At 33.1% G+C, this 72089-nt stretch overlaps 3 protein-coding genes across 4 annotated transcripts in view; 1 reads left to right on the top strand and 2 right to left on the bottom strand.

Moving 5' to 3' along the window:
* Nucleotides 1-13012: 13012 nt before the first annotated feature.
* On the bottom strand, nt 13013-24110 carry LOC111634572 (glucosidase 2 subunit beta-like). Its single transcript, XM_023379375.1, has 16 exons — nt 23869-24110; nt 20593-20709; nt 20221-20316; nt 20091-20148; nt 19901-20018; nt 18917-18980; nt 18776-18841; nt 17958-18063; nt 16281-16359; nt 14807-14902; nt 14658-14744; nt 14419-14587; nt 14268-14337; nt 14035-14199; nt 13861-13960; nt 13013-13785 (listed from the first exon to the last, which is right to left on the bottom strand). Exons 1-16 carry the CDS (start codon nt 23996-23998, stop codon nt 13636-13638), a joined length of 1671 nt encoding a protein of 556 aa, XP_023235143.1. The 5' UTR covers nt 23999-24110; the 3' UTR covers nt 13013-13635.
* A 792-nt stretch (nt 24111-24902) lies between these two features.
* On the top strand, nt 24903-61940 carry LOC111634562 (kinesin-II 95 kDa subunit-like). 2 transcript variants are annotated; one of them, XM_023379364.1, is made up of 23 exons: nt 24903-25148; nt 32163-32212; nt 38435-38520; nt 38603-38710; nt 42375-42499; nt 45805-45929; nt 46432-46515; nt 47261-47340; nt 51824-51893; nt 51983-52075; nt 52209-52341; nt 52432-52519; nt 52600-52695; nt 52797-52998; nt 53098-53190; nt 54737-54841; nt 54912-55031; nt 55376-55494; nt 55574-55690; nt 55775-55880; nt 55952-56091; nt 56165-56230; nt 58968-61940. In XM_023379364.1, the coding sequence occupies exons 2-23, from the start codon at nt 32180-32182 to the stop codon at nt 59059-59061; spliced, it is 2283 nt and encodes a 760-aa protein (XP_023235132.1). In that variant the 5' UTR covers nt 24903-25148; nt 32163-32179; the 3' UTR covers nt 59062-61940. The 2 variants fall into 2 exon arrangements, with proteins under 2 accessions (XP_023235132.1, XP_023235131.1); XM_023379363.1 differs by having other exon boundaries at nt 32163-32230.
* An 8372-nt stretch (nt 61941-70312) lies between these two features.
* LOC111634564 (U1 small nuclear ribonucleoprotein C-like) overlaps nt 70313-72089 on the bottom strand; it is an 11562-nt gene continuing 9785 nt past the window's right edge. Inside the window, exons 2-5 of the mRNA XM_023379366.1 lie at nt 71150-71192; nt 70975-71083; nt 70650-70901; nt 70313-70578 (exon numbers count right to left, since the gene is read on the bottom strand). Of these exons, the coding sequence (XP_023235134.1) occupies nt 70436-70578; nt 70650-70901; nt 70975-71083; nt 71150-71192 (547 nt within the window). The 3' untranslated portion in view covers nt 70313-70435. The remainder of the gene's footprint in view (nt 70579-70649; nt 70902-70974; nt 71084-71149; nt 71193-72089) is intronic.

The following is a 72089-nucleotide window of genomic DNA, read 5'->3' as shown; positions in this document are numbered from 1 at the left end:
TGGTCGGGATGGAAGGAGAGACAGTGCAAGTTAACTTAACAACTGTTTAATGGGTAACAAGAGGCCATACATATCGATTTTAAATAGACTAGTTTTTTATAATTTTTATGATTTAATAAATATTGGCTATATGTGATATTACGTTTTTCGCCGATTTGTGTGAGAGAGAGAGAGTTTACATAAGTTGCACGTGGCGATAAATACCTTATATGAAATCTTGATCTTCTGCAAGTCAGTCGGACACAAAAGAGGACAGTTCTGGACGACAGTTCTTATTTCCACAGTTATTAGTTAACTAGTTATTAGGCAAGGAGATATCCAAAAGCGAGGAAATATCCAAATATTTTAGCACAGAAACACACCGAAAGTCCGAATTTGGATCTTCACATTATCATTGTGTTAAACTTATTTCTAGTGATTATTGTTTGTTGTCAAAAATTACAATGTATAAGTTATATATAGATTCACATAGACTAGATAATTAAAAAATAGCTTCTGTAGATGTAGTTACCATAGCTTCCATATTTGACAAGAATGTATTTACTAATTATCCTCCGCAAATATTATTCTCATGTCTATGAAAATCACATTATCAGTAGTCTTTTTTCCATCAATATCTCTCTTTAAAATGTCCACTTTAAATTTATGTATCGTATCCTCTACATTTATCAATATTATAATTACCTTCTCCAAACGCCAGTCTACTAAAAACGTGTCTTCCATAGCCTGCTGTACCATTATGACCATCTTTGTTAAATCATAGTCCTCCAAGAATATATCTTTTATACCTTCCTTTTGCACCATATTATTGAACACCATGTTTTATAGATCTCAATCCATGAACAGTATGCCTTGCACAGTATTTTTTTTATCACCAGAATAATTTTTATTAAAATTTTCTTGTCCACCAGGAATGTGCTCTTCATCGCTTTCTTTCCCACCATATCCACCAACACCATTTTTTCTAATGCCCAATCTCCCAACAACATTGTAGCCCCTTTTTCTAAAGCCTAGTCTACCAAGTAACCAGCCTCCATAGCTTGCTTTTCCTGCTTTTCCAAAGCCTAGTCCTGCAAATATGTGTCCTCTTCCAAATTTCCTTTTACTATAATCGCTACATTTTCTGGCTAATGTTGTTATTACAAACATACAACAAGAAATAAGAACTAATTTCTATAAATGGAAACAATATGATTATAATAAGAAATAAATAAAAACACGAATTTCAAATAACATGAATACTATTAACTTTCCATAATAATGCTCTGCAATGATATACAAAATTTTCTAGAATAATTATATATTTATATATAAAGTAGAATGTCAGACGTCACTACTAGGAAATGGTACATAACATAATTATACTCCTTTAATCCCTAAAAAATATTTATTATATAAAGCCAAGACACGTGCACTTCCTCAATGGTTATTTCAGAAGGAATTATATTGCTGAAGCGTGCAATTATGATTAAAAGAACTATTGAGTAATGTATAATGTATATAAACGAAACAATGAAACCAAACATTATAAATACGCATCATTAAGAATATCTAAAGGAGCATTACATAAATATAGCATCACTTCATTCATCATCGATGCATCCCGTTAAAATAAATCTTGCTTGCGATTCTCACTTCGAATGGGTCGTTTTTTTGCCTAATTATGCTAATTATGAAAATACAATGTCTCATTTCTTGTCAATGTTGTTTCATTCCTGGACAGGAACTGTGCTTTCCATGTATTTTTTGAAAAAAAAAGACTGTCACTAATGTAATTTACATAGAAAATCGTCACGTATTAGTGACTAGACACATTGAAAATGACAGAGATAAAGGCTGTTTTCATGCATTGGGACATAGGTTCTTCCTTCAGGGCTGCCTGACTAGAAATGGCACTCTGCATATTTTCCCATGCACAAAGTAAAATGGCTCTAACTCCATTCCTATGGGTATTGTGATTTATGTTTATTGGGACCTTGATTTCTAGGTGTAGAAAACGTGATATGCCTTCATCACTAACAGTTACGCTTCACTTTATGTTTTCGTTAATTTCATGTATTGCATGTGAATGAAAGAGACTTTTCACATAAATAATTTCTACTTGGAAGCATGAAAAACCGCATATTTATTGTTTCATTTCATTAAGAATTCTAAAATTTCTCATTCTGTGACCTTCTCAAGTGTTTCGCTTCAGATTAATTCACTGATTTACACTGTGCTTCCAACCATATTTATGTAAATAGAAGGTTAACCCCTCGAGCCACACTAAGCAGAGCGAAGAAATAAAATTACCGTTCACCTTTATTGTTGCTTCATAAGATTTTAATAAACTGGAATATTTTTCACGCTGCAATGGGCACTGAAAGTTTGTCATTTTCTCTACCTAGACAAATCCTAGGCAAATGTAATGGTCAGTAATACGTAAATGACCTAAATTAAATTGTTTAAAATAAATATATGAGATACGAAGCGTGCAAAAAATATTTTATTCATGAATGGAGTTATGCAAACTTGTTAAAATACCAGACGCGTGTCTGACATTGATAAAAATCAATTAATGGAGCGTTAAGTGATTAATTTTAACGAAAGATAACCATGTAATTTTTGAAATTATTATCATTAGAAATATTTATATACATATATAATTTATGTGTTTGATAAGAAAGACAAGGGTGACTTACGATTAAATTTTATCAGGTCTTTCTCGTTCATTTCTAATTCAATCAAGTTGCAGAAGTGATAATTGAAATGCATAATTGTCTGTGTTTAACAGGTTAGTAGATAAGAACTGTGTAATTCCTCACTTCTAAAGTGCTCTGGAGGACTCGGAATTGATTCCGAGTGAGCAACCTGCGGAGGGTCTTCAATATGTCGGGCCACATCCACTATCTCGAGCTTGACTAAATACAAGGTGAATTTCTTTTTACTTTTTCCGCCTGTGGTCCCTAAAATGTATTTTCTCAGGCCTATCAGATGTTCTGGTAGGACCACGTTGCGACGACCGAGTGAGCAGGACTGGTCCCAACTTATCTGGACCACTTTCCAAGATATAACTGTGATTTTACCATCCAATCGAATTAGATTTTAGATTTTCCATAAAATAAGTAAATCTATATTTATTTATTTTAAATTAAATTTATTAGAATGTCTGGCTTTATTGTTGCCATTGCTTCATTATTATTTTCTTATGGCTTATTTTTTGAATGCTGTATGGCAGGGCAATGTCAAAAAGCTGGTATACACTATACATTATATATGTTTGTCTAGTACAGTGCATTCACAGACAGAGGAATATTTGCTTGCTTATGGCATCTATTTTATTTAAAGGTCAGGGGTGGGATGAGTGTCGTGTGTCATATCTCAAATGGGAACCAACTTAATGAAAATCTCATTCGCTATTGGCATTTACATTTTTTTTAAATTAAGCCCTTTTTTCTTTTATAATAATTAATAATATAAAAGTGTTTTAACAATATCCCATAACAGATGGCACAAAACAAAAACTTTTAAACTGGAGTAGTACCATAGCTTTTTTCACTGGAAAAGTTATGCAACTCGTTGCTGGTTTTAATATGTAAAAATAGTCGAAATATTAAAATCACAGTTAAATTATTGCGCTTAAGTACAGTCTTCAGGTAAGAACCAAACCGTAAGAAGAGAGAAGGGCCTTATCTATTAGTATTTTAATGAGATCTTGCTTTAAGTCAATGCTTGTTTCAATGCACATTTCTAGTAATTTAAGCCACGTTAAGCCATTTTAAGGCCCTAAAATGTCTATTATTGGTTTAATAGAGCATAAGTAATTACATTTTCTACATTAAAGTAAATTAGATAACAAACATTTTGTTACATTTCGTTGAAATGTAAATACGATGATTGCTCGCAATTAAATTATATTATTATTATTGATTGTTTGTAAGTATGGTTGAACAATTGTAATTATATTTAACGGGTTTTAGTCAATAATGTGTGAATTTCTCAAAAATTCTAAATTATGGAAAGTAAGTATTCGTTAAGCATTGTTAAGAATTTTTTATTGTAAATTTTTATATTCGTGTATACAAATTTACCCGTAAATTTAAATTTATTACAAATTTAAGCTGGACACCGTAGATCAACCTTTATGTCCGTAGCCGCCACCGTATCCACCTCCTCCATAACCGCCGTGGCCACCACTGTGTCCGCCTCCTCCGTAACCACCTTTTCCACCTCCACCTCCGTATCCACTTCCTCCATAACCACCGTGGCCACCACTGTGTCCTCCTCCTCCGTAACCACCTTTTCCACCTCCGTATCCACCTCCTCCATAACCACCGTGGCCACCACTGTGTCCTCCTCCTCCATAACCACCTTTTCCACCTCCTCCATAACCACCGTGTCCACTACCATGGCCACTACTGTGTCCTCCTCCCCCGTAACCACTTTTTACGCCTCCGTATCCACCTCCATATCCACCAAAACCACCTCCATGAACACTTCCTCCATAACCACCATTTGCATCTACTATCACCAAATACACCACCGCAACCACGATCGCAAGACACAAAGCCGACTTCTAGACAATTAAAAAAAAACACACACATCCACAAATTAGTTACGAAAACAGCAAACTACATCTACAGCTATAGCAAAAATTACGCTATTTTAACACAAGAAATTAGCTGCTAACTTACCATCTTTCAATCCAGCTCGACACTATCGAAGATACTTTCAGGTGTATTATATATACTACAGATCTGTGTAATACGTCATCGTCGGTATCAGGAGGAGAGGGTCAATATTATTGCTCATCGTCTATACCCGTTTTAAACGGATATATTTATATTCTACTGTGAAAATACACGTGTTACGACAACGTAACGACATAAATATGATAATTTCCTTGATTACACTACTATAAAAACAAAATTTAGAAAAACATAAACAAATACTTTTGTTTATTTTATATAATATGTCTGTTTACCTGAAAATATGTGGCACATCTCGATAGTCATCGGTATGTTGTGTGTGTGTGTGTGTTTTTTTTAATTATTCAATTGTTTAAATGATTTTTATCTAAATACATTACATTATTTCCTTTCTTCACGGATTCCAATTTCATTTATATCCCTAATAATACGCCTAAATAAGGTTTTCTAAATCTTAAAAACTATTAATTAATTAGTGAAAGTTGCCGCATACTATTTTATGAACCTCTAGATGTCGTTTTTAAGACGCATTATTCATACTGTCTTTAAATCTCATCCACTTTAAATCGCCTTATTCACATAATCCTCGAATGCCAGCCCAAAGATCTCTTTATAAGAGAGCAATCGTGTCACTTAGAAATGAACGTCTAATGTTATAAGTGGCATTCACAAGAGATAAGAAACAACCCTTAACAGCATCTTATTTTTAGAAATGACACGATTATCTTCCCCCTGATTTCTTCTGAGTGCCATTCCATAAGGTCATCTTATCGTCAGTAACACGAATGCTTTCTTACAACTTCCTTCGAATGGCACCCTTTGAAGATCTCTATAAAGTCATACAAGTTTCCTCCTCCTAGCTCGTGTTTCTTGAGATCCTCCTATGAACTCTACTCTTTTATCGTCAAGAAATCTTCATAGAACACGAAGAGTATCTTATAGTGTGAGAATAAGGAACTCGTGTTGGCACAACAATAAAATTTTACAATTTTTGCAATAGACAGAGTTATATAAGGCTTATGTTCCCAGCGTATAATTACCTCAGAATACACGAAATCAGCTTTTAAAATGGTACTCTTAATTAAGCGGTCAGATAACTAGAACTTTTTAATCCCTGCGCTAAGTACACAGTGGCACAGCTTCGTTTTTGTTTAGTTTTAAGAGCCACCAATCGACATCATAGTGTTTTTTTACGGAGGCAAAAATCAGAATCAGTTTCTATTTTAGTTTTTAAAGTTTAAATATGTAAAATTAGTTACAGTAGAACGTGTAAGAAAGAAATTCTTAGGGCTTCAGACCCCTATGCAGATGGTATATCTTGCATACTCCTGTTTACACAACTGCTCTTAAGTCTTTTCGTATAGAGTTCTGTTCTGTTTTCGATGATAGATATGTTCGTTAAGTCTACGATAAAAATGCTGTGAAAGAAGAGTAACCTATCTGGCAACCAAAATTGGCATGTTACGTAGAAGTATATGACTTAGTATATGACTTAGAGACATTGCTGTGGCATGTACAAATGACATATTAATCTCTCTAGATTTTTCGGGGTGTAATTAAACTCGAACCTTTGTTTAACGCTAACCACTGCTCTCTACTACTATTATTCCAATGTTGACGTTCGATATTATCATTGATTTTATTAACAGGATGTATCACAGTGTCTTCCATTTTAAAGCACGTATTCATCGCTTTCAAAATTTATTGCTTTTATATCATTTGAATTATTACAATGAATTTTCGTTGTTAATAAACACGATTAATCTCTGATAGGATAAATTGCTTCTGAATTTACTGTATAAACTGAAATATACAGCCAAGTACAGATATATTGCGCTTGCTGTGTTTGTAGTTTAAATACAACTACTGTAAAAATAGGCGAATAAATTGAATATTTCTTTTTCTGATTTGCAGAATTTTTACACGTATTTATGTGCTGCTTCGAAAATCTGAAGTTAAGATCCTCGGACGACTTTTGTTCCTTTCATGCAATATACTTTCAACTGGTGTGCCACTAGAACTTTAAATCACGTGATATTTTGTGCTATATTAAGTGTGCTGTGAGATATAAAAGGTTGAATAATTATCACTGCTTTAGAAGCTAGAATAATAGGTCTGATTAGCAATAGCTCGAAAATAACAGAATAGAACATAATAGAGAGCTCACCCACGTACTGTTCGCCAACTATTTTTAAGGGTGAGATGGTGATTTAGCATAAAAGTATATTTTGTTTTTTCTATTCTGCTTTTCGGAAAACGCTTAGTTGATAAATCAGTTTACTCAGATTTTAAATAAAATTTATTTTCATGCTCACATCTTCCAGAACTTTTATTCATAACTAATCTTGCTTATATAAGAAATATTTAATACAACGCAACCCAAAACCAATATTGGGTCGTGTTGTATTAAACGTAACCAGAAAGAAGTGAGTCGGGATGTTTAGTTCTTGTTTTTAACTGTTTTCACTTGCACAACCTTCGTGACAACTTCTTCCATATTTTGTCTTCTTTTATCTTCTGTTAAAAAGTTGTTTATCGAATTATATTTCGTTAATTATCATTAATTTACTCCACCGAAATGTAAAATTTAAAACTATCGAAAAGTAACGCCAGAAACACAACAAATTAAAATGAAAATGTCTTTATTTCACAACATCCCATAGTAACCTTTACATTAAATTACCCGTTACGCAAACTGACACCCGACAACGACAGTTAACCTTTGTGACCTCCGTATCCTCCACCTCCGTATCCACCGTGTCCTCCGTGACCGCCACCTCCGTAGCCACCGTGACCGCCTCCTCCGTAGCCTCCTTTTCCGCCTCCGTAACCTCCGTGACCACCGTATCCGCCTCCGCCGTAACCTCCGTGACTACCGCCCCCGTAGCCACCTTTTCCACCTCCGTATCCACCGTGTCCTCCACCTCCGTAACCACCTTTTCCGCCGCCGTATCCACCTCCTCCGTAACCTCCTTTTCCGCCGCCGTATCCACCTCCTCCGTATCCACCTTTACTACCTCCGTAACCTCCGTGACCGCCACCTCCTCCGTATCCACCTTTACCACCTCCGTAACCTCCGTGACCGCCACCTCCTCCGTATCCTCCTTTTCCACCTCCGTAACCTCCGTGTCCGCCTCCACCATAACCATCGCTCACCACAATATATGCTAACACAAGCAACACTGAGATACACACTGCAGGCTTCTGAAATCCGAAAGAAATATACAAGTTATAATTTACAACATCACATTTTATACACTGAATTTACCACCCCTCCTCACTTACCATGTTGGAGACTTGAAGTTTTTCTGGATGTGTTGATTGAAGTCACTTGTAAAGGGTTATATATATACCAAAGGGATCGTCACCACGTCATCGTTGGTAACAGGTCGTGATAGAAAACGTAATTACTCACCAAATATACACGTACTAAATATGTAAACACCATACGCCTCTATTCAAAAAAAAAAAAACTAACACGCAAATTTTAACGACGTAACGACTTAAATATGGTAATTTACTCGATTTACAAAAATTAAAGACAAGTCGTATCATAAACAAAACAATTATCTTCTTGACTCAGTATTACAAAAACCTTTAAAATGCCATAGATAATTTTTTCAAATATTTTTTGAAATATGATAAATAACCATTTTATGTTAATTAAAGTAACGATGACCTATTTCTAAGTGATAATGAAGCGTTAAGGTTACGTTCACTTCGAGAAAAGAGACGTTTGTTACTTCCCGAATTCAGGTTATTATCGTTGATGAAGAACCGACACACAGAACGAGCAATTAATCGTGTTAAAACGAGCGTTTAATGACGTTTATGAATTGATGACATTGAAAAAGCCCAAGTTCTTTCTAACAATATACGAACAAAGGCTGTAATTTCGGAAATTTTATTCGAGAAATACCATTTCTTTAATGCGTTAATGTAATTCTTCATGCGTCAATAATAAAAAAAATTTCGTAACTTCCCCTCCTTTCTTAGTTAAAGTTACGATTTACAATCGTTTACAGTCGAGAAAATTCGGAATTACACTTAAAATTTTGATTAAACTTAATAAATATAATGAAACGCTTTCACGCAATAAAAACAGATACGCCATTAGTAACGATACGAGTGAATGAATTCAATTATTCTCGTAGAAATACTAGATAAATGATGTTTCCTTTATTCCTGTTTTGCAATTTAACATGCTATTTTCAGTCATTCTGTGCTATTTTTTTCTGCCTGTAATAATTTTCTAATGCAATAAAATCTCCTCCCCCTACTTAAAAAGTTAGACTATTTTATCAATTTTTGTAATTTTCTAAAGTAATTGAGTCTATTTTTTTTAAAAATTATATACATTCGAGTTGATTTTTTCGAAATTTTCTGCTAAATTTTTGCATTTTTTAAAGAAAAATCCTAACATAGAAACTTAAAAAAATCATACAGAAAAGCGAAAATACAAAAATCTCGTTTAAAAATTTAAATATTTATCAAGAAATTAATTCGTTTAATTAATTAAAAAAATACTTTTCGTAGTAATTTAATACATTAAAAATTAAATCTGTATTGCTGGAAAGTTAAAAAAATGAAGCTTTTTAGCAATACATTTTAAAATACGTTGATAAAATGTTATTATTTTATTAACGTATTTTAAAATGTATTGCTAGAAAGCTTTGTTTTTTTTTACTTTCCAGCAATACAGTTTTGATTTTTAATGTATTAAATTACTACGAAAAGTATTATTTTATTTTTTTAGCTTTCCAACTGAATATGATAACAGTTTAAAATGTATTACTGGAAAGCCACACACTTGACTTTCTAAGAAGCTCTTAATGAAAATTTTACTCTTTATTAGCATTTAAATTAAATTATATATATATATATAACTCTCCTCTACCCTCAAAATCAAGCTTTCCGCCATTTTATAATAATTAATAATATAAAAAGTTTTTAATAAAATATCATAACAAATGGTGCCACCACAATTTTAAATTTCTTGCCGAGAAAGTTACTCAACTCGTTGCTGGAATTTTTTTAATATAATAATTGCTTACATTTGTAGTTTAAATGGTTAAAAATTTACTAATAGAAAGCTGTAATTAAATCTTTTATTTACAGCTTTCCAGCAATAGACTCTTAATCCTTAATACGTTTTATGTTAGTTTTAACCTGTCTGTTATTCGTTAAACATATACATTTAGTAAGCCACCAGCAAGCTCCTAGCTTTCCAGCAAACACACTACAATGTCTACCAAATAAGTGTCTCGTAACCTGCAATTTCGTGTCTAAATAATCGAAATGTGTCATTCTAACACGAAAATTTGCCAAAATTATGTATTTTATGATGAAATTTGCATAAGATAGATTATGAAATGTAAGTTTTATTAAGGTGAATAATAATCTCATTTCCAATTCACCTCATTTGTGATTCATACTTTAAGAACTGAAATATTTAAGAACCAGTCAAGCATGATGTCTGCCCTTTTTTTCATGTTTATCTTCGATATGCATCCATTCTATTAATATCTTTCAGGTATTTATAATAACTTTCTAAGGAAAGCTATGAATACACTAATGGACGTATTATCGGAAAGTTTTGTGTGATGTAATACGTGGTACGAAAACAAAACAATTAATAAAAATGCAAAATAAGAGTTGTTGCTCCTGTATTACTCATCAAGCGTTTCATTAAAGGAACGAAGTGTCTGATACGAAAAGAGTAACATTATATCGAGTTCTATTTAATAGAGTTGCGACAAAAATGTGTATATTGACAGACATTATACACAATTCAGCTTTCCAGCAATGTATTTTTTTAACTTTAAACGTGCTAATTTGAATTTTTTGTAACCTGTGTGCTAAGTTTTAATACAACATACTACTTACAAAACAAAAATAAAACAATTTAATAGAAATACATTGCTGGAAAACTACAAGACTCTTTTATAGCTTTTAACAATATATATATATATATTATAAATAATTATAATTATAATATATATATTATAAATAATAGTAAATTTATATATATATATATATATATATATATTTACTATTATTTATGCTAATTACACTAAACTCTAACTATATTAATAATAAGTTGGTAGAAAGAGTTAAAACATCGAAAATTTTCCGCCTATTCGTTTTAAAATAAAGGAAGTACAGTACTTTAAATTAATTCACTAAATTATCTTTCGTAAATAAGTACAGTATTTCGAATTAAAAATGTATTGCAGGAAGGTAATAAGCATCCACTTCACATTGTACCTTTGCAACAAGTACGCTACTAGATTACACCTATCGTAAAAGACTTTGAGTTAAAAATATATTTAGATGAAAACCTATTCAACTTTAACTTTCTATCAATACACTTTTAATTCATAATGTAGTAAATTATATATTTCGTGAGTAGCATGCCATTTTAAAATTACATTGCTAGAAAGCTACAAGAAATTGATTTAGCTTGTAACTTTCTAGCAATACAGTTTAGCTCTTAGCTAGATAAATTGCACGCTGATGTTTTTGTTTTGTTATTTGATTCTTTCACTCCTGTGGGCATTAAATGGGCCTTTATAATCATATCAATAAAGGTTGGTAGAGCGGGCCCCGACATATCTAGATTACACCATCATCCGAAAAATTCTTGGGTCCTCCAAAGGGGTAGGCTGAAGCTTTAACCATTCAGCATGCCCCCTTTATTTCGCCAAATAATGATACGCATTAAAATATGAGACCCTAAACTGCAGTTTTAACCATTTACGACCGTTTAAGTCAAATAACTGCTGCTAAATCGTAATACAAGTAATTCGTAACAAGTGATTAACCGTATCTTTCTAGGGGGAGCGTGATAAACTTATATTTAAAAAATGTATTTTATGTAAACTTCATCACCCTCCCGTCACGAATGACTCATGGTTCTGTTTAAAGGATGATTTATTTTACCATTTAGTTCTGCTTTCGTTAACAGCCATGTATACTACTATTTTACAAACCAGCACACCTGTCAAAAGGTGTATGAGGGCACTCATGCGATAAATATAAGCGAAATTTAAAAAAGAAAAATGCAAATACCTAAAATTCTGACTGTACAGTACGTTATGAACTCCTGCCACCAGGAGCAAAATTGAGGTGCCTGAAAATTTAATGGAATAATTACAGGAAAAAATATACGTCAGATCTTGTGTACACTCGATACTGGATCTCTCATACATCAATAGTTCCAAATAGTATATTTTCACATAGACAAACAGTAAAATATAGTTTTGGAATATGAATTAAGCTTTCGTCTAGACCAAATTTAGTCCTGGATTTTTCAGTGTATGATTGTATTGATGAACATGCACTCTCTCCTTGGTACAGTACATCTCAACACATTGGTGATCTACCAAAAAAGGATTTTCTATGGACTACTGGAGGAACTTTCTATGAAAAACTGACCAGAATTTAGGTGTATGTGAAGTAACCCCTGGAAAATCCATTGGCCAGGTGCAAATCCAAGACCAATTACAGGATTTCTGGGTGTAGTCTTTAGTCGCGTGATCTTTGTATCAGTATGCCACAGTGGGAATCGAGAATACATAATCATAAATTATCAGGAATCTTATCTTCTTTTTCATTAGACATAAAACATTTTTGCTAAGAAAGCCACAAGGCAGATATCGCCCAATTACACCCACCATGGAGCAATCACACAGTATGTAGTACTGTGTGATTGCCCCATGGTGGATGTAATTGGAAAAATACAACTGAAAATTTCTCAAGGTTCCAAATTCCTGACTTAGACTCAAATCTCAAATCCAGGTCCACAGAGCAATCAGCCTTTGCCACTTCAGCCATCCAGATGCAGGATACAAATTGAGAGTTTTAGAGAACAAAGTTCAAGATTAGGTTGTTGGTACGAAGCACAAGCATACTATGGGTTGTATAATTAAGTCCAAATTTCACATTTGTGTAAGCTAGGGAACCTAGGTTTAAGATCTTCGGGGCGTCAGTATCCAATGGTAACAGCAGCTCCCATTCAAAAACCTAAAATAGTATCAGGTGGTAGTGAGTTCACATTTCATGTTTGTTTGTATTCAGCAACACGACACATGGCTCATATGCCAAGAGAGCCGTCTCACAAGAGGACTTGGGAGACGGCTCTCTTGGCAGATGACCCATCTTGGACATGAAACTTTCTGGCTTTTCTTCATGTTTATAACACCTAAAAAGCCAGAAAATTTCATGTGTCTGATCCTTTGGCATGGTGTGAACCCAACTACATGTTCAGTGGTTTTCTCCACTCAGCCACTGATAGCAGTTCATCGTTCAAAGGCTAAAACATGTATTGAGATAGTAAAAGAAAATTTTATTTGCAGTTAAATTTAGTTGCATACATCATTTACTTTTCATTTTTTTCAGTTATCTTGAATTTTGGGAATTATGTTAAACTTCAACTGTTGTCAACACCTCCCAGCTAGAGCCTCGAGAAATTCCAAGTGGTCAGCGGTCAGTCCATTTGCAAGGCTCAAACCTTTGACTGACTATCATCATTTGGCAGATTTAACCACTGATATTTTCAAATATTATATCAATACTGTAAAATTAATACACATAATTCCCATATAATTGCATAACAATTTGAACTTTTGACTCATTGGTGTGGTCTGCCAAAAAAGCACAACAAACAAACCATAATTTTGCTTACAACTAAAATATAATTGGTAAAATTTGAAGAAAAAAATAATTCCATTAACATTTTAGATGTATTTATTAAAAAGGATCTTGACAACTATTGTATAAATTAAGATAAAGAAAACACTTCACGAACATTAAACTGTTTATTAACCAATAAGTGGAATGTCACGGTAGCTTGTGGGAAGATTTGTTTTCGAAATTTAAATGTGGAAAACAATGTATTATGATTAATGATTCGTGTAAACTGAACAATGATCCAATGATAAAAAGTTTAAAGTTCTGTATGTATGTCTTTGTGTATACTTTCGAAAGCCGGCGGCGTCGAACACAGGGCTGGAGTTTCAAATTCGTACTGGTATTCGCATCGGCTGGGTTCGGTTGCCGAGAAAAGTTTGTTTTCAATTCCACAATATACTTTGACCTACGAATGAAAAATTTGTAACTTGTAGAGTTCCATTTCTCATTTTAATTTCATATTGTAAAGAATATTACTAACCACGACTGATCTTGCGGGTCCATTCCAACAAACTGCGCCTCCCTCGAATTTCATTACGGAATATTTGTTATTTTCCGGACCTTCCCACTTTGACCATTTTCTGAAATGTATAGAAGAAATTCACACACAAATTCCATATTACTTCTGAAGTTACTTATCATTTCTTAAACTCACCCCAAAGTGACAGAAGATCCACCTGATTTTGGTTCCTGAGTGGCAACGTCAAAAGGACAGAATTTATATACATATTCTCTGTCGTGATATTCGAAACATTGACCTTTTAAGACAGCAAATTCTTCTTCTGGTCCATAATCACACTCTAAACTTTGCTCCACATCTCTTTAATAAAATAATTTGTTATGACAGAATATTTCGCTAAATGAAATTTTAAGAACTAACATTCAAACCTTATGTCGTCAATGATCCTCTGAAGATTTCTATCAGCTTCTTCAAATTCTTGTTTGGCTTGTTTAGAAGCTAAAATGGCATTAAAAATTACATTAATGAATAAAATGTAAACATGTAATTTTAAGTTACAAAAAATTAAACCGTGCAAACCATCAATAATTTGCTGTACTTCTTCGCTATACATTGGTTTTGATGCTTTTTCTTCTGGAGCAGGCAAATCTTCTTTTGGAGGAAATTCCATTGGTTCTAAGTCTTCGTCGTCCTCTTCGTCTTCGTCTCCCTCGAGTGGTTCGTCATCCATACTGTCTAAATCCTCGACCTAAGTTGAGTTAGAAAAAAAATTACTATTCAACATTACAAGAATAATTAGGACAGAAATAGAAACATACTTCTCGTTCTTCTTGTGATTTATCTTTATCGCCACCATCGACGGGTTCAGGTGCAGCAGTTTCTTCACTCGGTGTTTCTTCGGTTACCTAAATAAGTAATCACATTTAAGAGCCTATTGTAACAATTTAACAAATGATAAAATATATACCTCATCCATTAAATATTTATATATAGGCTTCATTATCATCCATCCAGTTGTTATGAATTCTTCTAGATTCATTTCTTCTTTCATATGAAGGAAAAACTACAGCAAATATAATTATTATATTTCAATGTAAAAATTCAAAAATAAGGAATACTTGATGTGTTTTACATGACTGTATTATTAATTAACAGATGTGAATGTTGTTCCAATCTACTCTTTCCATTGAATTCAAACTTCCATACAATAATTAGAGGATGTTCTACTATATAACATCAATAAAACTACAACAGAATCTCTGTAAACCAACATATCTTGGAATGGCAAGTGTTGGATTACAGAGTTTTTTACATATATACTATACAGTAAAAGAACGCACTTGGTTCACATGTTAGTTTATTATATCAATTACAATTGTGTTGTTTTTCCAACACCACATACAGCAAACAACTAGCAGTATATAGCAACATCAGTCTCTATCTGTTGCGTATGTCGACAATCGATAACATGAAAATTCATGTGTGCACTGTCCTGCAGTACATCAGATTACTGGACCTGTCGGACTATAAAGACGCTACCATATTTATCAGATGTAAAATACTCGATACCATCTGACAACTATCATCAGCAAATGCAAAATAGCAGAGCAAATAATACATAACGTGACAATAATCAATCTCACTTTCCTTACGTCTAGTTTACATGTCTGCTTCAGGTTCTACACATTTGAATCAAATCATTTACAGAGGAAACACTCAGTAAACCATTAATAAAATATTGCTGGAAGACATAAGAAAGGTATGAGATTGATTATTGTCATGATAAGTTCCAGCTGTGAAGGACAATTTAAGTTTCCAAACTCAAATCCTTTTCTTAAGACCCAAAAGTGGCCGAGCGGATAAAGCCACCAAACAAAAGAAGCTGGTCATGGGTTTGCACCTGAACAAAAGTTGTTCTCTGGGTTTTCTCAATGTCAAACACCTAAATAGAAATCAGTTTTTTATAAAAACTCCTCCCGGGTGGCACCTCCTTCATAGATTGCCAATGTGGCATTGCCATATTACATCAGACCAAACATTTTCTTAAGAATAAAACATTTATCTGATCCAAACAGACTTTTTTTTTTAACTCTTTCTGCCCTGTGGGCACTAAGAGGGCCTCTTTTTGCAAGCCCATTATGGGTTTGGCCAGGCCCACAATGGGGCTGCCAGGTGGCGAGGGACTGGTGCTCGACATAATCCGAACGAACCACCCCCTGAAAAATTCCTGAGGATTTTTCGACCCGTTCGGATTAGAACCTGGGTCCCCCAGTGTGGTAGGCTGCTACCTTGACCGCTCGGCCATCCGGCCGCAACAGACTAGAAACTAAGAGAAAACTCGACAGCATTCATCTTCTATTCAATTTAGGATTTTTGGCATCTCTTGGGTATCTAAATTAAGTAGAAAGGGGAAAGAAGAATAACTCAAGAATCTACATTACCTTTGCCTCTTCTTCAGATACAGTGCCATCATGATTATAGTCAAATTTTGAAAACTGTTGAAGTTCTTGATAAGTAACCCTGTAAAATAATTAAATATTTAAATGAAAAATTCTCAAATCTTCATATGACAAATCTGCGACAAAAATGAAAGTAGTACAGTGTAATTAATTTATTCAATTACAGCAATTTAACTTGCAACAAAAAGTTTGCTAAAACTAAACAATTGCTAGATTATATTGGGTTATATTAATGTTACTTGTCACTAATTAAATATGAAATAAAATGGCCTTGAGGTAAGCATTAGGTGCCATCTCTTAATAATTTTAATATCCATAATTAAATAATAATTAATTTGGAAGTTCTGGAAGAAAAGAATCAGCCCAAAGTCCCAGTCAATGCCATAAGTAATAAGTATGATTATATATCAATTAAAAGTTCTGGCAGCAAAAATTACAGTTGAGCATCAATTATCCGAATCAATTGGGGACTGGGGTTGTTCGGCAAACTGATTTTTCGGATAACTGATTATGTATGAAAAAATATAGCCTATCCCATGTTGAAATTCGTTTAAATCCTGGCACGTCTTTAAGTACCCTCTCATGGTTGTGTCAATGCTGCCAGCTAAAACATGTACACCAACAAAAATAATATTGGAGTAGCCCAAGACAGCCGAAGATTGCAGTGCCACAGCACTACTGGAAATTTAAATTTGCCGACTGGAAAGCCTTCGGTTAATTGATGTTTCGGCTTATCGATATTCGGATAATCGATGCTCTACTGTAGATAGAGGTCCAGGGAGTAGCATAACTGGCAACGCATCTGTATGGCAAGCGGGAGTTGTGGTTTCAAATCCTACTTTCTTCCAGAACCTTATAAATTGACTCTTTATACATGTTTGTTTCTGACTCTATAGTATGAAACTCATGTAATGCAACTATATTTTTTTATATTTAAGCAAGTTTGGCATTTAATTATTTATGTTCTATGTCTGTTAGCATTTGTAAATGATCAATTCTTGGAACATCAGCCTAATGATCATTAAAAACAATCAAAAACATTCGTTTTTTCCAGTTGAATAAACCTTTTCGTTGCTATTTAAGTTTGTGCGATTGGCATATATTGTAGCAATTACATTTTTTACTTATAATACGATTACACCAGCCAAATCTTATTGTGACAGTCTTAAAGATTTGAAAGACCACCATGAAACTTGGTTTGTTGATTGAGTATGTACCTGATGTCAATATGGAAATTATGCCTACTAGAATGTTGTGGATTACTTCTTGCCAGATTGAGGTTCCTGAGCTCAAGAAAGGCTATCAGAACTGTACAAAGAAAAAAGTATACCCTTCTCTGACAACTATTAATCTTGGAAGACAGCCTATTAACCCTCTTTACTGTCCAGACTTATTAAAGTGTGTTAATGCACAAGTCATTGTGTAACTCTATTGCTCAGCACACAAACATTTGACTTTCGTATGCACTTTTAAAAAGTTGTTATAGCCAAAAGTCAGATAAAACCTGTATTTGTATACTTTTAAGTATATAAATCATCACCTCACTCACACAAACCAATTATTTATTGAGAGTAAATGACAAGAAGAGACTATCAATACTTTCATATTTAAGAATTTAGTATCATTACTTAAAAACTATTTATAGAAGAGAGTACTCACTTGCCGTCATTGTTAACATCCAGCTCTTGAAATGCTTGTGTAGCACTGACCCTTTCCTCCTGTTCACCTTTCAATTCTTCCTCTTTTTCTTTTTCTTTCTCCTTCTCTGTTAAAGTAAATTAATAGTCCTATATATACAATAACATTATCTCTCTTCTACTTATCTACTTCATTTATTTAAAGCTTAAATCTAAACTAAGAAGTGAGCATGGGTTTCAACTGTCAAACTCTATAAGGGGTATACACAAATACATTGAATTATATCTTAGTTTGACTACATATTAGTTAAATACAAGTGCAGAAGAGTATAGCCTAGTCACCATGCATCCCCTAAATCCTACCTTGGCTCCTACAAAAAATAGCAACACAGTTTAAATTACAAAGTCATAGAGCATCACAAAGCTAGAACAAAATGCTTTTTGTCTCATTAAAGGGGATGCAGCTGAATGCCATCGAAACAAGACAGAGGGAACTTCATACGCTTTTCTGAATAGTCTTGTGACGAAGGTGGTGCAACATTTTCATTTGCACCTTGTATACTATAATTAAGTAAAGATTATGAGGCTCAATAGGCAAAACATAATGTCCTATGCTCAAAACATCCAAGGCAAAGCTTTATGATGAACCTCAAGTTCTCTTTTACACAGTTTTATGTAATAAATAAGTCCTTATCACATATTTAACACTGCATTAAAGTTTGAATTAGTTAGTTCATTAGAATGCAAGACTTTTGATCTTTGAAGCCTAGGTTTATGCCAAAAACTGCTACGTTCTCAATATTAATATACAAAAGTAAATAAGTAAATTTAATCATTTACCTTGTTTCTCCTTTTCTATAGTATCCAATGCCGCTTTCTCTTTTTCTTCCACTTCCTTTTTAACAGCTAGTGAAATTTTTATATTTGAACTTTGAAATTATAATGCAAACTTTCTCAAATAATTAACGAAAATTAAAATACCTTCTTTCTCGTCCCTCAGACGTTGCATTTTTTCTTGTTCTTTCTTAAGTTCTTCTAATCGGACCTAAACATTACATGATTTATTTAAAGCAAATTAAATACAATATATTTATTTTGTTTATAAATATTATATAATATAAAAGAACGGAAATTCTAGTCTAACAAACACAATTTAAGCATCCCTTGACTTATAAAGTGCATAGATTACAGAGATCCGTTAATAAATCAACTATTACAGTTCTTGCAGTAGTATCACAACTTACAGTAGACCCCCCCATTTTACGACCCTACCTGTCGTTAAGCAAGCCATTGCAAATTAAACACTAATTTCTTAGTATTGAAAGTCAGAGGTTTCTATTCCGAAACATAAACTGACAGTCAGAAAGTGACTTGGCTATTAGCCAATTGATGCTTTTGGAGTAGTCGACGAGTCGTCACTGGAAGAAATTTCAACCAGTTGCAAAACTTCAACATCCAAGGAAAACATATGGCCTCTTAAGTGTTGTTTTTGTGGTCCAGATATGTAGCAGCTGCATGGTAAAACAGTCTGGAAAAAATAGGGAATTGTAGTCTGAGCAGAATGCAATTGGACATTATCACAAAAGAGCGTGACTCTGGCAGTTAACAGTTGCATGCCACACGTTTGTTGTGTCTATCCCACACAATATTTGCATATCCCATCCTCACTTTTTGATAGATGTCTGCAGTTCTTTTCCCCCTTGTAATGAAAAAGAGTGTAAATGCTTGCCATTCAACATTGTCCGGATTCTGTGGCTACTTCATTTTGCTTCATTTCAACTGCCAAAGAGGTGTGTAAACCCTAATTATTCACCTCTATGCAAAAGTTCAGGGTGCAATCTTTGAAGCAAATTTCATTAACGAATCAATTAAACTGTAGCACAGAATTCAGCCGTTTTGACTTATATCTGGCAATTTGTTTATGCTGCATAATTTTTAAAATAGGAAAATAAAGTAAATAAAAACCTTGAATTCTTCCTTTTTCTGTTTTCCCTGTTTAGTGAGTTCGGCCCTCAGTTGATAACCTTTCAAGTACGCATCTTGCTGTCTTTTTGCCACTTCCTTTGCTTTGTTACCTAATTCCCTGTTTGCGAAGGAATCTTAGAGCACCTTCTCAACATTAAAATAATTAAAAAACAAAGAAAATAAAGCATACTTGCACGTGTTTAGACATTCTGCCGTACTGTTGTATTCGTCGCTAGCATCGCAACAATCTGCAATGATTATTTATTAACTTAATTATACTTTTATTAAAGAAAACTTACGTAAAAATTTATGGTGGTTACCGCATATTCCGTCATTTACTCGTGACGAAGGTATGTCTTTTGGAATGTATCCGGCATTCGTACAATGAAATATTCCATTCGGACAAGCAGCCGTTCCTAAGTAGAAAGTTTAAAATATTTAATATAAAATAATAATATAACATCAGGAACCTGTAGCAACAAAATGTCGGCAGTACTTGCATCACGTAAACTAGCCCTTAATTCTCTGGCTGTACTTTAACAGATACCCAAAGAACTGAATATTTCAAGTGACGGGTGCAGTTCGGTGGGTTTCAATATCATCACTTAATCTTATTTAACTACTACCTTCTCTAAAACGACACGCTATTTTTATAAATTAAGAAGTTTAGATCATATTAATTTTATATTTACCCGGTTCGTCGGAGCCGTCGGCACAGTCGCAATAATCGTCGTTTATGTAGTGAAATGAAATGGTACCCGAACCATCCAAACAATTAAAATCTTTACTGGCATCGTAGAAAGCTTTCTCTATTAAGAAAATATATAAATATCGAGCATAAATTTACTTACATACAAACATGGGATAGATTAATCAGTATACAATATCATATTATAAGGTACAGTACAGGTTTATATACATATATACAGTACATACAAAAAATTCAATACATCCACTAATTTGACACCATTTCAATTCATGATTTCTCTTAACATTATTAAAGTTAATTAATTCTATATAAAGTAGTTGCGTAAGGTCTAGAATTCAAGATCACTCTTACAGAAAAACACAGAAATGGATGAAGATATCATTCGGATAGGCTGCGGCTGTAAAAACCTGCAATAGTTGTGACGAGGAAATATTACTATGCCGTAAAAGAAATGAGTACAAAATAGTGGCATGTCCAGTCGAACTATTATGCGCCGAATGTCAAGCAACAAAGAAGAAAGACAAAAAAACGATGAAATAGATAACTGCAGCGAAAGATAAGTAAAATAATTTGTGGTTGTTTGAATGTGATGGAAATAATAAAGGAGCTGCAAGAATATACACTGTGATGATTTTCATATGTTCTGAGAACAACAGCCGATTGTGGCATACTAAATGAAAGACTGAAGAGTACAGGCTTAGCTTATATTCTACCCACCTTCAGCCTTCTCACTTGGTATGCCAACACTTCTAAATATAGACTCTAGTCTGTAATCTGTACTAAAGATGGATGGAATGCAGGTGACAGCCTATATTACAGACTATGTACTAGAGCCTGTACTCTGTATGAGTGGTAGTTTGTAAACTATCCACCTCCAACCAAGACATTTTGTAATGATGTAAAATACAATACGACAAAGAAACAACAAAGAATTAGTAACAATGGATTAGAACAGTTAGAAAGATCAACCTAGTTAATTCAAACTCCAAAGGAGTGGTAGCTATTTAAATGTTTCCGTATTCTAAACAGTAACTTAATAGGCAATTAATGCTCTAAATGGATAAATAGATTTCTTATGATGACATTGTTTTATTTGTAGGTATTTACTTAAAAAATAAATCATATTGAGCTATCAGATACATTAAATCAATCATCATTCTATATAAATTTACCTAATTTAAAAGTTACTAAAGCTGTATCATAAATTAATGATAACTGATCGAGTGATAAATGTTTAATGATTCCAAAGTCTCATTCAAAGATCAAGATGACAATCTCCAAACATAATCTGAAGTTTTGACTCCTCTAAAATATTAAATCATCACTAGACAGATCTACGAGACAATGGACCATCCTTTGCTAAACACACCAGTTCTTGTCAGGCTGTTGAAATGAAATGGCAAGGCCAAGTTGGTAAGAGATGTTTTCATTATATGCCATGTTGCATTCCCGGAGGAGATAGTATAAACAATCTCATACTATAGTGTAGTGCTGGGCATAACTTTGGTTCTATGATGACAGTGCCCATAAAGGTCATCCTTAGGCAACTGCTGTGGATCATGCACTCTCATAAAATATAAATCCAATGTTGTTATGGCATGCCTTTCTTTTCCTTGTCTTACATATTAACAATAATAAACAAATCAATAAAGCTTACAATCAACAATAATGCAAAGTTGCTAGGAGTATTACCACAAGGAGTGAAAAAATTTGTTGTCGAAAGCTCTTAAAGAGTGGAGCCTCTTTAGCCCATTTTTGAACAAATAAAATACATAGAGTATTTCCTTATTAATCTAGACTCAGAACTGGCTAGAGCCACTAAGTTCCGGACAGAATTAAACAACAGTAACTGAGAATTCAAAGTAATCTTCCAGTAGATTGCTGACTGCACCTCTTACTCAATATGTAATCAGTTCAAACGCTGTTATTTTCTAGAAATTATATCACACCTCTTACTATTTAAATCTCACAACATGATACTGACTGCTATGCTCGACAAAAGCTAGCCATCATCAATAGCTTCTAATATAAAATCTTATGTAGATTGCTTACTAGTAAATCTACACAATTCTTTTCTTGTTTTTTATACTTAAATTCAGAGTCATATTAACCCAGGGTAGGCCCTAGGGTTTTGGGTACATTAGGCCTCCTCTGACACTATGATCACCCACTATGGTCGACAGCTCAATCCGATATGGTAGGAACTAGACTACAGCATATAGCCTTATTTTCTAAAATGGTATTAGTCCGTTTTCATATCTTCCCAGGTCAAAGCTCCCGTTTCCCAGCACACACCTAGTGTGCCTAACAGTTAAAACAGCCCCACATCTGTGTAAACATGGATGATAATTTGTAATATTAAATTATTTAACATTAAGAATATGTTTTGTAAACAGAAAATATAATTAACTACACATATAAACTGCTAAATTAAGTACCAACAATATAAGATATGATAAGATGCAAACTTTGAACGAGGAGTTTCCCACACCAGAATTGTAGACCCCCTGTACGAGCACAAAATTTAAAGGAACCACACCCATACACACAACCCTTTGCAAGACATTTGCCTCCAAAGATCAGTTTCTACTGCGTACCAGTACCGTCTACTCTTCGAGTCAGTCAAGACGAGCAATAGCAAGCCTACGAACAACACTCCACGCATAGTCGTGAACTTCGGTGCTTGCTATCACTCGCACCTCAAAACCCGCACCCCCTAAAACTATATAACATCAAGTACTCCACAGTCAAATGGGCTACTCAAAGCCAGCATAGTCGCTCAGGCCGAAGGGTTACATGCAATACTCTTAGCAGAGTGACACGACCCGAAAGCTGGCCATTGGAGGACTGCATCTCTCGAAGGGTCGCACGTAGGGTATGGTTCCTCTGACTTTTCTCCACCCATGGGTATGGTCTACAGCTCTAATAAGGTCCCAGCCATCTTATTCAGAGGTATATTTGCACCACGATTACTATAAAGTTGATTTGGATTTGTGAATCAGGTATACCAGGTAATCCGTGTGGTATGGTCGGCTGGAGTCACGTGACCGTGTGACTCTAGCCAAATGATGCTGTTGCTATGGTACCGGCTGGGGTCACGTGACCCCAGCCAGTACCATAGCAACAGCATCATTGGCAGTCAGATAATGCAAAATCCAACTTGGCAATTAGCTAAATGTTCGTATTTGCACAAAATTAATTTAAATTTGCTTCAGAATAACGAATAATTCGAGATTTTACACTCTTTAAATCATCTTACTTGATAAAGGTACACCTCTAGGCCTCAGGACTACAGTTGCATCGCAATTACTACTAATATTCGATAATATGGCGATCAATACCGATATTTCTAGTATATACAAGTTCTTTAACGACTTTATAACCGACATTTTAAAAAAAATTATTATAAATTACGGTCTAGATTAATGAAAACTTAGTCTTGTTGTTTAACGTGTTATTCAGCATTACAAGACGGAAGTGACGTTCGTCGCAACCGTGTTGCCAGTTCGGAATACTTCAGCTGGCAACACTTTAAACAATTAAAAATTAATAAAAAATAAATAAATAAATAAAATCGCCGATCTCGGGCAGACGACCAAAATCATTGGCTGAAGCGATTAAAGCCTCAGCCTACTGCTCTCGGGGATCCTGGATCGATCCGGCAAGCCGCTCGGCTATTTTCTGTAAAAGGAAAGTTGCGGATATTTATTGCTCCGTCCGTCGTCATCCAATCTTCCCCATTGCGGGCCTGTCCGAATCGATGATGCTTTTGCCAAAAAAAATTAAAAAAAAGCGTCTTAGTGCCGCAGAGGCGGAAATAATAAAAATAATCTACTATTGGAACACTAAAAAGTAGTTCTATACCCACAATATACATCTACAATTTGACAAATCAGCTTAAATTCTCATGAATAATTTCATAAAATAATACAGAAATAAATTCAATTCGGGAAAAATTAAACTCAAATATCATTTTTATTTAAAAAAAAATAAGAATGATTTTTAAATTTAATCAAGATGGCGACAGTGGTACATCTATATGATGATAATAATCATTAAAAATTTGCGAAATGACGTAAATCGACGTAAAAGCGCGTGAAAATACCAAGCGAATTTTAGGCCCCTGGTGAATAAAATTAAAAAAAAAGAATGGATCAGCAATTATTTAAAAAAAATCCGTAACGTCATGTTATTTCATTTTATTATTTATTTTTTAATTGGAATTAATAAATAAATATAAATTGAAAATATGTTTAAATTTCTATAAATATTAAATAATATTGTGGGGGTAACAGTTAACTACGCATGCGTCGGGTCAATTATCGGCTGTTTTCGATGGATGAATGTCAGATTTAGAAACAAATGAATTCTTTTCTGTGACAGACTCGAAATCGGGTCTAATTCCGACCCGAAAATCATCTGATTAATGGCTAAACTCAAGAAACATTCAAGAACTCTTCCCTCGTTCTCAATAAACTTCGCAAATTGAAATATTTACGCTTCGTAATTTAGGCTTAGTGAATCGAGCGATTATTTGAGGTAAGAGAGGCCGATTTTATATAGAATTGCTAATAAAATCATTAAATATTGTTAATTAATAAATTCTAAAAGTTAATTAAGACGTAAATGGCTGTTTAATATTTGATTCGTCGATTGTATTGTACGCGTTCGTTTAATACGGAGTTACAAAATTAATAAATATCGTCTGGTTCGAACCACTACGTCATTTTGACGTCATTCTTGAATATTTCTTATGAGAGAATGTGGTGGTGATGTCAATTTGACGTAGAAGTGCACTATTTGGAGTAAATGAACGCACCTCAGTTCAATCTGTACGGTAATGTAATTATTTTTATTCGGAGAATTGTAAATAAATAGTAAATAATTAATTATTTATGAACACAACTTTTTAACTCAATAACAGCTGCTGATCAGTTTTCTGCTTTACTTGTATTCAAGCGGAAGATATTTGAATTTGTGGTCGAGTGGATAATGCCACTGAACGCTATTGGTTGTGGGTCTGCACCTCGCTGAAGGGTTGGTTGCATGAGGCTTTTTGGGTTTTCTTCACGTTAATAGAGGCCAGTTTCCCGTAAGAGACCTTCTGGGAGGCATTTTCCTTCGGCAGATCGCTCGTGCATTGCATTACTGTATATGAGTAAAACTGAAACCTATTTGAATTTGTTATCTTTGTGTTCTTGATGTTAATCTATCTGATTTCAGGATCCGCTTGCTTGCACCGGGTTGGTCATTTTGTACCATCTAGTGTCTCTGCAATTAAAATTTACAAATCATTTGTATTATTGATTGCTTGGCTTTTAGATTTATTGCTGCCTTTTCTACCTTGTCGACAGCTCTAATATACCTGGATAAAGAAGCCAATGACTTGCTTCTTTACAAATGGGCTGCTTATTCTGCTTATTATAAAGCAACTTTACTAAGTATTGTACCATAGTGACTGTGTGCTGTTCTAGCTGTGCAACATGATCGTATCACATCACAAAGTTTTGAATGTTGTGTTCCAAAAATGTATATTTTGAAGATGAGCTAAAATAAACTGGAAAACACTTACTTAGCATTTATGATGAAAGAATAAGGTTAAAGTTTACCTAGGTAGTCTCAATGGCGGCGGTTAGGTTAGGTTAACTACATTCTTATTAGACATTTTCATTTTTCTTTTGTTCCAAGAACTACCGTGAATCAATAACTAGTGACATTAAACAATTGGTGGCTTTCCTACAGGAGCACGAACAGTCGGAAGCACTGCCATTGGGACTATCTAAGTAAACTTTAAATAAGAATAAATTTTTCTTCTTCTGCTGTTAATTCTTTCAGTTATGATGCTGATGTAGAGGCAAAGGATTTTTTATGATATGAAGTGATGCATTGTTTCCTCTTCCTCTTTTATATTGGCTGACTTCCTTTCGGATTAAGCTTATCTTTGATGATGTAAATGAGATCAGAAGTGTAGCATGCAATACATGAAAGTCTTGCATTTGCATATAAATTGATCAAATTTTAATAATAGGTTACAAGAAAACTATGAATAACTTGATAACATATAATTATATATTATAAACATTAAATGATGAAAAATTTGACTGTTTTGAAGTTTGCTTAGATAGAAAAGATGTTTTGATAATTAAAGAGTTTTACTGGTTTCCCATAAAGTTTCTAGACTCTGACTGTAAGGCCATTACAATACATTAGTAGTCCTTTTACACTCATGTAACTGATGAATGCAGAAGGCTATATTTATGAACATGATGGATGGATGTATGTATGTATGTATGTTGTAGTACACTATAAGATGAGACCACTTTTAGACCCCTACCAGTAACATTCAGAAATTAATGCTCCTAGCTTGAAAACAGTATGTGATGCAGAAAAAAGTCAAATACAAAGTTGTAGAGCACAGTTGATTTAGTACAAAAGAATAACGTGTACTGTACATGGATAGCATGAATAGAAAAAATGAAATGCTGAAGAGAGTAAAATGTGTATTTCTGATGTGTTCTCGTTCATTTTTTGTGTGTTTATAATACGTATTTCTCATTTTCTTATGCTTTCATGCAGCATTTATTAGTTACGTGTCACTTGCACATCAGTGTATAAGGAATTTACATTTACCGTGTACAGTATATTAATTTTTATTAATTATTATATAACTTGTAATCATATAAGAGTTAATCTAAGTTTCACTTAGATATAATTATCTATATTAATCTCTGAATGACTAACCGCAAAATATTTCTCTAGTTATCTAGATATGAATGCATTTGTACTAAGAAATATTTTGTTGAAATAATTTACTTTGGTAAAAAAATAATGATTGATTCTGATCATACAATGTTATTAAAGTTGTTGCATTTTTAGAATGTGTTCAATAAAATGTATTTGTGGTATTCAAAATTGATACACACATTATGTAATTAACACTTCTAAGTTGTTCTGTAAAAAGTTCCATTTGGTAAGCTTACCATTTTGGGATATGGGTTAGAATCTGATTCAGACTTCATTATATATAGTTGACACTATGGATCAGATTGTACACATTCCAGTATGTATCAAACAGTGTGTAGTGTGTCAGTGAGCTGCAATATACTAAAATGTGTTCTAATGCAAGTTGCATTCATTGGGCTGTGGATAAGATGAGATCTGACAAAGCAATATGGCTGCCTCCATGGTTATACAGTAGAGCGTCGTTTATGCGAATCAATTGGGGACTGGGGTTGTTTGGATAACTTGAAAATGAAGAACTTGAAAATATTACACTGTGATTATTTATAAAATAGGATATTTAATCTTAGTTAAAGATTTTTAGTTTGATTAAATGTTAGTTTATCGCCTGGATTTAGTAATTTATATTATTGTTAATTGTATTTGTACTTATACATCTGTTAAATAAGTTTTCTATTTGTTGAAAGTCATGAACCAAATGAGATTTGTTGCTACTTTGAAGTAAATTGTGCATCACTAGTAATTTCCATTTAGAAATCTAAAACAAAGCAGAATTGGAGAAATTAAATTTTAAGTAATTATAATATATATAATATAGATGAGCATCTTAAAACAATGGTTACATTCAGCAGAATTAAGTTATGATCAAGCAGAGGCATGGTAACAGCAAGAAATCTTCTGAATAATAAATTATGAGTTACGTGGCAATGTGTGTGATATAGAGTAGCTTCTGCAACTGTATATTACATACATAAATTCATGATTCAAGTTTTATATATATAAAACTTGCTAATAACTATGTGGTGGATTATTACCTATTTTAGCTGTTGTCTTATTGATTGAAGTTTCTGATACCTGACTTTTTTCAACCAATAAGATGCAAGCCAAACTCATAGCCAATCAGAGAAAAGCAGTATTAATTGCATATATGTACTGTATTGCAAGAGATGTTTCTCTAGTACAGTTTATATTTCAAAATGTGGTTGCTGAGCTTAGAATTTGTAATTGACACTTCAATCCAAGGTTTGAGGTAAAGAGGTTTTGGGAGAAAATTATATGAGATAAACATGGAAAATATATTGAATTTAGACTGAAAATGCAGGGGAAAAATTTTGGGATAAAGCAGTTTTTTGAGATAGTCATGTTAAACTATAATTTATATTTTCTGTTTGTGAGACTGCCAAGAGAAATTCTTTTATCTGTCTCAGGTTATAAATTCAAAAAGACATATTATTTATTATTGATTCCCTTTCTTTAAATTTTAAGCAAAATTTTTGTCTAGCAAACAAAATAATCACCAAAATTCTTCTAAATTTCTTGAAAGTCACAAATGAAATACTTTTATTATACTGCATTAGGCAAATATAATTTTATTATAAAAAAAATTGAAGATGACAACCAATGAAAATGCTTCTATCTAAAATTACCGATGATTCATTCCGAAAGAATATCATTTGATATGTAAACATTTCATTACAATATTGAAATATTTTCTTACATAACTATGAAATTTTTTTTTATATAATGCTCCTTCTGTTTTTACAAAAAAAAAAGAAATTTTGCTTTTCGGAAAAATTTCCTTTTAGAATAATTTATAAAAATTCTTTTTGGAATTTTTAAAAGTGAAATTTTTAAAAAATTATTTATGATTAATTCTTTATATTATTTATATGTATAAATGATTTTATCTTGTGTTCAGAATTAGCTAGACTGATAATTTACTTGTAAGTGTTCTTGCCAAACAACAAATCAATATTATACAAAAATATACTTTTGCCAGACGTGGTTTATTTTATTTCCATTGTAACCGATTTGACTTAGGTCATATATTTTAAGGTGGTTTTTATGGATCCAAATTGAGTTATGACTGATATTAATTTTGCAAATTGAATTTAAATATTTGAATTCTTTATCTGTATTTAGTGAGTTTCAATCTGATTTTTTTAGTTTTGTCGTTTAATTTTTTAAATGTATATTATTAGCTCTTATTGAATTTTTTGCAGTTTTTAACAATTTTATTTTTTTTATGTAAAAGTAGAATTAATTTAAAACAATTATTATTTTAAAATTTTATAGATAGATCTTTGTACTTAATTTTAAAATAATTACAATATTATCATTACATACATTAATAAGTAGTTTAACATTAGTACAATTTGCTATTAATGTCCTTAATTATATTTTAATGATACAATCTTGCATTGTATCATTGTTCTGAAGGTAATTACAATCAAATATTCTTATTTATATTTTTAGCAGTAATATTTTTATATTTCAAATTATATAGATGTTTCCAATTTATGTTTTTGATGTTTATTGTGATGTTCCACCATTACCTAAATTGCAAAAATTGTAATTTACATTTCGATAAATATAATAAATTTAATAACATTTTATACTCTTACAATTTAATATAAAATTATTTTAATATTCTACTAGCTGAGCTAATCAAATGTGGCAGTTAGTAGCAAACATGTTGTATTTATTTCTAATTCTATAAACTGTATGTAATGAATAGCTTAAAATTATTACTTATATAAGTTTTTTAATTTTGTAATAAATACAGTAAATTTGATGATGTTGATAATTTGTTTTTGTATGACTATTATTCAGCCAATTTTTATATAATAGTGTTGCAAAAAAATGCTTCTGACAGATGATTCTGTTGATAATCATTTATATTCTTTAGCAAGAACTAAATGATTTAATGAATTATTTCTGTTAAGATGATAAAACTAGAAAACAAGAATATAAAACACTACAACACAAGTTATTTTAGTAAAATAAAAACTAGCTGAGATACAGAAACATTTTTATACGCATTACACAAATTGAAATTTACCTTTAGAATTTGTTAGTTATATATATGTATTGAGGTGTTTCAATTTATTCATTGGATGGTAAATGTTTAAACAGGAAATCCAATAAATATATAAGCATTTGGATGACTTAAAAAGTATAACTTAGATTTAAAAATACAGTAAGTTTATTTATTTATATATTTATTTTTGGTAGAATCTATTGGTAGATTTTTCTTTGGTACCAGCTTCTTCCAAAGATCTACTTAGCTTTTCTTTTAGATGAATATGTAGAGTTGATTTTGAGAGTAAGTTCAACCAGAATGTAATTGATGGCTGCATAAATTGTGTATATATGTCTGTTCTAATACGAAATCAGTTTAATAGTTTCAAATTTAGAATGCAAACAATTAGAAAAGCAAAATTTTGGTGTGCTTTTACAAAAAAACTATTATATGTTGTTTACATTCCACTAAACAAAATTTTTATACAAATCATATTCAAAACAATCATTAATTTAAACATTAACATTATGTAGGTCATCTGATAAATAAAACAGAATTTTGATGTTAATCTACTTAAATGTTTAATGTAAAGAAATTTATTATTATTATTATGTGGGTTATACTCTGTTGATACTGGTGGCTATGTACTATGCCGGACCAGAATCAAGGCATAGCAACCAAAAACTAAAATTAAATAAGTGTGTCAGTGTCTGTATTCAGGAATTTCCTAACAATGTGGCATCTATTCAATATAGTGGCCTTCTGTAGTGTGATGTATGTATTTCTATTCAATTGTAATGTTCCCTGGCTTTTGTGTAGTGTGTGTGGTATCACACCTGTACAGGAGAGAACGACAGGTACAATAAGCACCCAATCCATCCTCCACGGATGCCTTATTTCCTGGGCGAGTTCTGTATACTGCTAATTTTTTCAGTTAATGTGTTTGTACATTGTGAGTGTTTGGAATGGATATGTCTATGCTATTTTATTGTGTTTGTCAATAAGTGTGATGGCTGGTCTGTTGTGGTAAATTGTTTTTTCTGTTGTTATGGTTCTGTCGTCGTACATTTTATGCGTGTTGTTTTCCAATACTTTCTGTGGAATGTATTTGTAGTATGGTTCGTGGATGTCTAATAATTTGTGTTTGTTTGCAAGCTCTTGGTGTATTATATTTGCTACTTGATTATGTCTTTGCCAAGAGCTTGCCACCAGAAGTAATGTGTTGTATAGTTTCTGGCATGATGTGACATTTGTGAGTGTGTGTTTTCTGTAGTTTTTAGTATTTATGACGAGATCCTTTATGGCAATCATTAATCCTTCTGTCTCCCTAAAGAGGTATCCCCAAGCTAAACCAGCTGTTTGACACTGTTTTGTCAACAAAATCCTGAGTCAGGTCATAGGGATGTCTGCCATGGAGTGCCTTTCGAGCCCACGATTGCTTGATGGTGTCTATGCTTTTTATATGTTGTGTCTTGTCCATTTGATGTTAGTGTAAGTTTAATGGTGTGTTATTTGAGTCTGCTAGAAGTAAGTTTAATGGTGTGTTATTTGAGTCTGCTAGTGGCTGCATGTTGTCCATGTTATCCATATACTGTACATGAGATGTGACAATGTAAACTGTTGTTTTTACATGTCTAATATTGTAACCATGTTGTTGTTGTTATTATTAACATACAAGATTATTGAGTTCTTTAGCATTGATAATTGTAGTATATGTTAAAAAATATATTAATTACTTTAAATTTATGAAATTATTTAACACTAATTTATTATTATTTTAATTATATCAGATTAAACAGAAAACAAAATGTCAGAAGTGATCAGTTACAGTACTGATATGGTATGTTCTAAAAAACAAGTAAGAAATTATATTTACAGATTTATATTTTAAATATTTATTGTAATTAACTAAATTTTTATTATTAATAATAAAATTAATAAGTATAATTTATATGTTTTTATTGTAATTAGATACTGTAATGTTTAAGGCCAGTTTATAGTTCAACAATAGTGTGATGTGTCCTGCTATCTAGCTGTTGCGGGAGTTCCAGTTTATAATCAAACTCTGGTTAATTAATGTCTAACTTGGCACAGTGTGGCATTGGCATAAAATGTTAAAGCTGAACATTATTTGACTTTAGAGATATGTCAACTAGAAGTGTGCATTTATAGTTTGGTGTCTAACAGAACAGAGGACAGCAAATGTACGAAACTCTAAGAACATCACTATCACAATGCCATGCTGCTGTTGAACTGTGAACTGACTCTTAGAATCAATCAGATTTGAATTAATTTAAGCAAATAAATTTTTTGAAATTCCTCATTTCATTAATTTGTAAACAATGTAAATTGTGGTAAATACTATAATATTTAGAATGTTTTTACATCTTGAACATTTCAAACTGAATTCAGGTTAAATAATTATTTAAACAAAAACATCTGAGATATAAGAAATTGTGCCAAGTAAAAAAAATTATGCTAATTTAGATGTCAATCAAATATTTTTTCTTTACTAAAGATAAGTTTGGTGCTTCAAATTGTAATATAGGAAACAATGATAAAACTCTTGTAGGTACAGTTTGAAATAACAAGTTTATCTTTGTCAAGGAAAAACTCCTAAGAAAAAATTCGATTGTCATCTAAATTGTCATAATTTTTTACTTAGTGCAATTTTTTACATCTTACAATTGTTTTTTGGTTAATAATTGTGCTATTATGTCAAGACCTATGACAATAATGTATATACAGTATGCTCAGTGACGGCTGCCAGCCGAATGCTTACAATATGCTATTTAGTAAAATCATTATAAAAAGTTTTAATTTGCATAAAGTTGAGCTTTTCTTATTCTGGATAATATTTTGAATAAAAATCATTTGTTTCAATTCAATTTTATTCTTACAAGCATAAAATTAAGCAATAAAAGTAAAATAGCTCTATGGGGAATCCCATGAACTTTGATCTGTCGACTCGGTGTTTCACCATTACCTCATTGATAATGTGATAGGTTTAAATTTAAAATCTGAGCTTTCTAGACTCAGTAGTTTTTTCTCTAAGCGTGTCTACAGTATCAGATGAAGAAAAAGAAGAAATAAAAACAACTTTTTTGGCAAGTTTTGCAGTTTTTCACTGCTTATATTTCAGCAACTCTTTATAGAAAAATCTGAAGTTTTGCACACTACCTAAGAAAACAATTACCTTTCAAATGAGATATTCGGAATTACTATAGGTGTTGGGGGTGGAGAAGGCATCCCCTGAAAAGCAGCAACTTCGATTCCTGTATATACAGTCAAATGTTTATATAACAAAGTTGCTAAATCATGAAAAAAATTGCTACAGGGAAATTTTGTTATACAGAAATTACACTTTTTGGTAAATAAAGTGTTATTTTAACATAATTGTTTCATTATTTTACATAATTTAAGTTAATATAAATGTAATATACAGTAATAATGTAATATAAATGTAGTTATAATTTTAAATAAATTTACATATTTGAAAAAAAAATTAATTTTTTGTTGCACAGAACAATTAAAAAATGTTCACTTTTCATATGCTTCACACTTATTAAGAGCGTTAAAACTGCTTCATCTACATTGACATAAATGTGAGATTTTGCCAATGGAGAGAACAGTGAAGTCAATCCCTCTTCCTCTGAAGACATACAAGAGGTGCTAATGTAGTGTGATGTGATTGTCAGCGTCAAGACAGTCACCTTTATGTAACAGACCATTTTTTGGAAGACAATGCTTCCATAATTCTGGTCACAAATTTTTTCTTTTTGACACAAACTAATGTAGACAGTTCAGTCTATAATTCAGTGTTGTTTATCCACAACAATTGGTTGGAGTCTTGATGCCGATGGCACAAAGTTTCAATGGCAATCAACAGCCTCGGGGCAGATGGGCTAGTAGTCGGCATAGTGCGGCAGAATGAAGATGAAGTCAGAGATGATAGGTAAACCAACACAGAGGACAAACAGGTTGAAAGAAAGAGAGACAACCACACTTTGTCCTGGAATTTTGAGGTTTAAAGGATTTCTTCCTGAAATTATTAATTTGATTGGTCCCAATTTTCTCTCTCAACCTCCCAATTGGTCCTTCCCTGTTACCGGGTGAAATTAGACGACCAGATCAAATGTGGGAAAGATCATTCTCCATTAATCAATCTGACACCTCCATTTCACTTTGTCCATAAGTGTTGATTGAACTTTGAAACTTTCACTCGTATCTCACACGATGGTATTTTCATTTCTGACACATGAATTTTTCTATGTTTTTATTATTTATAATGAGATAGTTATTCTTTTAAAGGAATGCTATGTTTTTTTCGTTTTTTTCTAAATTTTGTCATGTCTATAAACATAAGAGTCAAAGCTCAATCTTTCCATTAACATTCTAAACATTCCAACTCCTCATGACTACTTGTCATGGGGTTGACTTTATTGTTTATTTTTATATCTTTGTGACAGATCTATTTCTTACATTTTTTTTTATAATAAAATCTTTTTTTTTTTAATGGATTGAATTTTTGTACATTTAATGAGGGATTCGGATTCTGGGCCCTCATGTAAATGCAGGTTCTAGCACATTTTCTTGTAGGGCTCGCATCATTGGCTAATTTCAAAATTGATTTACAATTTGTTATTATAGTTGATAAACTACTCTCAGCAATTCCAAACTCTGCTACAATATTTTTTTCTTTTAAGTCTTAATCAACTTTCCGTAACACACTAATTATTTAGTAATGCTTAAGAAACTCAAAGAATTTTGAGTGCTCACATTATGCTAGATCTTTTTGGGCTGCAGTTTTCAAATTGTAGACCTATAATTTTCCATTGGTATCTGTCTGTTGTCTATCCTTCCTTAATTAATCTTGAGAACGGAGTTAGAGGAAAGTTGAGACCAGATATGGAGAGCTTAGGAATAGGAGGCTCTGATTAACTACATACAAACTCCCAGTCTAAATTAAAAGTCACATTTTTTTCAATTCAAAAATTTTCTCCAGAACAGATTTAGATAGATGATGACATGACTACTGTTATCAGGAAAAGTATGATGTACAGGGTCAAGAAACTGCATATCATAATGCATTGTTACAGAAACAACATAAGACATTTTTATCGCCCATGCATATTGCAATCTGCCTTCTTAACCTTGTTGAGGAAGAAAAGCAAAGACAGTTCAGTCAACTCAGTAATTTATCAGTAGGGCACCAAGGCTCTTGGCGACCAATTGCACTTGAACAGCTCTCTCTCTCCTCTCTCTCTCTCCTCTCACTGAGTTTACAATTGCTCACAACAGCTTCATTGACATAAAGAACTTGAGGGCATACCATATATTTCTTTGGTTAGCTTCACATATAACATCCAGAATTAAGAGGGCTTTGTAAGCTGCAACTGTAAGAGGTACTGGATCAATAGAAAGTACAAATATCAACTGTAATTTTAAGTGTTATTCTAACAGTTCCTGTAAAGATAATTGAGCTAGTTCTTAATTATTGTGTTATGTTGATAATGCTGGAACGTGTTACAGCCATATTTTTAAACAGTTTTGACGTGTATTTCACATCATGGCATTTTGAATCAAGCTTGGACAAGCTAATCTCATAGCATGCGGATCAAATATTAATTTTCTTTAAAATAAATTTTATAAATTCCTAGAATTAAGTAGTTGTACATGCATGTGGACAAGCGCAATAAAGGGATTGAACAGAACATAACACTTAGGTAATGAAAGTGAAGTCATTGTGCATGTGCGTGAAAATCTGACAGATGGACAAAAGTCCTAACGTAGCACTTTACCACTATAGTGGAGTATGCTAAAAATACCAGGATTTATCACGGCTCTTTATAAGTAACCATTCTGTAAAGCCACAACATGTTATGGTCAGCGTTTCTGCTAATTGAGCATTTTTGATTTTTGTCCGTAATCTTATCTATTAAATGTAACACACCAAATTCATTGGGAATTTGGTGTGTTACTATTAATGGAATAAATCCTGTAACGTTTTACTTTGTTATTATTTGACTAAATGCGACCTTTGAAACACTCATAGTTTATTTCAATATACAGTAAGAGTGTTATTGCTGATAAATTTGCATTTTTCAGTTCAAAATAAGCCTTATCTTCATCCAATAAATAGTACACTTACCATCAGAGGATGCTGTTTATAACTTTTCTCATATTGTACTTGTGCTGTTTATTAGAATAAAAACAATATTTTGTACTGTAATTCTGTTGTGAAATGGATAAAATAGCTAGAAATTGAATGGAAAACAAAACCAAAACATTATAATGCACTTGACCGGAAATAGTTTATTTTTAATGATTCAGAATGTACTAATATCCATTAAAAATAACAATTTAACTAAAATGAAATAACTACATTGATAATCATTGCTGAGTACCTGTATTTCATTAATGATTTTATAAATAATGAGGAACTTTTTTCTGTGGGCTAATGAGGTGCAATGCAGTTTTTAATTGTTGGACATAAGATTAAACCAATAAACAAATGGGATGTGCCTTAATTAGTTTACAATAGGTGCAAACTTACGATAAACTGTAAACCTGTAATTACGGCATGAACTATACACAGTTCACAAAAATGTTAAGTATCCTTTGCTCACGCATATAGCACAATGTAAGTCTTTGAAGCAGTGAAAAATGAAAGAAAACCTTGTCTTATATGCGAGTAAATATGGTAAATAATTCAAACGAAGTTTATTTAGAAAGCAATTTCCATCTATTATGAGCAAACTAAGATGATAACATGAAAGGATAGATAAAAAGTCACTGTTATTTATTGCGACATTATCACAATTTTGCACTACAATTTTTAATCATATTTTAATTTAAGTAAAAATTTTGAATTTAAATGACATAACTTCCAATCAAGACTGGAAGTTTTTTACAATTAATCAGAACCTAAGCTTTCCATATCTGGTTTTGATTTTCATCTATCTAACTTTAACATAGGACAGATGGACGACAATGGGAACTTATAGGTCCATAACTTGAAAATTTCAGCCCAAAAACTAATACAAGGAACCAAGAACAAAACATTAATTATCAAATTATTTTTATTTTTGTATATATTGTATTAATACAAAACTACATGAGAATACAAGCAATTGAATATTGGATAACCTAAAGCAGTTTTTCTACAACATTTCTAGTTTGTCTGAAGCTTATATTTTTAGTGATGTGCAGAGAGCAGTATCGGAAATTTTGTGAAAGTAAAATATTGTAAAAATAATGTGTATTATAGTTTATTACACTTTAATGAATCATACAAAAAAAAAGAAAAATCACTTTTTTGAAGTGATAAGTGTCAAGTAATGTTGAATTGTTGATATTGAAACTATGTTAGCATCAACTATGAAAGATTCTTCTATTTTATGACTGTGTCCTATTTTCATGTCTAATATAAATTATATTGAATATATGATAAAATATATATCAAACTATGAGAAATATGCATATATAAACACGTGTATAATAAACTTTAGTTGTAAATCAACAAATTTAATCTAAATTAAAGATGAATATTTCTATAAACTAAATAAATATAAACCCACCACTAAATTTGCCATACCATTTTTAATTAATTAATCCAGACAGAATTATGAGAGGACACTTGTTCACTGAATGACCAGAGATGACATTGCCCATAGCACACATTCACTTATTTTCATTGCAGCTGTAGGTGATCTCCCTTTACATTTATATTTAACTTATATATGATTGCTTGAACAAACGAAGCTGTGATATCAAGCATGAATGCCTTTCTACATTTAATATATGGTTAATCTAAGTTTCTAGCTGTCAATAGTTCTTTAAAAACTGAGTTGTTGTTATATTTATTATCTTAGTCTAGCAAGGTCTTAGAGTTTGAGTATGCCAAAAGTTTGTAATTAACCTGTGCATAAAATTTTTCCTGTTCTTGATTGTAACACACAACTTTATAATCCAAAAATATATTTTGAAATTAGAATTTTATTTCATAAATTATTGAATTTTTTCACTTAGAATGTTTTATATAACATAAATATCATTTCAGATCAAATCCGTTAGTTCGGAATGTGTAAAAGTTATCGTCAGATGTCGTCCCATGAGTGAGAAAGAAGTCGGAGAAGGATATGATAGGTATTTATAAGACACTAATTAAAATCTAAATGTTTATAACTATTGATGAAGCATTTATTTAATCATAATTATAATGTTTTAGAGTTGTTGACATGCATCCAGAAAGAGGTGTTGTAGAAGTTAGAAATCCTAAACATATAAATGGAGAACCATATAAACAGTTTACATTTGATGCTGTATTTGATTGGAAGTAAGTTTTTATCCATATTAATTACTATATAGCTGATAATGTTAATTTAAAAAACTTTGTTTACATAAAGAAAGAATGATTTTTGTCTTTTACGTACGACATTCCTGTTTTAAAAGTACAGAGGCAACATAAGTAGACACCCTAATTATCAAGCATCTTTATTTCACAGTTTTCACATGTTTCTATTAAAGCTAAGTTGTTCACCACTTGCTTTCTTCAAAGCTTTAACTGGACTGAGTATGGAATTATTGAGTTCTGCTATATTGCCTCAGTTGGCTCACAAGCAATCTAAAAGATCATTCATATAAACCCACTTCCGACAAAGAAATCCATTGTGGGAAGTGGGTTTTCGTGAATGTCATTGCGCTGCAGGATCTAGCAGATTCCAGACATTCAATGGAATTTCATGTTACCAACCGGTCCATGGAAGCTTACAGGTGCCTTGTGTTACCAGGCAATTTAGAGTAAAATTTTTAGCAATGTGACAAGGAGCTGCTCCATTGTTCCTGAACAGAATGGATATTTCATCCATTAGCCCACCAGAGAATATTAGAAGACCCTTTTCCAATATGGCAATGTATTTTTCAGAGTTAGTATTGCTGACATTCAGGCTGTCTATTTACTTTTAGTTTGTCTCTATGCATTAAACTATTAAATATCACTCGTAAATTAGAATTCTTGTAAATTCTCAAAATGAAAAGTTTTTGAGACAAATATTTTATTAAAATTATGAAGAAAAACACATTAAGTAATTAATACTTGAATTTGATGGGTTATAACCCCTTCATTTCCGATCATTAATTAAATTGATATAAGATTAATATTAAAATACATTAAAAATACTTAAAACTGAAAAAAAAAACGAAAGAAATGCATTAATTTTAAAGAAAAAGCTTCAAATTTTATTTTCCTTTGTTTCGCCTTTCTGTGAAATTTAACACCAATGAGTCATTGTTTGCTGTCAACAGCTGGGTGACCTTGAACACAGCTGGAGTCTGATTTCCTGGGACATTCCCATGTACGCCGCGGGAGGTCAAGGGTTTAAAGTAGGGTGAATATAAGCAACACGGAAATTTTTAAATATTTTTAAAAAATTAAAACTTTTATTGCGATTTTCGACCCCCCCTAATTAATTCATTTTATATTAAAAAAATATATTAATTAAAAAAATTAAAAAACCATTGGAGGTCGTTTTTGATGTCAGAAACTGACTTTAATTACCGAATGAATATCTGTGCACTACAACTTAGAAACCATGAAATAAATTTGATAAAAAACTCCTATTAAAAAACAACTGAGCCTTAATTGAGCCTTATTAAAGGCTAATTAAAATCGCGATAAAATTTTTTCGCACAGGCAAAAAATTTTGAAAAAATTTGGGGACCTAAAAAACATTCCAAAAATTCAAAAAAAAAAATTTTCAAAAATGGCCTTAAGGACCACGTTTTTCATAAGGCTATGTAGGCTTGACGTATATATACGTCAATGGAGACTAAGGAGATAATTATGTCAAATATAAATGTTAATTATTATTGCAATTATTAAATAATTTGTCCTTACTAACGACTTACATAACATAAGTATAATGGCTTGAAATTTTTGTTCGTCAAATATAATTTTTAGCTGCTTTGTAAAGCTCCACTTTACAAAGTGGCTAAATTAATTAATTAACAATCACACTGCAACACATTTATATATTTACTCAAATCTAAGATTCACTTTAATTTCTACATGTTCATCCACAAATTTTTTTTTGATAGATAACTTGATTTAGATTAACAGTGTCATTATTTATTACAAGTAAAATAAATTATTTATCACTGTATTCTGTGTTATGAATTAACATTAATATTGTTTTAGTCACATTGCCTGAATATTAGTTTGAGTTTTAGTCATTATATGTATGTAGTTTTAATTTAAGTAAACTAAATCTATGCCAATCAACACTGGATTTGACATTCACATCTTCCCATATGTAATTGTATTCAATCTGTTTAAAGTATCAGAACGTAACATTTCTTGAAAGAATGCCATACAACTTTTTCATGAATTTTCAATCAAGTATTTATGAAGTTACTTATTGAGCTAAGTTTACTTCTTTAAATATTGTATTGCTAATTTTACTCTAATACAATTATTAAAATGATATAATGCAATAAGATGCATGGCTCTAGAGGTCACTACTTGTGGTATATTACATCAAATATAAGACACACCCTTCTTTTATAAATATACTTGAAAAAAGTACATATTATGTTACAGTAAATATGGTACAAGGGTCGTTCAATAAGTCCTTAGAAAATCCAATAGATGGCATTCGTAGCCTCAAAAATGGCACGTTTTTTGTAAGCATCATGTCTCACTAGACAGTTGTGAAAGTCTCAGTTATATCCATCACATGGTTTTTTATTGTCGATTGAAGAAAGAAACTTTTGTTTATTTAGAAAAATGGAAAAAAGTGAGTTTTGAGTGGTGATTAAACACTTATATTTAAAAGGTTTAACACCAAAAGAGATCAAAGTTCAGTTGGATGAAGTTCATGGCACATCTGCTCCTGTGTTTGCAACTATTTACAATTGGGTAAATGAGTTCAAACATGGTTGTACATCCACAAAAGATGAACGTCGTTCGGGACGTTCAGTGGAAGTGACTACTCCTGAAATGATTGACAAAATCCACGATATGGTTTTGAGTGATTGACAAATGAAAGTGCGTGAAATAGTTGAGGCCACAGGCATATCGCAAGGTACAGTGTTTTCAATTTTGCACGAAAAATTGATTGTGAAAAAAATCTCAGCAAGATGGGTGCCGCGTTTGCTCTCAGTGGAGAATAAACGTAATCGTGTGGTCGACTCTGAGGCTATTTTGGCACTTTTTCGTCGCATCCTGACGAGTTTCTGCATCGATACATAACTGTGGACGAAACATGGATACACTATTATACTCCAGAGACCAAAGAACAGTCAAAACAGTGGGTTTTTGAAGGCAAAAGAGCACCAAAGAAGGCAAAGACAGTGAAATCAGCCGGGAAGATGATGGCCACGGTTTTTTGGGATACATGCAGAATCATCTACACTGATTACTTGGAAAAAGGAAAAACAATAACTGGAGAGTATTATGTGTCATTATTGCACTGATTGAGCAAAGAAATCAAGGAAAAATGTTCTCATTTGAAAATGAAAAAGATCCTCTTCCATCAAGACATGCACGGGTGCACACCTGTGCAGTTTCGACAACCAAAATCACGGAATTAAAGTTGAAATTATTACAACATCTATCGTATTTACCGGATTTGACCCCAAGTGACTTTTTTTTATTTCCAAACTTAAAAAAATGGTATGGCGGACAATGATTCACGTCAAACGAGATGGTCATCGCCCAAACAGATGCCTATTTTGAGGACCTTCCGAAATCTTACTTTTTAGATGGCTTAAAAAAGTTGGAGAAACGCTTGGAAAAGTGTATAGAGCTTAAAGGAGATTATGTTGAAAAATAAAAAAAAATCTACGTAAAATAATTTGTTTTTGTATCTTTTTCTAAGGACTTATTGAACGACCCTCGTATTCATAATGTAATACTCTACGAAATAGTCATATATTATTTAGATTTTATTATTACTTCAGTTTTATTTATTGTATACTAACTAAAGTTTTAAATATTTTAGTGCAAAGCAAACAGATCTCTACGATGAGATATTTCGACCTTTAGTTGAATCTGTTCTAGAAGGATTTAATGGGACGATATTTGCTTATGGACAGACTGGAACTGGCAAAACTTACACAATGGAAGGTATGAATTTGTTTAGTTAGTTAATTAATTGTATTGATTACTTATTATGCTAATATGGAATGTTTATGATCCTGGAATTGGCAACAATGAAAATTTATTATTATGTTTTATATTTAAATTTGATATTTTAAAAATTCCTAATCCTTTAGTTATCTTTTATATTATTCAAAATGATGATATTTTAATTTATCTTCAAAATTACTAATTTATATGATACAATTTTCCTAAGGCAAGCTTACACAATACAATTACTGCCAATATTTTGTTACTTAAACTACAATATGCACAGATCTGCCTTGTATTATTAAACTTGCGACCTATTAGCAACCTCAGTTTGACTAGTTGCAACTACTGTTTGAACCAGCAAATATATATATATATATATTTCTTTTAAATTGCTGAGAGGTGGCACTGGCACTCTCTTCTTTCACATGCCTTACAAAAACCGTAGCATTTTTCATGAGAAGCTCTTTTCTCTGTTTTTGTTCTTCTTCACATGGTGATTTATTTCTATGCTGTAATTCAAGGCTGAACCTTGAATGTATGTGTTGTTTGTATTTATGTGTAATTATTGTAAATCATTAGTAAATTCTCCATCTATTTGCTGGAGATAATTTGTAAAAATCTGGAGACGGAGTATAAATTTTATTACATAAATCAATTTTATCAATCAATCTAAATAACCCCCTTCATGAATTAGATATGAAAAACCTTTTCCCTTCAAATATAAAACTACATTAATAAATCAAAGAAATTAAATAAAAGTAATTTTTCTCATCAAAAAGGCAATGCTTTTGTCACTTTTGTGATGAAAGGGGAAATCAAACTTCCTTTCACAAGAGATTATTGCAAATTTTAACGAACATCTGGCCATTTGACTCGTCTGTGTGTCCTGTCATATGATACAAATTCCAAATTTCCATTGGAGGGGATTTGCGTACAAAAAGGCAATCTCCTGCCATTCGAAGCATTCTGCTCCAGCCTTAAGTAATTTTCCTTCAAGCCGTTTCTCTACCTGTTCTCTTTTTGGACCGATTTATTCCAACTGTCTCCAGAGTCTTGTAACCATCCTCACTCCATCCAAAACATCATTGAAAGATCATCATCTGTACATCTGTCAATTGAGGTATTATGACTATAGAATTGTAAACTCTCTCTCTCGCAATAAGTAGGGTATTAGAAATTACCTGTATGGTTATTTTATTATTATCGTAGTTTCATTAAATTTTGACTTTATCTTGTTTAAAAGGTCTTGTTCTTGATCTTAAATATATGCAGACATCTTATGGAAAATCCGTAAATCTTCCCCTTCAGACAAAAGTATAAGAACTTCAAATCATGGGCCTAATGCACTATTTAGGCTGTTGTCGGGAGAAATTTAAAGGAAGATTATAAGAACTTCCTGTTAACAAAAATAATTTTACAAGCCCATTCACTGACATAGTGGGCAGATTGTGACATTCTTACCTGTGACAGGTAAGAATGTCCTCTCTTAACCCTGGATTCCCACATTTTTCCTGCTAATTTTTAGTCCACTACACACAAACAACTATATTGCAGAAAATCTAATCTATTGGATTTTTTACTTGTTGTATTCTTGAATCAATCAATGATGAGATTGAATTCATGTGTTAGATCATGTGCTCACTATTCTTGATCATGCTCAGAATGACAAATATTGATGTGTGTTCTGAATGGCTTGCAAGCTGTATTCCAGCATATTATGTACATAATAGAATTGCTGACAAATCTTGTCAGCATGTTTTTGGATGCAACAAAATGTTTGCAGTGTTTGTTTTTCTATAGCAACTTTGTTTGAATTTAAATGTTTCTTAGAACAATCCATTAGATTTATAATAATTTTTCAACTTCTCTTCTTAAATGTAAGTGAATTATTTCCCATGCTACAGTCCAGCTTAAAACTCCTACATTTCTTCTCCCATCGTTACATTCAATTTATACATTTATTAAAATGTTTTATTTCACTTTTTGCTGAAGTGATTCTGAAATTGTTATATTAAGTTTGTATGTCTGCAGCTCAATGCCCAGCCATTAAAATTTAATGGAGTATTTTAAGAAGAATTTGAATGCAGTTTTAGTAGCACTGCAGTTTTAGTAACACTGCATTCAGTAAACCATTGGAATGAAAAACTAAAATTAGTAATTTTTCTTTAACTTTTCATAAAACTTAACATAATGCATTACATTTTGCAGTGTACTTTACTTAATTTTAAACTAGGCCATAACATTGGAAGTAAAGGCTTGTTTGGACACATCCCATAATTTAGTCAAGCAGTCAGTTGCCGCTTACTACTAAATAGTTTAGTGCATAGTGTTTGGATTAATATAGTTGATCATGTGGCAAGCTTCAAGACAGACAGGCATAGACATATTCATACAACTTGAATAATTCCAATGGTATATCCAGAATTTTGAGGATATTGTTATTGCTCAAGTTAGATTTATGGGGTACCAAGGCAAATGATCCTTGTCATTTTTTAAATAATGTTACACAATTATCTTATAATTACTCTAGCTACCTAACTTTTGATGTCATTCTTTTTATTGGATTTTAAAATTGTTAAATGAAAGAGGAAAATGGATAATTGATAATTTTGAATTGACAGATTGATTATAGATTATGCAAATTACAGTATGATTTATTCTCTTTGATTCCAAAAGGAGGAATAGATATGAGCTTTACATTTGTTACTTTCACTAAAAGTTATTGAAATTAAGTTACTTTGAATTCATATGTAATTATCCTCAGTTTGTTTTAACATGCCTTTTCCTGAAACATAAGTCTAAATTTTATTTTTCTGTTTGTATATGATTACTCTCTGTCATTGAAATTATGCAATATGTGTTGTTATATTACCTTTATTTCAAAATAATAAATCTGATTGCTTTGGTATCAAGGGAATGTGCTGCACTATATGCATCTCTTTCAATATACCCTTGAATAATGCTATAGGATATATTGAACTAAACTAAAAACATCACTGTCCTGATGTGTTTAGTTGGTTAATAATGATGGTGGGGCTACTACTTGACCAGAAAAAATAAAATTAAATGAATTCACTAAATTTCACTATTTGTACATGACGTTACTAAATTGCTTGCAACTTGACTAAATTATTGGACATTTGAACCAGTCTTAATTGATTTTCTTGAATATAAGCGAATTCACGTTCAAAAGTTGTTATAAAATTATATCTTGAATACAGCATTGACTATGTTTCTTCTGCATTTATTTCATTTTAATCAATTTATATTTAATTGTACTCTGATTTTTAAATAAACAGGTGTAAGGAATGACCCAGAGAGAAGAGGCGTTATCCCAAATTCTTTCGAGCATATATTTAATCACATAGCTCGGTCACAGAATCAACAGTACTTAGTGAGGGCATCATTTCTTGAAATTTATCAGGTATTAATTTCTTTTAATACATTAACAGTGTTTTTTAATTTTTTTTTTTTTTTCGTAGAATCTTTGATAATTTTCTGTATATTTTATTGGTTATGAACTGCCTTGTTCAATATTAAATCTTTTAGAGTAAATATCATCCATTACTGTTGTTGTTATTATCATTTGTGTTTATCTCTGAGATTTGATTTATTAACTATAATATTAATTCACATACAAAAATGATGTTTTGCTTAGCAAATTCAGTTTCCTATTATTTCGTGAAATGAGAACAACAAATCAATTAACTATGTCACAAGAATGCAACATTGTAACTAATGATATTTTCTTGAAATTGGGTTCAAGGTTGTAAATAATTCATTGTAATATTATTTTAAATATTTATCAGGGTATTATTTTAAAACACAGAAGCTTAAATTTCTGTGTTTAATTGTATAGTTTTAAAGAAAAGAAGTGTATAGACCCCAATAAAATATTGATATTTATTTGAATAATTTTATTGCAGGAAGAAATTAGAGATTTATTAGCTAAAGATCAGAATAAACGATTAGAATTAAAAGAAAGACCAGATACTGGTATTTATGTAAAGGTAAGAATTATGTATGTAAATATTTGTGTATAAATCAAAATAAGAAATAAAAGCTCAAACTGTAACATTATTTAATCAGAAACCAAAATTATTTCTGATTAAATAATGTTTTCAGCCATATTTCTTGATACTAAACACAATTTTACAATTTATATTATTAAATCTATGAGATACATTTTCAATTTAATTTATGAGTATTACATTGTAAATTCTCTGCAATTATCTATAAATGCTTACATATTGTTTTAAAATTTTACAAAAGATTTCACTCAAATAGTAAAACATATATGGCTCTGCACTGCTTAATGACATTCCACTTAACAGTAAAGTGCATAGATGATGGAAGTTATAAGGAACTGAAATGTTCCTAGCTGCCCATATCTTTTTTCTGTTTAGATACATATATTTATAATTGTATTACATATAGCATATATAAGTAAACCATACCTTATAAGGTATATCTAAGTACACTCAATTAAGATTACTTAATGATGTCTTTCTTGGAATGTTTCCCACTTGTTAAGTGGTGCATACTACATCTAAAATTGGTTTTAATGCTTAAAAAAAATATTTTTATTTAAAAACTTAATTGGATTAAAAATTTCAATTTTTTTTTTTTTCAAGATAAAACGTGTTTTGACAACATTCAACAAATCTTATAAAATTTATCCTTATGTAATAAATTATTTTTTTTATTTATAAAGACCAGTTTAGACAGTAATTTCAATATAATTCAATTTTTTAGGATTTATCGACATTTGTATGCAAAAGCGTGAAAGAAATTGAACATGTGATGACTATTGGCAATCAAAACAGAGCCGTGGGGTAAGATATTTAACTAGAATTTGTAACAATGATTTTTAAATTGCATTCTATTTCTTTTCTATAATTGTTTCATAAAGATCACAATTTATTTTTAAATGCTCTGGCATAGAAGATTAAGGAGTTCTGTTAAGTTCATTCCACTATGAACAAGACTATGACAATATATATTCAGATTTTATTGTTTCTAGCATTCTGTTTTGCACATGTTCTGTTATTGTTTACATTTTTACTTAATTGAGATTGCAGTCTTCTGATAAATTAGTCTAGTATCACAATAAGTAAACAATATTCATAGATGAAGTTGAACATTGTCTGATGTTTAAATAAATTTATTGTTAATCCATCCAGATTCAATACAGTACTCCAGAGTGGTTGGCTGCCTGTCATCACTATATTTTGATTATTTACACCATCAATTTGCAGAAATATGCTTACTTGCAACATTCAAAAGTAAGAAAGTTTAACAGATTCAATGGAAATGACATGCATTCTATTGTGGAAGCTTGCAGACAGTAATATTTGAGTGTAAAGATTTTTCTGTATTTGGGAAATTATCTTCTTTCAACATAAACATTGCTATTATATTCTATAATAACTTAATTTATCAATGTGAATATCAAATAAGCAATGTTGTCTACAAGTTTTGGCAAAAAATACATGATTTTTTTATTTCCTTTCAAAGTTTCCTATTATTGAATGCTGCCTGCCTGTGTATTTTAGGAATATGAATGCTAATATTAGACAGAGGAAGCAAAATTTAATTATATACATAACTACAATATAGGATCCAAAAATTCAGGAAATTGGTGTTTAGTTCCTTGACTCAAATAGATTAAAACACTGATGTGCGATCACCTTCAAAATAATCCCTTTAGATGATAGTCTTTTGTTGGTGATCATATAGTTTCTGGAAGCATCCAAGCAAACCATCTTTTGCAATCACCTGCAATGCCTCCTGAAATGCTGTTTTTACCTCATTTTAAGACTCAAAATGGCAACCTTGTAGATGATGATTTATCGGTGGAAAGAGAAAAAAATTACAAAGAACTAAGTCATGAATAAATGGGATGTAGAAGGGATGTAGAAGTATATAAATACCATTTCTGGCAAGAAACTCTGTGACCATTATGTCCTCAAGAATCAGGCAGGGATCCTCTGCCTGCTTCTTGCCTGTGTTGGTGAGCTTTTTGCTGAGATATACTTTTGTGTCTTTTGGGCACTATTGAATGTTTTTTTCCTGCTACTTTTTGTCATTTTAGTTAGTATTTGTGTTACTAATTAGATTTTGAGTCAGTTTTTCATTCTCAATAGGCTAGATTTTTTCATTTTCATGTTTTTCTCATTTGCTAGGCGTACTAGTTAGGCTTAGCCAGCTCATATTCTGTTTTGGCTTTGCCAGGCAGAAACAGTTACTTTCTTTGATTTAGTCAAGTTAAGTTTACTCCTTTTCAACTTCTACTTGATCACCTTTTTGTTTTTGGCTGGCTTTTGTAAATTTTCAGTTTTTCAGTGTTTTTCAGTTAGTCTTGTCTTAGTTTAGGTCTAATAGTTCTCTTTTTTGTAGTTAGTTATGTCTTCAGGTGTTTAGCTTCCCCTATAATTTTGGTTTTTCTGATTTTGTTGCATTGCAGTATTTTTGGTTTTTCCGAGTTATTCTTCAGCCTTTTCGGTTGTAAGTTCATAGTTATGCCTTACTAGGCCATTTTTATAGCTTTTTTGATGTTAGTTAGTATTTTGGTATTCTCATGGTTTCTGTTTTTTGTAGTTAGTTTTCTCTTTGTAATTCGTTCCATTCTGTTGGTTTCATCTTTCTAGGACACTGTTTTTGAGTTTTTCAGTTATACTGCTTTGCAGTATCTTGGTTTTCAGTTTTCCTGTTTTTTTCCTTGGTTTAAGTTATAAGTTATTAGTTTTAACATAGTTTAAGAATCTTTCTAGATGGTGTGTTCATCTAATTCTGGAAACACTTGGGCAGGGAGCCTATGCTCGGACGTCTCGTCGGTTCGTAAAAAGCTTAGTGCGCCTTTGGACATTATTTTGGGAAACTGTCCAGAAGAATACAGCTGTGCTGTTCAGAAAGAGAACAGAAGAAAATTCGTGAAGCTGCAAATGATCATTTTTTTGCTGGCAGACGAGACTATCCGAGCATCAGTTCATCATCCCAACAACAATGTTGATATGTTAAATAGTTTAATTAACAGAACAGTTTTGAAATTCCTAGCTGATAGTGTCTGTTGTATTCGACAGGAGGTTTCCAGAAAGGTTGGCTCTCTCATTGATAGCAAAGTCAACAAAATATTGGACACTGCAAAAAACACTATTCAGACTAGCTTACTGGCATTCTCTTATGCTGGTGTTGCTGCTGGGGCTAACACAACAAATACCAAAATTATCCATAACACAGTCCAAAAACATACACAATCCAGTATTGGCGCACACACAGTTCTTGTTTTCCCAAAAGAAAACATTAATATCACTCAGGATGAAATAAGACAAACTCTCACTATGAACATAAAACCTAGTCAGTCAGGAATCTCAGTTAAAGCATTCAGGAAAATTAGGGATAATGGAGTTTGCATTCAGTTAAATACAAAGGCTGACAGTCATTATACGTCTTATTAATAAGCTTAGTCCTTATAGACAAACATTTAACAAATTGTAGAAAATAAGGACATAGAGGCATATGAATTAATATTAATGGATAGGTTAGAAATCAGATACTCGGCAGCCAAACAACCTAAGGTTATTCTGTTAAATGTCCCAGGTGACGCTGTCACCAGTGCGTTCATAGAGGAACTCCACATCAAGAACACTGCAATAAATACCACACACACACTCTAGGAATTTCAAGACTCTTGTTGTGTTTTAACCAAAATAAACCGCAACACTTATAGATTACACGTTGCCCTCCAGGTAACTCCTCAGGAACACATTAATTTAACAGCAGTATATTAATGTGCAATGGGTAATGACAGCTGTAGGTGACTACATTCCTCTCACATGCTGCTACAAATGCTGTGGTTATGACCATTAGCTAATAAATGTACAGAAAAACAACACTGTAGCGTTTCTCTAATCTTCGATCCACAAATCGAATAACTTCAAAATTGCCTTGGAACCACTTTATCGCTATTGGACACCTCTTGTTGTTTACTACTGTGAAGCTCACCACGCTTGTTGCTAACAGAAGCTCGCCTCGGTCATCTTCACTTGAGGTTCGGACTTTATACTGTGAGGTGACATCACAATTCTGAGTGAGATCACTCCCCTCATTTACATACTTATCGCTAAGTCAATTTTTCCTTTCTGCCTGGCAGCCTATTTCCCAACAATACTCGCTAACCTTTTACATTATTCCAAGATGTTTTATTCTTTACGGTTTAGCAAGTTCCTAAGTTGTGCCTGTGGGGTCTCCCCCCTCTTTTTTGGTGAGGACTTACTTTTTTCCGCTTGGGAGCGCAAGTGTGCATGAGTTTATTCCTGTGGCGCTTTTTCTTGGTGAGTTGGTTCTCTTTCTTCTATTTTTAAGTTTCTAAGGTGATTGGTGAGGAAACCTACATCCTAACAAAACATAAGCCCCAAACAAAAATAGAATAAAAAGCAAAATAAAAATAACTAAAAATAATGCTCGGACTTGGTTCCTTACACCAATAACACTCAACCAGAAGGGAGCAAACATAAAACCGTACATAACGCATTCTCTCAATTGTGCCCCATAACCAAACACATGAGAAAGTAAGGTCAGCTAAGAATAATACCCCATACACAAACAAACACAGGCATTTACAGAAATGCAAAGCTACCTGCTCCCTCCTCATTCACACTTCCAATGTACACCATACAGATAACATGATCCAAGAACCCTACACTATTAACATGATACTCTATCCAGCTCAGGACCCTGGCTATTGCATCAAGGCTGGTATTATCATCAGGAACAAAAACATTACCACCTGCCTTGTCTCCCAACACACCACAGAATATATTACCATCATCTGTGTTACAGACAATAACACTCACCTTTACATATTTTCCGTCTATATTCCAGACACCACTAACATTGAGACAGCCATTGAAGACATTCATCACCACCTGAACTGGTACAAAGATAAACCTATCCTAATAGAAGGAGACTTCAATGCCAACTTTCTCTAATGCAACACACCTGTACCTGTGTCCATAATGCTCAGAGTTTCTTGCCAGAAATGGTACTAGACGAATTTATTTCAATCTTACTTTGCATAATGCTCTGTTACAATTTGTTTTTATTAAGTTTAGATTTGTCACATAACCCAGAATTATGTAGGGTGATCAAAGGCAAAAATCTTCAGAGTGTGTGTGAAGTTTAATATTTTTTCAGTGCTAAGAGCTGGCAATGCAGTTATCCTTTTTTTTTTTTTTTTTTTTAATTACATTTTACAATTTTTGGGTTCGTAAGTGTTTTAATTTGACAATTAAATAATATTTTTTAATCATTTTTCAGAGCAACAAATATGAATTTGCATAGTTCGAGGTCACATGCAATATTCATCATTACAATCGAACACAGCGAGGTATGTACAAGTCTGAGTGGTGTACATGAAGCGTTTAACATATGTAGTAAAGTTTTTGGAGGATTATTTATTTATTTCTTTTTCTATAGCTTGGTATAGATGGACAACATCATATAAGAGTGGGAAAATTGAATCTTGTAGATTTGGCAGGAAGTGAAAGACAAGCTAAGACTGGGGCTGTTGTAAGTTGTTAAAGTTTTCTAACTACTAAAAAAAAAAATAATTTAAAATCAATAAACAGGTAGCTTCAACTTTTCAAAGAGTTTTTCTCTTCATTATACTTTATTTTTTTTAAATTGTATGTCATTTATTTAGGGAGAAAGACAGAAGGAAGCTATCAAAATAAACTTATCTCTCTCTGCTCTTGGAAATGTGATATCTGCGCTTGTGGACGGTAAAAGTTCGCACATTCCGTATCGAGATTCAAAATTAACAAGGCTTCTTCAAGGTAGATTATGCTTTAAAAAATGAAAGAAAAGTAACTGTGATGGAATTATTTTTCTTTCTGTAACACAAAATTATAATTTATTTTGTTAAGATTCTCTTGGAGGAAATGCCAAAACTATCATGGTAGCTAATATAGGACCCGCAAGCTATAATTATGATGAAACATTAATAACTCTCAGGTTTGTTAATAAAAAAAATATCTATTACATTTGAAATAATTATAATTAAGCATTACATCTAATGAATATGAATTAATTAGGTATGCAAACCGAGCTAAAAACATAAAGAATAAACCTCGTGTTAATGAAGATCCAAAGGATGCTCTATTAAGAGAATTTCAGCAGGAAATTTCCAGGTAAGATTAGCAGAAATTAATTGGATTTATTGTTCTAATGTATTCTAATTTGTATGATTGCATTTAATGTCTAATGTATTCTAATTTGTATGATTGCTTAGATTAAAAACCCAATTGGCCTCGAGAATTGGGAAACGAAAGAAAAAACGACATTTCAAAGGAGATGGTACAACTGATGGAGAATATGAAGATGTCGAAATAGATTCAGATATTTATAGCGAGGAAGAATTTCTTAAAGAACAGGAAGCAAAGCTTCAAGAAGAACGGAAAAATGTTTTAAGTGACCAGAACTTAATTGCAGAAGTAAGCTACAGCAGGCATATCTCATAAAATAAATATGAAGATTTTGTTTTAAATTATTTAATTTTATAATCATTCTAATGAAACTTTTAAATAATTCAGGAAAAAGAAAAGCTCTTAAATGAAATGCAGAATCGTCAAGAGCAAATTCGAAAGGAACAAGATGCGAGGGACATGCTTGCTACTAAAATAAAGGTAAAAATCTAGTAACAAGTTGCTTAACTTATCTAGCGACAACATTAACTCCTTTTCTACCCAGCAGTTTTTAATATTAATGTAATTAAACATAAAAAATACTTAAAACTGAAAAAAAAAACAAATGTGTTAATTTTGAAGAGAAAGCTTCAAACTTTATTTTCCATTGTCTCGCCTTTCTGCAAAATTTGACACTGATGAGTCAGTGTTTACAGCTTGATGACCTTGAGAACAGCTGGTGTTGGATTTCCCGGGACATTCTCAGACGTCTCAGGAGGAGAAGGGTTTAAAGTAGGGTGAATAATAGCTGGCCATATATTTTTAAATATTTTAAAAAAATTACAATTCTTTCTAGACTGCATATTGTAATATCAACACACTTACTAAAACACCTTTTCTTGCAGCCGACGCTTTATTATAACAACTTTCAAACGTTTTCGGTCTTGTTAAAAGACCTTTCTCAAGAAAATAAAATTAACTAAGTAACAAAATAAACATGTTAATATGTATTTTAAGTATTTATATTTAGATAGTTACATAACCTTTTATATTTCCGGTTACACTGACGTCATGTACAACGGATTATAAGCGAGTTCGAAAGATTTGAAAAAACAGTTATTCGTACTAAGCGTTCGATTTACGATTGTGGTGTTTATTTTGTTACTTAGTTAATTTTATTTTCTTGAGAAAGGTCTTTTAACAAGACCGAAAACGTTTGAAAGTTGTTATAATAAAGCGTCGGCTGCAAGAAAAGGTGTTTTAGTAAGTGTGTTGATATTAAAAAAATTACGTTTTTTATTGCGATTTCTGACCCCCCCGACTTAATTAAACATATATATAATAAAATCTATTAATTAAAAAACTATTGGAGGTTGTTTTTGACATTAGCTTTAAATAACTTTAAAGCTAATGTCAAAGTAAAGTCTGTGCATTAGAACTTTAGTGATGAATGAAATTTGATAAAAATATCCCATAAAAAACAATTAAGTGTTAATTGTGCATCATTAAAGGTACATTAAAATTGCAAGCAGGAAAAAAATTTTTGAAAAAGTTTGGAGACTTAAAAAACATCCAAAAAAAAATTTTTTCAAAAGGGTCGAAACACCCGAGTTTTCTGTAATGCTATGTAACCTGCCTGAGTTAACTCGGGATAAGGACTTAAGGGGTTTTTTAACCACTAAAATTTAATAACATCAATCTCACATTATGCAAACCTCACTGCAAAATTTCAGGAATTTTAGACAAAAAACAGGTGGTATTAAGCTTCAAAGTGGGTGAACAAAATCATGCCTTTCATGCATGCACATTTACGTACGCACATAAAGAAAACCCCGAATTTTTTTGCATTTCAAGGTCCTAAGTCCAAAAATCTTGGGGGTCATTTTTTGACTGATCTTTCCTTTCTTACTCTCCTTGTTACACAGTATATAACAGAGCCAGAAAAGTAAAAATTAATAAATACTATTTTAATAGTAATTAAATTTTAATGACAATTAGCAACAATTTAAAATTTAAATAGAAAATTAATTTAAAATTTTTTACATAGGCAATGGAAAGTAAATTGTTATCCGGAGGTAAAAACATCATCGATCACACTAATGAACAACAAAGAGCACTTGAACAGAGAAGACAGGAGATAGCAGAACAGAAAGTAAATACTTTCCTAATCTAATCAGTTGCACGATTTTGTCATTTTGAGAGAGTAATAAATTTGTTTTTAGCGCCGTGAACGAGAAATGCTTCAAAAATTAGAGGATAAAGAAGAGGGGAATTTAGAGATTAAAGAAACTTTTAGTTCACTACAGCAAGAAATTGAAATTAAAACAAAGAAGTTGAGAAAGGTATTCTGTTTGTTATAAAATTAAATGTTTATGTATTTCTGAGACTGTGTCTTCCTTTATTTGTTTTTCTCTTCACTACTGGATGCATTAATAGACACAAGGCATTTTGATAAATATATATATATGTGTGTATGTGTATCAACACAACCTAAAGAAAATTCTGGATGTCATGCCGACGGATGAGGGGCCTTTGCCTGAAACATGTATCGGCCTATAGAAGATTCACAATAAAGATGATGTAAAATGCCTTGTGTCTATTAATGCACCTAGTAGTGAAGAGAAAAGCAATTAAATGTTTGTCGATTATTATTTTGCAAGGCGATTTTAAAAGATGTTAATTTCAGTTGTTTGCGAAACTGCAAGCAGTTAAAGCCGAAATACAAGATCTTCAGGAAGAACATTCGCGAGAACGTCAAGAATTAGAAATGACTCAGAATGAATTGACTAAAGAATTGAAATTGAAGTAAGACTTTTATTGATGTTTTTATATAACCAAGATTTGCTTTGAACAAATCAAGTGACATTTTTTACTACTTCAATAGATACCTTATAATAGAGAACTTCATTCCGTTAGAAGAGAAAAATAAAGTTTTGAGCCGCGTGGTGTTCGATGAAGACGACGACCAATGGAAGTTGATGTCAATATCACAAGTCCCTAAGTAAGTTAGATTTTGGTGTTGAAATATTTAGTTTTTTGCCAATTTTTAAATGATATATAAAATTTTTATAAAATTAATTTTCAGTACTCAGACCTCGGAAAAGAGGCCCGTATCTACGACGGGAAGCCGTCGTCCCGTCTCCCAGTACGCAAGAATGGCTTCTTCTATGGGTGGAAACCCACGTTATAAGGTAAAACTAAGTTTTAAGATTTTTTTGTTTTAATGCTTGTTGTTACATCGACAAGGTTGAACAATATTCAGGGAGAAAACATCTTGCAAGTGGAATTAGATATGCCGAATCGTACCACACGCGACTACGATGCACCAGTAGTTGCACCTCACTTACAGGCGGCTTTAGTCGACGCTCTCAGAGAAGAGGATGATGTCAATATCGATGCTAGGTAATTATGACAAGTTATATTAATTGCCAAATAGAACATTTCTTTTTGTAATATTCCTCTTACTTTAATATAGTCTAAGCGTATTTTCTCTGGACAACAAAATTAGAATAGGACGACGAGATGGTATGCATCTCAAAAAGTGAGTAAAAGTTACAAGCAACCTTTTCTAATTTTAGTCTCTTGCCTCCATTTTTGATACAAAACATTTATAGCAAGAGATCGAGATTCCTTTATCCAAAATGCTCAGGGCCCAGAAGCATTTTGGATTTCAGAATATTTACACATTTGCACTGCTGAACCCCCAATAGAAATATCTTTGTCTTATGAAACATTACAAAGAATGTGTATTTGTTTAAATTTCAAATGTATCCTGGTAAATGTGTGTTAAAAATTGGGATCAAAACACATTCAAGGAATTTTAGAGATGTATTGACCAGTACTGCTCACTTAGTTTGTCAATAGGCATCAGGGAAAAAAGGGCATGGGGAAGAAATCCAGAACATCCCAGTACTTAACATGCCTCAAATGAAAAATTCCACTGTGTCAGCCCTGAAATACTTTTGGATATACTTGACCTGTATTTATCAAACATTGAAATGTTTGGTATTGTTTAATTTTAACACTAAAAAATTATTTGGGTTTTCAAAAGTTTCCATGATTTTTGGCAGATACGTATTTACACTAACAATTAAAATCTTCTGTTTTAGTGCTAACATACATAAAAAAATGTAAAAGAGAGTGGCAATTTCTGTTTAGGGTTTTATTATAGTTCTAATATACACCAAACTACAGATCGAACAATCCATTGCAAGTATCATAAGCTTTCTTTTAGTGTTCTTCCTAAGAAAAAATGCTAGGTGGTACAGGGTGTCTGAAAATTTCTCACTGCACAGTAAATTTTCAGACACCCTGTACCATTTAGCATTTTTTTCTAAGTTTCCATTCTGTAGCAGATGACATTACCACTTGCTCACAGACGTTATGGTTTTGGAACACTTCTTTGCCAATCACGTAATCTCCCATGGAATCTGGAATGCTAAATCTGTGGACCTCACTCTTCAGATTTTGGGGCCTCTTGGGTCATTTTTGGCATTTGCAATATCACACCTAAAACTTCTTTTAATGAAACTTTCGTTAGTTTTATCATTGCACAGTAACTTTTCAGACACCCTGTAGATAAATGGTTCCAAAACTTTTATGTCCATGAAGTCCCAAGTGAAATAACTCTACACAACTATATAGTTGAATTTGTAATTTTGTTGTTAATATTATGATGTCTTAAAAGTTTTATTTACATTTTATTTTTAAGTAATATTTATTGAAATTACTAGCTAAAGCTTGCCGTTTTTAAAACGGGTATAATACAGTGAAAACAAACAAAATGTATAATTTTTTTCTAATTGGGTTATTAATTTTTTATCTTATCTACTGAATTTTCATCAGAATAAATAAATTATGTATTTTTAGTCATTAAATGGTTTTTATAATTATGAAAAACAACCAATAATTATCAATGTTTTGGAAAGAAAAATTAAATAAAATTCTATAAACAAACAAAATAAATTCTAAAATTTCAAAATGTATGCAATAAATGAAGCACAGACCTCATTTCAAAATGGGCAAGCTATAGCTAGTATTCCCACCACGCAATGCTTTTCATTACTTGCATTTTATGTACTAATCTATGCTTATATTTTACTCATGACATAAAAATAAATAAATTTGGTAGTCATTGTGACCCATTTTCATTATTATGAAAGTTAAAAATCACAATACTTTTTATTCAACCTTTTGCTGACTCCCTGATGTTGACCACAGACCCCCAAATTAATTTTAATTTGCTCAGGACCCATTAGTGGTTCCAGGAACCCCCAGGGGTCTGTAGAAACCACTTTTGGAAACATTGCTGTAGATTTATGACTGCTCTTACTGCAAATTTCCTCATAAACCATAGCTAGTGACAATTGTACCATAATAATCAACTCCATACTAGTCTATATTTTAAATGTAAATAAAGATAATATATTTAATTAAAGTAGAAAATTCTCCTCCAACCAATTATAATGTTAACAGAATTTTAAAATTATTTATGATAAGATAATTGAATAATGTAGGCCACCACACACCTTATATTCCTTGAAAGCCAGCCAAAGCTATGGAATTTCAACTCAATTCAATTGTGTTAAAACCTTTGACATACTTTAATGTCAAGGAGTATTTTAGATGGCTGGACGGCCGAGACAGTGAAGGTTGCAACCTATCATTCTAGAGAACTTGGATGAGTAATTGGAAATTTTTCATGAACGACCGACCGTTCGTGAAAAATTTCCAATTCCGATAAATTGGGGCTCTCCCAGGTCTTCCAGCCAAATGTATAATGTGAGCAGACAGAAAAGGTCCTCTTAGTGACCAGGAGGCAGTGGTAAGAGTGAGAAATTTAGAAAATATGCAAACTGACATTGCAATTGGATTTAATGTTGTTGTGTTGTGTTGTTTTCTCATCAAACACTAGTCATTTTAATTTTTTCATTCTGTGGTCGGGCGGCCGAGTTAAAGCTTCAACTTCCATTCTGGCTAAAGGTTCGAGTCCGGGTAAGTTTGGTTTTTCACAAGCAGGGTTAACAAGGTAAATACCCACACACCATCACCATAGACCAATTGAAACTGGAATAAGTGTGGGCCTTTTAGTCTTTGAAGAGCAGGAATTTTTAAATTTCTTTGTTCATTAATTTGTATTGGTGAAACTGTCAAACGCTACACAGAAGTATAGAAACAACTCAATCAAAAATGGAGACAAAATAATATGTACAATATGTTAAATGCATTTAAAATAATTTAATTTCAAATTTATAATTTATTTTACTTTTTCTTTCCAGTAATCGACCAAGTACAGGAAAACAACACCCCCAATCCCAACAGCCAGACACCACATGTCGCTATCCTCAACCCAGAGGATTAGTCCCAAAATAAACTTCCTCCCTACTTCCACGTCTCGTAAAAACCATTCCAAGTTCTTGCATGCTGCGTACTTCCAAAGTTTTTGCAAAAACGAAAGAAACTGTTTTCCGCACGGTACGTCGGCGTGCCGCTTCGGCATATTTCGTGATGGAACGCTCGAGTCGAAATGCTGCGAACGGAACCGGTCACGCTTTGGGAATGACGTTCCAATTTCGCAGCCGTTCGAATTCTGGCAGTCTTTCCCAGAACACTACTCCCTTCGGTCGGTTGACAGGTACCAAAAAGGCAACCTCTCGCGGCAACACAAGTGGCATAGCAATTCCAGCTTGTGCAGCCTGAAATGCATGGAACAGAACAGAACCTCATCGTGGCAAAAGAAGATTCCTGACTCAAAGCGTTTCGCCAATCGCATAAACCTCTCTTACAAATACAAAACATACAACTCGTCTCCGGACTTGAGCGAAATTAATTCAAAATTGAAGAAAAAGATGTTCGGAGGAGCAGAAGACGGCATTAGGAAACAATTTTGGAAATCCCGAGGTACCTCGTGGCCTTTGAAAAATTGCGAGAATTCTCTGGAGCGGAACTGTGGCTTATTTCTCATCCTTCAATTTGTAATGATAGTATTGTTTGTTTTTCAAATCATTGTCTTACTAAAGTCTTTGATAAATGGTAGGTAGCAGAATTTCCACACTTTTTTATCGTTTCCTTTGGGTTGGATAGAGATTTTCGACTAGTCATACTTTGCCCATGAACACTTTGTATGGTACGTGACCCTTTTTTTACATAAATATGTACATAAAAATATATACATACATATATATTTTGGGTATGTATTATATTTTTTAAGCACAAATTTTATTATTTGAGATTTCCACACAAATGAAAACAAAAAAATTATATACATATATATAGATATGTATAAACGAGACTGTGATTTACTTTATTAATGTCGTCGTCTGTCGCATCGTCTTCGTTTGCAAACGGCATGCAAGCAACTTGTAAAAGGTGTTTAACGTTCTCTCTTTCGATTTCTACTACAGGAATGGGAGATGTGCTGTCTGGCTGTCGGTACTCGGCTTAATTTCGCACGCCCCGTGGGGCACGATCGCTACAAACTCAGGTCTTTATTTATTTATTGTACAGTGATAGGTTCGGATTAGAACATTAGTTTTTCGTTTCAAAATTGGCCCCAGCCGATTTTTAGGTGTAGTCAGAAGGCTTCGCGAGCAGTTTGCGTGTGATACACTTTCATCGGTGCAATATTTCAAAACGTTTTATAGGTGTACTTAACGTTGTTTTTTCCCCAGTGCAAACCAATTTGTTTTCAGTTGATGTGTTTATTTATTGCCTTCTTAGCGTAATCGTCCATGAAAAGTTCCTATTACGAACGTTCTGTCGGTCAGATTTCGTCGCACGACTTAGCTTCGTTATTTTCATGTAAATAGTTTGAGAAAAGAAATTATTTATTTTGCATTTTGTTTACAAACATTCCCACCTTTTGTCATTTTGTTTCGAAAGGCATGAAAATTTCCACTTTTGAAACTGTATGTTTATCGATCAAATAAAAATAAATAATCAATATGGAAAATTAGTGACTCGAGCAAATGTTTGTTTATTCATTTTCTGTCTATGGAATATTGCCTTGTTTGATCAAACAGTAGAGCTTTATATTGAAGTCTACTCAAAACACATAGGTAGTTCTGAATAAGTTTGAAGCCTTTTTACTGGAAATGTAGCGCATGCTTCTGGCTGCTACTGCACATTTTACAATAATTCATATTTACAAAATTGACAAAGAGCATTCGGATGTTTTCACTTTGGGACTTCTTCACATGGCCAAATCGAGAAGAGACGTTCGTGTTTTTTGAAGCTGCATCTCCAATGTTTTAAATTTGTTGGATCACAAGCCAAAGTCAGTAGGAATGAAGAATTTCTTCATCACACCAAATCCTTCAACTCAAATGGCAAGTGTTGAGTGTCGCAGTCATCCATTACTTGCATCATCTGCAAAGATCCAAAAAGAATGATGGCAAAACTTACATGGAAAAGGCATTTGACAGGTGGAAGAAGCAAATTTGCTAAATTTAGACAAGTGTCAGGTATACTTTCTTCATTCTCTGCAAAATTTGCTAAATAAAACACACACACACACACAATCCAGAATACTGAGTATGGAAATTCACAGAAATCTCTCCTCGAGGGTTTGTGTCTGTGGGCCATTTGTCAGGAACTTGCACCTATAGGAATACTCGAAAGTAAATATCTATGTTCCAAAACCATTGTTTTAAGAGCACCTGCAATGCAGAAACACCGCAAAAGCTCGTGCCCTCAAATTAACCAAACTCCATCTGTAGATAGGAATTAGCCACATCCACAAAGGGTTGAGATGCCACTCCATTTGACCGAAACATAAATCATTTAACCTCAAAGTGCCAAAATTATACAGTGTTTGGAGATGGGTGTCGAAACTGCGTGGTTGTTGGACAATTTATGGAAGTAAAGGACATGGAACAAATAGAAGACTTTAAGTGTCTGTTACACTGATGTGACTAGTAGTAAACTTGTTCGAAAATAACTGAAAATCTTGTGTATAAACTAATAATTCAGTACAGAAGCTAGTCAATCTGCAGTTTTAACAATCAAGTTTATAAAATAATGCAATGACCGTCAACAGATATCACTTGATATTGAAAGTAACTATGAATTTCTGTTGTGCCATTTTCAAACTATAACCCAGCTGCATAAACGCATCCCATAAACACAGGGATCTGTTGCATATTGATACAAATTTCTTGGGTGAGAGCATAGCCAATCTTCACAAAAATACTAGTAATTGGTCTTAGCATCTGTACAGTAGACCCCCTATAACGCTTAGATATGTTCCACGTTATTCAAATTTCATGTTGTAGGAATCCTTAAATACATGAGCCAATCGCAGCCCGACACGTGTGAAGTTTACGGACTACGGCTGTTTGAAAGCTTTTCTTCCATAAAATTAATCGATTCTAGACTAATTCGACTCAACATTTTCAAAACACATATAATTTTTTGGGAATAATCCATATAAACTATGCTACAAATAAAAATTGTAGGATTACTGCGTGTGCACCATTCGACGTCGCAGAGCAGCGCACCAAACGGCGGCCGCGATTTCTGATGTTATTTTTCTGCGAAAACTTCATTGAACTTTGGAGACATCATTAATAGAAATAATTTTTATGGCCGTTGAATAAGAAATGTTTCTTTCACAACAACTGTATAAAATTACAGTACTGTATTAGAAATAGATAAATAACACTCACGCCAAAATTGTATAGTTTCTTGATAACAAGTACTGAGTTCAGCGTTAATACGAATTTTCTTATATTACAAGTACTTTCGACGAGTATTATATCGTTGTCCTCAGGCGAAAAAGAACAAATTTGAAAATTAGAACATGCAGAGTGTTCCAAGTGGAACACACTGCACGTTCTAAATTTGTTATTCGATATAATACTCGTCAAAAGTACTTGCAATATAAGAAAAATCGTATTAACGCTGAACTCAGTGCTTGTTATCAAGAAGCAGTACTGTATTAGACTTACGGTACCTAATTTACATACTGTACAGACGATAGTAAACTCAGCTTACCCGCCTAAACTCTCCGAAGCATGGCACTAGACGACGGAAAGTATATATATAATTATAATAAAGTTACAATAAATTAAGTTAATATATAATTATATATACAGTACCTAATTTATATATAATGCTGTACAGACGATAGTAAACTCAATTTACCTGCCTAAACTCTCCGTAGCGTGGCGCTGGACAGTGGAATGTACTTCAGCTGCTCGTCCGCTATTAGTCCAGATTCGACCAATCCTGTCGCGACAGGAGTCGGCGATGACGTTTTACGAGTCCCTTTTAGCGTCCTTATACGAATACTGTCGCAATTTTTTGCTACGTTATAGGGGGGTCGACTGTACTTTGTGTGAAAAATTCACAGTAACATCTAAAACTCATTTGCATTTGTTCAAGATGATCAATTTTTTTTACCCCAAGATTTATTTAAAATTCTTCAATATAATCGAGTTTAGTCAGCAATCGATAGGAAATTAAGTATTTTCGTAATAGCTGGTGAGAATACAAATGGGAAACCAATTGGAATTGATGGCTGTGACCAGGGGAGACAGAATAATCGGTGCTTAACTTGTTAGTACAATTCACATCTTTTGTACAACATATTACTACTAGACCCTGAACTGAGCCACCAACTTTGAAGTGAATTGAACATGACACTCAAAGGAAAAATCTGCACACCTGCAGGAAATACGTAATTCAGATACACTCATTTATCACACACAAATTATCTGGTATTTACTATTAAAGAATAGTTGAATACTTCATTTATTATTTATCAGTCCCGCAAATTAGTCATGAAAAATGTGTATATATTTGCCAAATTAAGAAATAAATACAGGCGCTCCTCAATTTACAACAACCAATCACATTCGTAAATCAAGGAGCTGGATAATATACAACTGTTCATAAATGGCATCCAAACTGGAAAGGAAACAAAGGGTTAAGACAAGTCGCACAAAATTCAGACAAGCGGAGGTCCATATATTTCATTAAAATTTACACACACCATTCTTAAATCAAGTTTGATTGGATGTCCGGGGGAGTAAAAATTTGAAGGAGAATATGGAAGTAAATGTGGACACCCCATATTTCAAATGCAGTAAGCCATCAATAAACGTAATTTATCGACCTTTAAAATGAAGAACGAGTTTGGTGTACGTTTGTCGTACAGAAACACCGACGAGCCCGATTATCTGATGTGGGTCGGGCATTTGAGCTTCATCTTGCTGTTGCATACTCCGCTTATCATAGGTATCATCTATTTTTATCCAAAGACATTCACTTTAGTGGTCTTCGTGGCACTATGATTTTCCTCGGCATATACAGGGACAGTCCAAACTTTTTAGGAACTAATGTCTTGCACAAATGTTTTCTACACACAATGGGTACACCTGTTAGGTTCAAAGTGCAGACTGCAAACAATAATACTATTGCTCATTTCCATGTAAAAAAGGAAATAAATAGCAAATATGCCAGAAATGGCTATGGTAAGTTGGCACATATGCAGTGGACAGATTGTTTTAAAAATGTAATAATAGATGGTGCCAGGAAAGTTAAGCAACTTGTTGCTGAATTTTTTTTCATTGTTCTTAAACAATAGAAAAAAAATTGTTATAACTATTTATTGCTTCTATAACTCATACACAAATCGAATTTGTTTGCAATCCCAAAGATGGCTACAAACAATACGTCATTCGAGGGCAACTCAAATGGAAGCCTTAAATATTTATCTTCCAATTTACTGAATACAAAAACGTAAACAATTTTTTGTACTTAGCCTCCATGACACACAATACAAGCATTCTGGCACCTCTAGAGAAAAACTTTACACTGTCTGCTTTGCTGTGTTGTCGGTCTCAACACTTCCATCATCCTTGGGTGTCCAAAGATGGCTTTGATAATTGGCAGAAGGTCTCTGTGGGCAATGCGTCGTCCTTTCAATTCTGCAGTCGGTCGGCGCGTCACCCACCTCAAAGAAACCTTACAAACTATAGAATGTCATTGAGTGTGGCGTGCTGCCAATCCACAACTAATGGCTGTCTCAGCAGCAATTTTGTTCTATTTGTGGCACTTACACACCAATTTTCCTTTGACTGTTGCAATGGCCTCTGGTGTCACTACTCGGTAATACAGGCAGAGGAGAACCTGTCACAGAACTACTGCCATTTAAAAACATTTGTAGTCCTTCCTAGTACACTTGCAACAGTGATGGATGTGTATCATCATACAGAATTTCATTTGTAAAAATTCAACACAATCAAGTGTAATTAATACAAACTCTTAATCTTGCTGCATTCTTGAGACAAAAAATAGCATTCTACACAATTCTAACAATGCAACTGACAAGTAAATTTCCCACTGTTCAATTTAATCTAGTGCAAAGATTTTAGTCTATCGCAACTAAATTGGCCTTTGTAAGGCCAATTTAGTTGCGATAGACTAAAATCTTTGCACACTTTATAGAACGAGTATACTCAAGAATTTATAGAAAGTTCATCTAGAACACTTGAGAGCCATTTATATACAGGGTGTTTATAAATGAATGGTGCGGTTTTAAAAATTAACAATAAATCTATTTATTACCTTATATGGGCAAACCTTACAGCATAAGCAGCGGCAACTGTCCAAGTTTTTTATGCGCTACCCGCTCTGCTTGTCATGCTTAATTATGTTCTTCACCAATGCTGGATTGGACATGGTGCAACGGCAGACAACAACCTGCTCCCCTGGCCATCCCGTTTGCCAGATTTAACACCCAGCAATTTCTTTCCATGGAAGTTTGTTAAAGATCAAGTTTATGTACCATCAATGCCCGTGTCCCTTGAGGAACTGTGATCGAATAGAGCACGCACTACAGACCATCACGGATGACATGCTACACCACACATGGGAAGAATTTGATTACCCTGTAGATGTGTGTCGTATGACCATAAGCAGCGGCAACTGTCTAAGTTTTTTATGCATTAAACACAATCCTTCAATATGTGCACCACATATTGAAGGATTGTGTTTAATGCGTAAAAAACTTGGACAGTTGCCGCTGCTTATGCTGTAAGGCCCTGTACACACTAGGCGTTTTTCAATGCGCGTTTAACGCCGAGCTAACGCGCGTTAGCTCGGCGTTTAGCACTGGCTCAGTTTGGAAATGGACGAGAAAGTAATTGATTGTGTGTGCTCCTCCATCGTCACTATAAGGCAGCACATATATCTCAAAGCGCCCGTAAAGTGCCCGCAAAACGCGCGTTTAACGCGCGCTTGGCGTTTGAGTGTGTACGGCTACATAGAACTCTTGGTTCTTTAAAACGCGTGTTTAAAAGCGCGTTGAAAAACGCCTAGTGTGTACAGGGCCTAAGGCTTGCCCATATAAGATAATAAATAGATTTATTATTAATTTTTAAAACTGCACCATTCATTTATAAACACCCTGTATTGTGAGAACGTAAGAAAACAGTACTCACTACACACAACTTGTGACTAGGTGACACACACGAGGAAATGGGTGTAGAGTCCCCTTTGATCCCATTTGTTTGTGTAATGTACAATTTCTGTTAAAGGTAAAATGTGTGCTTTTAAGCAACTAAGCAAACAAACCAAACACATAACATTATGTTTAGTTGCTCACTGCTTAGCACCCGTTTGACACAGGGTTTTTTTAAGATCATTGCAGTACGTTTGTGAGAACACGGTACTCAGAAGTCATTTCCGTGCATAAACAAGCAGTACTTTTTAAGAACCGAGGCATGTTCCACCACATTTTACGAAGAAAATACAGTTTCATGTGCCTTAAAATACACCTTAAACAAAGAATAACGTGATGGAATTGTTTGTTCTTTTGTAGAACGAAATGATGATGCAAGCTTCTGTTACGGCCTCAGACTACGAATTGATATTTGATGTCGTAGTCTGAGGCTCTTTATCTAAACGAAATAGTTTGAAGAGCATCATAGTATTTAACAATTGCATACATTTTACATTGTTCTTGATTATTTCATTGTTAAAGCTAAAATAACATGGAAAAGTCCTTCAGAGCTAATTTAATACGTTTTAGCATGAGTTTAAGGGCCATCTCAAGTGTGGAGTAAAAAGAAAGTCATATTTGTTGGGGTGCTGTATTAATATTATCTTCAATCACATGAATCCTTTTTAATTAGGTTGATTTGTCTCACAGTAAATATCCAGGTTTAATGACGTTATTCGTAGACATGAGGTGTGGAAAATTAAATCCGTGATTAGATTTAAACATAAAAAATGGAGTAATTTAACATACAAGTTAAGAAAATTAATTAATAGACCCTTTGTAGGAATTATTATTGATTTTCATTTTTCACTATTATATAATTTAGAACAATATTTCCATTAATCATTGTTTTATATATAGTATTCACAATTTACTGTAAGAAATGTAATGTAACATGAATCAAATAAGAAGGCACTGTTTACAGGTTACAATGTACTGTACTTGTACTAAACCAAAATTCTATATTCGAGAAACTGTCCATATATTAGAAAAGGGTTAAAGAACATGAAGCGGCGATAGGTCTCGAGTATATTCGATCACAACAGTACAAGCATTCGAATTGAAATAACCGTCAAGTTAATAGAAATAAAAGATCCTACGTGTGGAAAAGGATATTTGTAAACATAAATTTAAGGAACATGCACAAATTAAAAAATACCCCGAAGATGAAATTATAAACATCTCAGATGGTATTTAAACTGCTGAAGCAAGTTCTTCATCAACACAGCATCATGCGGACATGCATTATCCCGAAGCAGCTCAATGCCTCGGGACAACAATCTCCGCCATTTGTTTTGAATGGTGCGGCGTAGTCGGTGAAGGGTCTGACAATAGGCAACTGCATTTATGATCTCCTCTAGCCATGGACATGTAGGACGCCAACATGATGCACCATTTTCAAAGTGAAGCTGCATTCATCACATTACCATAAACCTTGGTTATCTGTCTGTAAATTTCAATAGGACAGACTTTTTTCGCATTCAAAAAGCATATTACACTACAAACCTCACACTTGGCGGGATCTTTAATTTTGTCACACATTTCAGTCACACTATAATCAGTAAACGATCATTGTAGCTCGCTGTTAGCGTGGGACTGGTGCGAAATAATGGGAAGGTCCATGACGCAGCGGTGGAGGCTGGTGGGCGAACTACATGGATCTTCAGATCAAAACGTTCTTTTCTTTTAGAATGACTCTGGTATGTGTAAAAATTGAACCTTAAAAAAGAATTATATATAAAGTAATATGTTATAAAGTACCATGTTTGATAATTTGCCAGAATAACATATGAAGCATACTTATACCTCGTATCTTAAGATTGTGTACCAGTGGTTTGAATTCTAATAACTTGCATATGAAAGTAATTATGTTGTTGCGATTTACAGTAGACCCCCCCTATAATGCGTAGATATGAGGTCTGTTCAAAAAGTATCGGACTTTTATTTTCTCTGCGTAAACCAATGATGCGCGGGAGGCCTCTTTCGGTGGAGTTGTGGAAAGGACAGTCATGCACAGCTCTGAATTTTTTCCCACCTGTAGGAAACGTCAGTCGTTGGCAGTCGGCCTATGAGTGAGGACATGTAGCGAGCTCTTGTCGGATTCCACTAAGTTGTAAAATGACTGAACAACGTGAGCAGCGATATTACATCAAATTTTGCCAAAAACCTCGTCAATACCCAAGCATAAACCATTCGCAAGATTCAGCAGGCTTTCGGGGATGATCCTCAAGGCCAAAAAAAGTGTGGCAGGCCGCAGAAATATCAAAGTCATGTTGTCAGTTTTTTTGACTCTCTTGGGGTGGTTTATCATGAGTACGCACCACAAGGCCAAACCATCGCAAAGGAGTACTACCAGGAGGTCCTTCATCGTCTTTCCGATGCTGTGTGACGCAAACGACTGGATCTGTGGTCGATCAAAACTTAGCAACTCCATCGTCATAACGCATCCGCCCATTCTGCACATCTGATTCAGGCTTTCGTCGCCAAACACAACACTCCTGTGATTCATCACGCTCCGTACTCTCCCCACATGGCTCCATGTGACCTTTGGCTATTTCTCAAGCTGAAAATGCTGCTAAAAGGAATCCGATTTTAGTCAAGATAAGACATCGCGCGGAATGCGACGGACCGGCTGATGGCCATTCCAAAAGATGCATTCCAGCAGTGTTTCCAGCAATGACAGGAACGCTGGGAGAAGTGTATACACTACCAAGGAGACTACTTTGAAAGGGATTAGGGTTTTGTACCTCAAAAGCAATAAATGTATTTTTGCCGACCAAAGGTCCGATACTTTTTGAACAGCCCTCGTACGTTCCACGTTATACGAATTTCACATTGTAGGAATCCTTAAATACACAAGCCAATCGCAGCCTGACATGTGTGAAGTTTACGGACTACGGCTGTTTGAAAGGTTTTCTTCCATAAAATTAATCTATTCCAGACTAATTCGACTTAACATTTCCAAAACATGTATAATTTTTTGGAAATAATCCGTATAAACTACGCTATAAACAAAAAATTGTAGGATTACTTACCGAGTGTGCACCATTCGACATCGCCGTTGCTCAAGCTTGTTTTCGTTGCGGAGCAGCACACCAAATGGCGGGCACGATTTTTGATAAGTTATTTTTCTGCGAAAAATTCGCTGAACTTTGGAGACATCATTAATAGAAATAATTTTAATGACTGTTGAATAAGAAATGTTTCTTTCACAACAAATGTATAAAATTAGTGCTGTATTAGACTTACAGTACCTAATTTACATACTGTACAGACGATAGTAAACTCAACTTATTCGCCTAAACTCTCCATAGTGTGGCGCTAGACAGTGGAACGTAGTTCGACTGCTCGTCCACTATTGATCCAGATTCGACCAATCCTGTCGCGACACAAGTCGGCGACGACGTTTTACGAGTCCCTTTTAGCGTCTTTATACAATACTGTAGCAATTTTTTCGCCACATTATAGGAATCTCCACTTTAGGGGGGTCTACTGTACATTAATGTGTCATGATTTATTGTAATGTTTTTTAAACAGCATTGAAGAGGGGCTAAGACAATACATTAGCCCGAAATGCACATGTAAAATTTAAAACATGCCACAATAAAATTATGTATGATTAAACCTGGATAATATTTGCCATGAGAAAAATCAACCTGATTAAAAACAATAAGAAAATGCTAACTAATCCATAAAGAAGCAAAAGCAATTTGCACATTATGAGTTCAGCCAGACCCACAATGGGGCACGGCAGTCAAGTGGTGAGGGCTGTGAAAATTTATCACTGGCAAGCATATAAGTTGTACGGGACACTGCAAACCTAAAATGCCAGCGACATCCTTCAAATCTTTTGAAATAACTAATTTCACTCTTTGTTTTTAACAATAAGCGAGCAAAAAATGCACAATAACCATGTCACTTAATTCAAATCTTCATTACTTATTTCTGGATGATGGTGTTTGCATAATGAAATGTAAAGCCATGAGCTGGATAAATAAGTCAAAGACAAGTGAATTGATAGCCACGATTGAGGCCCAGCAATGCAACCCTTTGTCTATGCTGGTCTGTGTGTATTAATGGAAATTATGGAGAGAGAAGTAGAAATGAAAAAGATCTAGATTAGTCTTTAAATTTATTTTCAAATCGTCATGTAAAAGACAAATGTTATAAATGGAAAGTTTAAGATGCCGATGATGAGCAGTTTTATGTACTGTACAAACACGTTGATTCATCCGAGGTCTATTACTTTTTACTAGTCGGAGGTTGGGGTGCCGGCTGCTGCGGTGGCGGTTGGGGTTGAGAGGTGTTGGATGCGATCATCGGGGGTCTGACCGGTCCAGGCATGGGACCCATCGGCATCATGGGCCCCATGGGAGGACGCATACCTAAGAAATCAATTAACAAGTTTTAATCTCATCCGTAGAATAGTGACAATTCAATGGGTGTAAAAGAGTACCTGGCATCATCATGTTTGGTGGCATGGGCCCGGGCGGACCCATCATCTGCATCGGTCCCGGCATGGGACCGGGCATGGGTCCCATTCCGGGAGGAGGTCCGACCATGGGCATCCTGGGTGCGGGCTGCCTGGGATTACCCACTTGCAGACTAGCAGGAGGTGGTATCATGGCGCCACCGGGTGGGACACCTGGAGGTTTCGGCGGCTGTCCAAACTGGCCGGATTGTATCTTTCCGGCCTTAAAGGCAGCAGCTAAAATGTTTTTAAAGTGTATTATAAATAAATTTTCCACAAAAAGAAATAAAGCAAAGTACAAAAATCTTACTTGTCGCATCAATCAAGTTTTGGGCCTGTTCTTCCATCCACTTTTGATAGTAAAATTTCACATTTTCTTTGTGTTTCCGTCCATTACAATGGGTTTTCCTGACAGAAGGCTTTAAAATAAATAAAATGACAGTAAATTTTTTAGAATGCTTGTAGATTCTTAAGAAATGACTTACCGAATCGTGTGTCAGATAAGTGTCACAGTAGTCACAGTAGTATCTGAAATAAAACAGTTTGATGATTGATATAGAGTTATCTTTCATCATACAAGTGGAAAAGACATCTTAATCCAAACAAACAGTTGAGATATTCTTAGTAATATTTTGAATAAAATTCATTCATTTCCATGCTATTTTATCATTATAAGCATAAAATTAAGTCATAAAACAGAAATAGCTGTATGGGGAAATCCCCCACAAACTATTGACCTAGAAGTTTTGCCAGCATCTCACTGATAATGAGAAAGGCTTAAATTTAAAATCTGACCTTTCTAGACCCAGTTGTTTTTTCTCTACAAAGTTCTGCAGTGCCAGAAGAAAAAGAACAAAATACAGCTGTTTTGATGACTCTTGCACTTTTCGACTGCTTATATTTCAGCAATCGCTTTATAGAAAATCTTGAAACTTTGCAAGCTACCTAAGAAAACAATTACCTTTCGAATGAGATATTCGGAATTACTTCAGACATTTGTGGGGCAAGAAATCGACCTCTGAAAATCAGAAATCTGATTCTTGTATATTTACAGTTAGGTCAGTGACTTTTTACTTGGCAGGGAGTCACTGCCATGACTCTCGACACAATCTTCTAAAGATAAAATTGGCCAAAATATTTTTATAAACTGCAAATTACCAATAATGCTAGTGTGATAATTTTATTTCTTCCGTGGCTCATCGGTGGCAAAGCAAATAAAATCAGTTATCATCATTGACATTGGAAGGCATTGCCAAGGATGCGTTATGTGAATTAAAATTGTGAGAGAGAGCTGTGCCATGCAATAAGCAGGGAGACTAATATTTTCAGCTTTAATTACAAAGACCAGACTCTTGTATCCATAGTGCCAACATAGACTGTGATATTATCATCTGTATTTAAATGATGTATTGTATTGTTTGCTGC

The sequence above is a fragment of the Centruroides sculpturatus genome, unplaced genomic scaffold, assembly GCF_000671375.1.
Source record: "Centruroides sculpturatus isolate CEXI.00-Female unplaced genomic scaffold, Cexi_2.0 scaffold706, whole genome shotgun sequence".
Lineage (NCBI taxonomy): Eukaryota > Metazoa > Arthropoda > Arachnida > Scorpiones > Buthidae > Centruroides > Centruroides sculpturatus.
Note: the sequence above shows the minus strand (reverse complement) of the source record. Positions and strands in the feature narration are given on the sequence as shown.

Excerpts from the sequence above, each read along its gene's own strand:
- LOC111634562 (XM_023379363.1), top strand. The coding sequence starts at position 32,180 with ATGTCAGAAGTGATCAGTTACAGTACTGATATGGTATGTTCTAAAAAA. Across the intron at positions 55,495-55,573 it reads ACTAAAGAATTGAAATTGAA|ATACCTTATAATAGAGAACT; the intron begins GTAAGACTTTTA and ends CTACTTCAATAG. Across the intron at positions 55,881-55,951 it reads GTGGAAACCCACGTTATAAG|GGAGAAAACATCTTGCAAGT; the intron begins GTAAAACTAAGT and ends AACAATATTCAG.
- LOC111634572 (XM_023379375.1), bottom strand. The coding sequence starts at position 23,998 with ATGTCGGTTATAAAGTCGTTAAAGAACTTGTATATACTAGAAATATCG. Across the intron at positions 18,064-18,775 it reads TATAGAAAAGGAGAAACAAG|AGAAGGAGAAAGAAAAAGAA; the intron begins GTAAATGATTAA and ends TTACTTTAACAG. Across the intron at positions 14,903-16,280 it reads TATCTGAAGAAGAGGCAAAG|TTTTTCCTTCATATGAAAGA; the intron begins GTAATGTAGATT and ends TATTTGCTGTAG.